The sequence below is a fragment of the Canis lupus genome, chromosome 38 (genome assembly GCF_003254725.2).
Source record: "Canis lupus dingo isolate Sandy chromosome 38, ASM325472v2, whole genome shotgun sequence".
NCBI classification, from domain to species: Eukaryota; Metazoa; Chordata; class Mammalia; order Carnivora; family Canidae; genus Canis; species Canis lupus.
This window is the reverse complement of record NC_064280.1, coordinates 18437689-18508777: the sequence shown is the minus strand read 5'-3', so window position 1 is coordinate 18508777 and position 71089 is coordinate 18437689. Positions and strand designations below refer to the sequence as shown.

The 71089-nt window shown below is 50.8% G+C and overlaps 1 protein-coding gene across 6 annotated transcripts; it reads right to left on the bottom strand.

The window, feature by feature from the left end:
* Positions 1-17944: 17944 nt before the first annotated feature.
* Positions 17945-63273, bottom strand: RXRG (retinoid X receptor gamma). 6 transcript variants are annotated; one of them, XM_035711191.2, is made up of 11 exons: positions 52023-52297; positions 45094-45341; positions 36031-36175; positions 33471-33650; positions 27142-27302; positions 26873-27002; positions 25641-25773; positions 24328-24419; positions 22698-22803; positions 18232-18424; positions 17945-18125 (listed from the first exon to the last, which is right to left on the bottom strand). In XM_035711191.2, exons 1-10 carry the CDS (start codon positions 52192-52194, stop codon positions 18277-18279), a joined length of 1515 nt encoding a protein of 504 aa, XP_035567084.2. In that variant the 5' UTR covers positions 52195-52297; the 3' UTR covers positions 17945-18125; positions 18232-18276. The 6 variants fall into 6 exon arrangements, with proteins under 6 accessions (XP_035567084.2, XP_025276698.3, XP_025276699.1 ...); XM_025420913.3 differs by having other exon boundaries at positions 17945-18424; positions 52023-52104; positions 52189-52222; XM_025420914.3 differs by lacking the exon at positions 52023-52297 and adding an exon at positions 62822-63273 and having other exon boundaries at positions 17945-18424.
* Between the last annotated feature and the right edge of the window lie 7816 nt (positions 63274-71089).

The following is a 71089-nucleotide window of genomic DNA, read 5'->3' as shown; positions in this document are numbered from 1 at the left end:
TCGGGGACCCATGCTGTCAACTTACCCCCCCACCAAGTCAAAAGCATGTGTTGAAGAATGATGTATCTCTTGTAAGCCATACCTCAAATTCCATTGTTTACCGAGGAAGTATGACTGCTGACAAGCATAAGCCACTTAGAAATACGACGGGAATTATGTGGCCTGGAGGAAGGAGCCATCCCTGAGCTGGAAGGCTTGGTGGTGGAATCGCATGCTGTTTGCTCCCATACTTTTGTGACCGTTGGAAATGTTTCTTTCCAGTCTTCAACCAGAGGACGGGCGCATGAGTCAGCCAGGAGGAGAGTCCATGCAGCAGAAAACGGTCCGTTGGAAGCCGCGTGATGCCGGGGAGGTGACTCAGCCTCACAGGGGAGCCCAGGAACCTGTGCCCTCGTCTTAGTGGGGTGATGGCTCTCGCTGCCACCAGACCCTACATGTGGTGCTGGACACCACTTGTGCTCTTCAAGGCAATTCTCTTCCCTTTCTGAGCATGGGTCCCCCAAGGTTAGATGTGTTCTTGCAACCTGCTTGGGCCAATGGAATGTCGACGCGCTTATTCCAGAGAACACTGGGGAGCAGGCATGTGATCCTCCATGTGGATCCCGAAGCCTGATGTCGAGAGGGTAGTGGAGACAGCCTGGATCGCTCTGCCACCCGCACAGTCCCACCATCCACCATCCCCTCCTGACCCCGAGCCTGTGGCGTGTGGGAGAAATGCAGCCTTGCTTCACGCGAGAGATGGAGAGCTGTGTCACACCAGCGGACCCAACCCACCCTAATAAGGCAGGTGCATTCACTCACGTGATCACACGTCCTCCTTTGAGCCACATTTTACATGTCAGGAAACTGAGATTCAGAGCTCAGATTCAAAAACCGATTCCAAAGCTGATTTGCCTGATTCCGTCTCCACTAGACTCTGATGTCTCCTACTCTGGAAGAGACCCGACTTTGATGTCTCTCCAAGCCTTGTGGGGCCCGAAGTCCTTGTTCTGGACCATGACTTAGAGTTCGATCTGTTGAGACAAGTAAATATGTTGTGTCTTTTTTTCCCCCTAATAAGCAGATTAACATGCAGGCGCAGCATGCACATGTGGATGAACAGCGCTGTGGGGCTGAGCAAGGTCAGGAAGGCCCTGAGGGCGCCACGGGGTTGGGTGTGCAGGACTCAGCCAGGATGGCATGACAGTCCCAGGGTGATGTAAGACTGGGACCGGGTGCTAGAAGACGTGGGTCCCCCCGGCCCGGCTCAGCCGGCCCCGGTGAGTCACTCTCTGGGCCTGCCGCCCAGATGTGGAGCAAGCATCTTGGATCTGACCCTGCCTGCACATGAGCGTCACCTGGGGAGCTCTAAAAAGACATATCCAGCTGCCCTCAGGGACTGCGATTCCACAGATCCGGGCCAAGCGCTCAGGCCTCCATGAGGACTTTGATGCACAGACAGGTTTGGGTGTCGCTGGTCTAGCTCAGCCCAGGATGCCTTTCTGCTATTTTGGTGGCCACCAAACGAGCACTGCTGTGTCCTTTTTGTCATGGGTGTTTTAGCCATGGCCCCAGTTCTCCTCGGATCTCTGGAGGAAACGTGTCTGAGGCCTCTGCCAGAGTTCTAGTAGCCGCTGCATGTCAGAGGCTCCAGAGGGCCAGAGCGATTCCTACGGGTTCTGAACCCACTTATTGAAGGATGGCTTCCCTTCTGGGTACAAAGAGCTGGTGGGGCTGGGAAGGTCAGTAAGCAGAAGCCTTCCTAGAGATGCCTGGCCCGAAGGGTGGGGCTCTCAGGCCCGAGAGGCCTCGCTATGAAGAGGGTCCTGGGGCTCGGCCTTGGGCATCGCCCTCGGTCTGAACCCCACACACCAGACGGCGCTTTCCCGGCCACACAGAACGAGGTAGCTGACCTTCAAAGCTTCCTCAGGTCTGGCTCTTGGGAGAGCCCTGTTCCAGATCCTCCGTCCCCTTTGCCTTTGTCCTTATGACACCAGTGGCATTTGCATGGCCAGGTTGCAGGAGAAACTAGAGCAATGCCAGAGAGCCAGCAGAGAAGACCTCCAGCCTCCCTGCAGGTCTTGGCAGGACTCAGGGTGGGTGGCCTCTTGGTTGGTGTGCTGCGGCCAGGCCGCTGGGTACTTGCCCGGCCTTAGTGCCAGGCTCCATGGCAGAGGGCAAGGCACGTGGCTGCTTGGGTGACTGAGCACATTCCGGTGCCCAGGAGTCTCGTGAAATCGTGCTGCAAATTAGCCATCCAATTAAGGCAACCACAGGCTAACTCCCGCCTCGTCATCAGCACAGGGGAGGCTGCTTAGTAGAATAGAGAGAAAGCTTCACCTGTCTCCCACATCCCTCTCCGCAGATCCTGCGCCACGTAAGGAACATCCAGGGAGGTAGCAGTAGCGTGGACTCTCTTGCCTGAAGGGACTTACACTAGGCATTGGCTTGCCCTGGTCCTCTTGTTGCCACAGCAGCCTCAGGTCACCTTCACCTGCTCCATGCTATACAATGCCAGGGAGGCTCAGCTTGGTGCACAGTTCTGATGCCACAAGCCACACCTATATCTTGGCCTTGCCTCTGTGGTGTGACACAATTAGGCTGGAGGAGGCCCAGGGCCCCAGACAACTCAACCATCGGTCCGTCATGGCACCAACGTCTACCTCCATCATCCCACTTACCGGATTTCTACGTCTCACCAACCTCCGAAAAGAAGTTGAAAAGACGCGTGATGAATGACAGTGTTGCCCATCAAACTATTAGGTGCCAGTATGGAGGAAGGCTAGGGTGAATGAAGGTGAGCAAAAGAAAGACTGGATTGTGCCAGAAAACCCAACATAAGGTGCCCCTGCAATCTGCTGCAACACTTGGCCTGAGCATCCTGACGGACGACATTAAAACAGCAACTAGGTTGTATCACAAAGCCCTTAGATGTCTGCAAGAGAAAATACATCAGATGGTGTGGAAAAGCAAATATTTTTCAACTCGGAAAGGATAAGAACAGTTTTATATTCAAGATCTTTGCATAAATACCAGTGAACAAGAAAATAGTATCGCCACGAGTCATTTCACCAAAACGGCCCTGTCTGGAAAGAACAATCAATTATCATCTTGTGGTGATACTTCTACGGGGAACTAGAGTCATACATTCTAGGATTATAGTTTGTAGTGATCGGGCTGGATGTTTTATCACCATGGATATATATTTCTGGCTTCTGTGGAATGGTCTGGAATGGCTCCTATGGGGTCTGACCAAGGATGGTAATCTGGGTTTCCAATTACAACCCCCCATCAACCTGGGGATCTGGGGGTGTGGGCTGCTGGAATATGGGAGAGAGTGGCCGAGAGGTCAGAGCTCAGGACCCAGGTTCTACTCCAAACGGGGTCATGCCAACTGGGTTCTACTTGAGAAGAATTGCTAACAGACCAGCAATACAGAAACACACCCATGGTCTCCCGGGTCCCCACGGCAGCATTTCCTGCAACCTGGCTCTTCCCCCTGGCTTCTCTGGCTGGACGTGCTCTTTCTTCACCTCCTTCACTGGTTACTTCTTCTCTCATCCTGGGGAGCCCTCCCACCGCGGTGGCCTCTTTTCTCGTGCCCGTGTACCTGCCCGTGTACCTGGAGACCCCACCAGCATCCCCAACTCACGGTCCCCTCTTCCCCATCCTTGCCCTGACCCGCGTGCCCCTGTCTGTCAAGACCACCACTGACAGTGGCCCTGACCCAGAACCTCAAACACCACCTCACAGCCTCTACCCGGTTAAATGCCTCGATGGCGAATCCGCCTCTGATTCTCTTGCCCATTCTCTCCTTTTTCGTGCCAGCGTCCTACTTCAGGTCCTTGCTTTCTGGGATGGGCCCCCAAATGGTTTTCCTGTCTCTGTTCTCTCCTCCAATGAATCAGACATGGTTCTGCTGAGACTGCCCCATGTCATACCTCGCACTTGCCACCCCTTCAGGGGACCTGGGGGGGCTCCATCAGTTAAGCGGCCGACTCTTGGTTTCAACACAGGTCGTCATCTCAGGATCTTGAGATTGAGCCCCAAGTTGGGCTCCGAGTCTGCTTGTCCCCTCTCCCTCTGCTCCTCCCCCGGCTCACACTCTATCTCTAAAATAAATAAATAAAATCTTTAAAAACAACAAAACTCCCACTTGTTCTGGGAGCAGATGTAACTGGGAGAACCACACGCAGAAGTTGACTGAAGAGTGCTTTTGAGAAGCAGACCTGTAAGGAAGCGAGGAGCACCCCTCTTCTCTCCTCCGCGTCTTAGAGTTCTCTCCCTCTCTGCTGGGCAGGAAACACGCCTCCTCGGGATATCTTCATTTCCCAAGCCCCAAACCCTGTGAGTATTACCTTCCGTGGTGAAAGGCAGTGATTGAGAGTCTTAAAAAAAGCGTCTTATCTTGGAATGTCTGGGCGGGCCCTGAATGCAGTTTCAGGTCTCCTTATGAGAAAGAGGCCAAGGTGGATGAGCCCGACACACTCAGAGAAGGTGATGTGAAACAGGGGCAAGCGTCGGAGTGATGGAGCGACAAGCCAAGAGCTCCGGGGATTGCCAGGCAGTTATGAGAAGCTGGAAGAGGCAAGGGACAGGTTCTCCTCTGGAGCCTCTGGAGGATGCACAGCCCTGCCAGCATCTTGCTTGGGCCTCCTAACACCAAGGCCGTAGTGATGTGTTACAGCAGCCCCAGGAAACTATTAGGTCACCCTTCAAAATCCTCCTTGGACCTCACCTTCTCCGCGAAGCCTGCTCTGATTACCTCTGAAAGAAACTCTAGCTCCCTTTACTGACCCCCCCCCCCCACTCTTTGCTTATTCATCTTCAGGAGACTTTGCATAATCCGTTTTGTAACACGGCTAGAAGGGTGGGGCTAGAAGGGTGGGCGTCTGGATTTCAAAATCTCTAAGAGCGGGCACCAAGCTTTACATACCAAAGTATTTAATTAATCCACATATTAAGTACTTAGCACAAGCCAGACTCTGTTCCAGAGACTAAAGCCTTGCATTTGGAACATGTACATGTTTGCAGTTTTTTTTTTTTTAATTTTGTAAACGGTCCTTTCACTGAATCCATAGATACATACTGAACATTTACCCTGTGCCAGATACTGTTTGGGGGAAACGATAGTTAAAAAAAAAAAAAGATGCCCCTCGTCCATGACATCTTTCCAATGGTCCCTGTCTTCATCAGAGACAGAAAATAAATGAATTCGTATGCATTTATATTTATTTAATGAAAGAAATGATGAATATTTTGCGGAATTTCAGAAGTGATGTAGGAATGCCTATGAAAACTTGTTGTGAAAAATAAACACAGAAGTGGGGCCCCCCTGGTGGCTCATTTGGTTAATCTTCAGTTCAGGTCGTGATCCTGGGGTCCCGGGATTGAGCCCCAAGCCTCGCTCTGCACCAAGTAGGAAGCCTGCTTCTCCCTCTCCCTCTGCCTCTCTCCATTCATGCTCATTCTCTCTCTCAAATAAATAAATAAAATCTTTAAAAAAAGAAATAGAGAAGTAAAAGCACACTTAGTTCTGCCTCCCATCCCACTCTGCTCCCAGAAGTACCCACCTGTACCCCAGTGAGTCCTTCCTGTCTTCTATGCATTCAGTTACGCCACATAAACCCACATACTTTTTTTTTGCATAAATAGAAAAGTACGTTATGTATATTATTATTGGCATAGAATTTCACATAGAGCAAATGTCTGTTCTAAATGCCGTACATGCTTGATGAGCAAACTTCTTGAAAGGCCTGCCTAATGCTGAACATCAGAGCCAGGTCCGAGGTTAGGACCTGGTCCTTCGGCCCCCCTGTTAATGAGCACCTGCTTTGGGGAGCCCCCCAGCCCCGTACAAAGAAGCGGCATGAACAAGGTGCCCTTTGTCAGACACCTGGGGGGGTCAGTGCATAGACAGTCTTCCTGCCCCCAGCTCCAACCTCCATCAACCAATACTCCCTGGAGAGGCAGGAGGCCCCGTATTGAAAATTTGGGACAGCCCCAGGCCAGAGCCCCTCACCTGGCTTGAGGGGTGCCACTTATCACTGCAACAGGCATTTACAGAGTAGTTTAAGGGCCAGACAGTATGCTGACCCCAACCGTAGCTGCTCACAGGATGCTCCCGGGAAAGGAGCACGGTGGCATAGGAGGGGCCAGGAGTGGCCTCATCTGCCCCAGAGCCAGGACCGAAAGCTGGCTGTGCCCGCTGCGGCTGCTGTGAATGATGCACTTGCCAATGAGAGGGGACTCGTCTACGCGGCCACCACAACCAGCCCTGCTCCACGCTGTGCAAGATTTTCGTATTTCCACCTTCCTCTTCTGTTCTCTCTTCTCATGCATCCCACACAGGCTCACGGTCCAAACAAGTGTGTGTGTGTGTGTGTGTGTGTGTGTGTGTGTGTGTGTTCATGCAGACACGCGCACACACACGCAGACTCTTAATGTGCTCAGATGCACCCGTTGTAAAATGCAAAGGCCCTGAGAAATCACGGAGTTGGAAGGAACATTCCGAAAAGCATTTCTCTGCCTCCAGGAAGTCCTGTGTCTAAATCATGGACAATAGCTGGGTGTTTTCCAGCTTTTAAAGCCATTCGAGGAAATTGGAACATGTCTGATCCCATCCTGGACCAAATTTCAAAATGCATTTTTGCAGACAAATTAACTTCCTAGCTGTGTCACCTGACTCACTTCTAAACCACACTGTCTCCTTCCATTGACTGCATGCCCCCCAATAAGAGATTTTGCTTTCTCGTCGTTACTGAAAAATTTTCATCATTGGGTCCAGCTCACTCCTCTTACAGGACTTATTTAAATTAGGCATTCGACATTGCAATTTTAAAGGGAGAAATACGAGTCACTCGCAAAATGTATATGAAATATTTGTTAATTTTTGTTGGATTTTTTTATCTTTACATGTTTCCAACATTTCCCCCTCTTTTTCTTATGTGAATTGGCGCTCTGCAACCCAACTGATGGGCTCCTGAGTCAGCATCACTGTTTCCAATTACTGAACATCTAGAAGTAGTTCCAGACAACTGCTCAGCATTACGTTCCTACCACCAAAACCTGAGGGACAGAGTTCTTGGTTACAAATGCTGGAGTTAAGGGTTGAGAGACAACATCCATTATAACCTCCTGTTTTCACTCACTCATAATTGTCCAAAAATTGTCCTTTTGCTCCAAATCATTCCATGCTCTGTTTCCACCCCAGGGATGAAATTGCTCGGGAAGTCTGAACAAAAGTGGTTTAGCCAGTTTGGAACCGGGCGACTTGGGGTGGGGTGGGGGTGGGGGGTGGTAGTGTGGAGAATATCTTTCTTTGGCTGAAAACAAATAAAATGTCTCTCTGGCTGTGGACAACCCCAAAACAGCTGTCCCCTCACAACACCAGCCCTCTTGTGTGGGTGGTCAGCCTTTGCCAAGGGAGGAAGCGTCTGTGAGCTGCGAGGGGAGCGGAAATCCAGAATTTCTGAAATCATGGGCAGTACAAATATGGATTTGTGCTTTCTGTGCTACAGTTTGGTGGGGGCCGGGGCGAGGGGAGATTTATGATGTCTGCAGGATGCGGGAGGCCCTCTTTCCCTGGGATTAGCTGCCTTTTGTGCAATAGATGCAGTGGTGAGTGGTATGTGAACAAGATCAAGGCGTTCCTGTGTTTGGGTTTGGGTCCTGTCCATTACTATTGGTGTGACCTTGAATTGGTTACGGGATTTCCCTGACGTTGGTTAGCCTCGTCATTAAAACAGGGATCATGGTGGTCCCTATGTCACGGAAGCACATGAGATGAGGCGATGCACACGGGACACTCGGCCCCATGTCGGGCACCCCGTGTGTACGCTGGACAGGTCCCCTGGGAGCACAGCGGAGGTAGCAATGGAGATATACACACGAGTGACTGCATGTTGTATTTGTCCACTGTGGTGACACCTCGTTTTTTGGCCTCTTTGGGTGCATCTCTGTCCCTTCGAGGGACCAGGCCTAATTTTTCATTTTGTTTTAGGAAGCCACTGCCTCACCGTCTCAGCCACGTGAACAGGTGCTGCTGCTGATGCTGTGGGGTCATCCCCACAGGTGTATCCAGAACTGGGTTCACAGACAAGAGGCTGTGAGCACCAGGATCCCCCCAGGAAGGTGACGGGGAGAGAAAGTCTTTTCAGCCGTGAGCGCTGGCCGGCTGGGATGCCCTTATACAGCTCCCGGTAGTCATCCTCAGCCAAGCTTGCCAAGAATGGCTGTCGCAAGGAGAAAGGAAGGCCCTAGAGATGGCATGAGGAGTCCGGAAGGCGTGGTCCGGGGGCCTGGGCCCTGCCAGGCCTGGAGCTGGCCCTGCCTTCAGACCTCTCTCTTTTGTGAGACAGTACATTCCCCTTTTTGCCTAAGTCGGCTTAGGTTGGGTCTTCTGCTATTTACGTCGGTCCTCTTGGGAACAGGAGCTCAAGGCTAAAAGCATCCAGCAGGAATGCAGAACTCTTCGTCGGGTCCTTGGTAGATGCCCACTCTCTGCCCCAATTCACTGGTGGCTCCGGACAAGCCTTTGTGCTCACTGGGTTCTCAGCAGTGAAGTTCTTAGCAACACAACCAGGCCACTGTGGGAGGCAGACACTGAAGTTCTAATACCCTAGGCATCCGTGATTTGAGAGAGCTGGAGCAAGGAGGGGGGCAGAGTCCGTCCTTCAATCTAAGGTAACAGAAGAGAAATTAAGGGCTTGTCTCTACAGTCAGGTGGACTCTAGGGACTGGTTCTGAATTCTGGCTCCACCTCTTGCTGTGTGACCGTGGGAAGGTTACTCAACCTCTCCAAGCCACATTCTCTTAGACTATGCCATGAAGCTCTTCAGGTTGCCTAGGGAAAGGCATTGGTTCACTCTCTGCCCCAGCTCACATTTCCATCTCAACCTGAAGATGACTACTTCACTCAAAATAGAAATACTGGAAGAGACCATTCAGCATCCCCTTTCTTCCCTGTCACCGGCTCCTCCTCGTGGAAAGGAAGGTGGCGGGTCTGATTGGTGAGAATGGGAAGAGCAGACATGCGGCTACATTTCCCCCTCGATAGGGGCAGATCTGAAAGGTGGATCGGTAAAGGCCTGAGTGGCTTCGGAGACCTGGGCGTGCTCAAGTGCAGTGAACCACGTGCTCCCGGGGCCCACGGGCCGATCCATGCATGGCCGCTCTCTCCACCAGCCGTGTCCATTCTCCACCTTCCCCACCTACTCTGTGGACCTGGACCTCTCAGTCTTGGGAAGAGAAGGGCCTGTGGTGTTTCCAGTCCAAACCTATGACTCACAGAGCAAGCCCTTGGCTCCTTGAGTCTCTTGTTAGGTTAATTCTGTACATGCTTCAGAAGGAGAAAGTGTTCCTCAAACCCTGGAGGTGAAGGTGCTTTCTCCTACAGGACTCTGGAATTGTAAACCTCAAAGTAGGAGAATGGATTTCATTACTACATCAAAAGTAAAATTCTGTTCAAGTTAATAAATAGTATTAGTTTGGGAGCAGCTACTTGTAACATCTGTAGCTTTCAAAGGTGTGATGTAGAGAATATTTTTAAAACTCCTGCCTGGGGAGTCTGAGTGGCTCAGCCAGTTAAGCGTCTGCCTTCAGCTCAGGTCATGATCCCAGGGTCCTGGGATCAAGCCCCACATGTGGGGCGGGGGGGGGGGGGTCCCTGCTCAGTGGGGAGCCTGCTTCTCCCTCTCCCTCGGCCCCTTCCCCACCCCGCTCACACTCTCTCTTGCTCTTTCTCTCTCTCTCTTTCTCAAAAAAAAAAAATCTTAAAAAAACTGCTAATCAGTAACAAGAAGTCAAGAAATACAATAACAGAAAGAAGGACAAAGAAGTGATGATATATTAGGCATTTGCCAAAAAAAAAAAAAAAAAAGGGCAACAACCCCATTTAGGCCAAGCCTAATTTTTAATTAAGATGAGCAACAAAATGGAAGCTTCGGGATCCTTCCAAATTGTCATTCAGCCACCTGTTTCTTCTCTGTCCCACGTGCTCTCATACAACATTCAGATTTGCCATAAGCGGGTCAGTGCTCTTCCCGAGACTTCTATTTTCCTATAACTGAACAAAACTGAACCCTTCTCCAAAACGGTTTTTAGGGGGCTTGGCCTGTGCCCACGTGTCTGCTTCAGGATGTGAGAGGTGGTTATTCGCACCCTCCTGTTAGAGTAGACGTGACCAGCGGTGATGACAGTCCGTCAAAATCCCGCTGGTTCTTTCAGCCTCATCAAACAAGCGGGCTCCCGTCTGTTCTCTAGCAGCTGTGCTAAACAGCAAGCCCGATCGAGTTTTGACCCAAAATTTCTCAGAGGATGCATGCACGCATTCCGCATTCTAGCTGTTGCCAAGATGTGAAATGTATCTTTCTGAGGAAGTTGCCTATAAATCCTGTTGTGATTTATTTGAGCGAAGAGAGAACAGGAACCATGTGCCGAGCCCATTGGTTTCCTATAAAAAAAAAAGCGAAATATCAATAAATTGGGGAAACGTTGGGGGCTTTCGGGTCACTAAAAATTGGTCGAGTCCCTTAGAACGCTATCAGTAGGTAACTCACAGACAGGAAACTCAAAAGGCGAATAAAGCGAGGAGCCCAATCTTTCTACTTATCAGAGAAAGGCAATTCCAGAAAAGTCTCACTTGACATGCAGCTCACAAAAGTAATCACTTGAACCCCAACAATGCTAGGAAGGACGCGTAGACATGGGACCCTCATGCACCAGTGGAATATGTTGTTGCAACCTCCCGGAGAGCCGTGTGGGCGTGTTGGTGCCGTGGGCAGGTGACTGTGATCTAGGTAAGTCCTATTCCTGGGATATGCCTTCCAGAAACTCCTACACACGCGAGCAAGGAGACCCAAGCATCCATGCCTATCCTGGCAAAGAACTGGAGGCCACCGAGCTGTTTACGGGAATACGGCGCAGACGTCAGGGGGGGATTAGCTGGACTTACCTAGAGCGTCGCTGAAAGATCTCAAAGCGTAGTGCAGAGTAAAACAGAATGAGTCAAGGGGAGACTGATAGCAAAAACATTACTCATGCACATTTTTCAGACACATAAAATAGTACCGCGCCACTCCCGCGGACGTCATCTGGAGAAATAACAAACGCAAGGTGGATTTTCAAGGGCCTACCACAAATGCGTGAGACGTGGTTACCTTTGGGAGGATTTCGATCTGAGGGAGATGGTAAAGGAGGGGAAAATGAGCAAAAGAGGTGCTTTGGGAGTCCAGCTTCGCCATCAGCCGGGGAGGATGAACTAATTCTGTTTCCCTGGTGCTAGAAACCCCTGGTGCTAGATACCTCTATCAATTTGACAGAGCACTAAACCCATAGCAAGTGCTCAATTAATAATTCAACGGTTTCTAACCTGTTTCTTTTTCCTTCAGATTCTGAGCTTTCTGAGGAAGAGGATCTTTCGGGGTTTTCTCTGGACCCAGTACTGAGAGCTCCGGGCATTCCCAGGCCTCCATGGAAGGTTGTGCAATAGAGCATCGATCAAGTTCTAAAAGACATGACTGGCTCCGTGGGGTGGAAGGGAATTCAGAGACCATCTTGCCAGGACCTTGGCTGAGGAGGGACTTGAAGCCCCGAGGGGGTCCAGCGACCTTGCCAGGGTCAGCCGAGGGGCTGCTGCTCACCCCGCAGAGGACCCCAGGCCCGTGACTCCTCGTCCTCTTCTCCTTCCACCAGGTAATCTGAGACGCAGGTGACCTCACTCGCGGCCAGCGTGTGTCTGGTTCTGCAAATTTGGGAGAGGCTGACACAGCACTTGTCCACTCTGCAGTACCCCCGGCTCACAGCCTTTCCAAGCAAAGAACAACAGAACATTTCCCTAAAACCCGGTCCCGTGGAAAGTGCACGCGCGGACACTCTCCCAAGACCCCATTCTGTCTCTGAGAACGACGTCTAAGGGGCGCCTGGGGGGCTCAGTCGGTGAAGCATCTGCCTTCAGCTCAGGTCATGATCTCAGGGTCCTGGGATGGAGTCCTGAGTCAGGGTCCCAGCTCAGCGGGGAGTCTGCTTCTCCCTCCGGCCCCTCCCCTGCTTATGCTCAATCTCTCTGTCTGTCTCTCTCTCAAATAAAGAAATTAAGTAAATTAAAAAAAAAAATTTTTTTTAAAGAAGTCTAATGGGCAGGCCGTGTTGTCCTGGGAGCACCCACTGCCGCCATCCACCTAGCAGTAAGCGGCTTTGGACCAGCCCTCCTGTGGCATCATTACCCTTCACTTCACGTGTGATGTTGGTGACGCAGCAGGTCGCAGGTGGCAGGTGTGCATCCAGCTAGCGTTGGGGGGGGGGGGGCCGGGGGGTGGGCTGGCAGCTTAGAAGGAGGTGGTCCTTCCCAGCTTCCCCATGAGCCTCTCCATTCTTCCCTCTTCGAAATTGCTCTTTGGAGCCCATTTCCCCAGAAACTAAAACTCCACGGAGGGAGCCTCTGGCAAGGGCCATCGGGGATCTTCTGAGTCCCTTTGAGGCTCGTTTTTTTCAAACTTCCTGTTTTCCATTTTGAAAATCCCATCCCTCCCAGACCTTCTGGAAGCCTCTTTCCTGGGACGGTGGGTGTGATACCCTGAGCTGGCAGCAGAGGGTGCCCGTGCCTAACGATCCTGGCACCGAGTGTCCCGCTGGGGCTGGGCGGGTCCCCAGCGTCCCTGCAGCTGGCGGGCGGCGGCCAGGAGCTGCCCCTGGGGGCCCGGACCCCGGCCAGTTCAGTGTGGTCAGAGCCGCCCGTGTGCTCCAACACTGTCACGGGACAGCTCCGTGGAGTTTTCCATGGAACGGATGAAGGCCGCTCCTCCTTGCCTGCAAAGGAGTTTGGCTGCCCGGGGCTGGCAGAGGCTCCCTTCCCCAATCCCCCATCCCTTCCTGCCTGGAGGCAAGAGGGGAGGGGGCGGCCTTTCCCCTCCCATTCCCACTCAGTCATGTGCCCCAGGAATGCCCTAAATCCATCCCACATCAGGGGCCCCAATCTTCCTCCCTGGGGTGGGGAAATGTTCTGGGTTTATGGCCTGAAGCCTTGAGACCATTCCCGGGAAGGATCGATCCTTCAGGGCCTGAGCCCCAGTCTCTAGGATTACATCAGTGATGGCAAATTATCAGCAGAGGGTAGATTTGACTTTTTTGGAAGCAGCCCCAGATCATCCAGAGCCGAATCTTTTAAGCGGAGGAAATAAAGCTGGTATGAAAGAACCGAGCCCAGGGCCTGGTGTAGGGTAGGAGCCGGGGAACCGGGAGTGGCGTGTGAATCTGGGTCACGTGGTGGTTATCATCCTTGTTGTTATTCGGCAAGTTTTTTAATACAGAACCATGAGATCATTTTTTCTTAGGTGGCCTCCAAAGCAGCTCTGAAGACACATAGAAAAGAGAACTTTCCAAAGAAAATATCGTTGCAGCAAACGTCTTAAAGAATGTTTCAAGGCTACATGTGATTTGTTTGTCCAAGCTCCACATTTATTTAAAAAAAAAAAAAACCCTCCGTATTATTGCATATCTGCTCATTTTTCATGCCGATCCCCCAACAGACAGATATTTCTTGGGCACAGAAAATACAGTTAGCTGAGGATACGGGCGCAAAGGTCTTGCTGTGTATTGGCAGTGACGTGGCTGAGCTCCACCCACTGCCCACCATGTGTGTCCTGGCACAAGGCGCTGAGTTTCCAGCATCTTCCTCTCTTCATCTTTAAAATGAAGATGACAACAGTTCCCTGGCCCGCCTCTCGCAGGCCACGTTACAGTCACAGATCTGCATGTGCTCTGTAAACTCTGAATTGCTGCAAGACATATCGTTGCTGAGCCTCCCTTGATCCTTGGGCCTTGTATTTTTTTTCCAGCTAGGAGTTCCCTGAAGGCAAAGAACATGCCTCAATGTCTCTGGTTGCGGCCCACTGTGCCTGTGAAGAGCAACTTGACAGGCAGTGGAGACCTTACACCTTCTGTTAGCAGTCTACCCGAGGCTGGTTTTCTGGCTCGTGGCTCCAACGGGGAGGCTCCCAGGCTGGCTGGGGGGACTGCACCGCTTGCGACAGGCTGCCATCTCTGGGGGGGACGAAACCAAGGGGACCAGTCCCGCTAAATATTCACTGAATGCCAACTTCGGGCTGGGCACTCTGTTCGGAGCTGCGGTGGATCCACAGCTGAATCGGACATGATGTCTGTTCCCGAGGCATTTGCACGTGAGGTTGATTGTACATACACCTACTTCATGGTGGAAAGCACAGGATAGGTGTGTGAGAGGCGCAGAAACAAAATCATGCTGACGTTACAAGGATGGAGAGGTCCCGAAAAGCGCCACAGGGACGTGGCACCTGCGCTGGCCGTGCGAGTCCAGTCGGACTTGGGTGCGTAGTGCACGTGCAGCGGTGGTGCCAGGCCGGAGCCGGGATGGACGGCAGGTGCTGGAGGCAGGTGTGCCATGGATATGGGAGGAAGAGGAAGCTGGCAAGTTTCCCTTGGGGGCCCTGGCCATGGAGAGCCACGCGTGCCCTGGGCTCGTCTCCGAGGTGAAATGAAGTCCCTGTAGCTGCTGCGCAGGGGCCCAGGCACACAGATGGGCCACCTGCGCTAACTCCGCGGGGGCGGCCCGGGGCTGAGGGCCGGATACCCAGAGATGGCAAAGCCAAGGTGGTGCCTGCCCGGGGCCCCAGTTTGGACTCGCACAGCTGGTACTGGGAAGCGCTGAAAGTCAGCGGGACGCACACAGGGAAAGGCGTTCTCTCCTCTATGGGATCTCCAGAGCTTGCCCGTTGGCAGACGGCGCCTCATGCAAAGCTCAGAACATCTCATTTTTGAGGCTAAGAGCCCCAGTCCCCAATCCAAACATCGACCTCACATCGAATTCCAAGCCCCGTCCAGTCTGGGGCTGCTTGCTGGCCCCAGGACGGTGCTTTCACCCCTCCTCCACCTTCTTTCCCCTTTTTTTGGGTCTTCCTCTCCTCTCCCCACCAGGGACTTGGGGCCTCGGGGGAAGATAGGGAGAAGGGAAAGTCCTTAAGGCCTGTCGATGCCTCCCGTGTGGCGAGTACCTGCTGGACGCCTCTCTCTGGGGGCTCCCGGTGAGTTCTTGGGAAGCCCCATGGGGAACCTCACAGCTTCACAGTCACCAGGTGTGGGTACTGCTTGCTCCATTGACTCATGTGCAAGACAATACCCTCCTGTTTGACCCCTTAGACACTGCCCACAACAGTGTCTACCCCCCTGTTCCTGCGGGGGCCCCCTTGCCTTGGCAGGTCAATGTCTTGAGCTTGGTACCTGCAGGATATTCTAAGCACGACTACCTTCGAGAGTATTAACTGGGCTCACCCCCTTTCCTGTGGGTCCAGTGTCAGTGAGTAGATCCCACAGGCCTGCCCCCCCCCCCGCAAGTACCCCTTATTCTTAGGAACTTCCTTTCTAGGAAGATTCCAGAATCTTCTAGGAATACTAGCTCAAGATGAAATATAAGGTAAACGTTACTGAATCAATTCTTCTACCTTAATAAGTTCGTGTGGGCATGTCTAGTAGTTCCTCTAGAACTCGAGGAGCCTCCTGGCCTCGCCTTGGGGCTTTAGCCAAAATGCTAAAATAACGGGAAATCCCATTTGATTTTCTGTTCCATTAGTGACACCTGATAGCAGAGTTTCTCAGTCTCCGCACTGCTGACATTTGGGCCAGACACTTCTTTGTTGTAGGGGGCTGGCCGGTGCCCTGGAGACGTTTAGCAGCATCTCTGGCCTCTCCTGGCTGGATCTCCCCAGTTGTGACAGTCTCTTCAGACATCACAAAACCTTCCTCGGGGGGCGGGCAGAGCAAAATCGCCCGCTGGCGACCATCACTGCTTAACAGACAGGAGGAAGTCACTGAAAGTTTTTGAGCAATGAAGGGACGTAAAATTATAATTAAATGCCATTTGGTTGGTTGGGTCCACCGGATGGTATGAACGGGAGTGGTCAAGGCCAAGAAATGTCAACTGCACCAATGACATCTTTTTGGTCATCCCTGGTGGTGAACAAAGAGGCGGTCTCGCGGATGTCCACACAGACCATCCCGGGAAGGTAGGGGACGATGCCACCAAGGCGGTTAAGCGTGTAAGGAGGGAGGGGGCTGCCACGTGGGGAGCTGAGGAGCGAAGGCGTGAAGGGGTCAGGCGTCGGGTGGGAGCTTATCCCTGGAGACTAGGACTTCCCTTTCAGAAGAGGAATCTTGGAGAAAGATTTGGATGGAGAATGGTGTGACTGGAGTTCATTGAGAGCCCACCACGCGCTGTGTCTGTCTCAGGTCACCCCGTTTGGTTTCCTCGACAAGCCCTATGACCAGGCATCACGGTCAGCCCCAGTGTGCGGACTCAACCACGAGGGGCTGGGAGGCTAAGCCTGCGTCTCAGAGAGAGCACAGGTGGAAACCTGGGGGTGACTGGCGGGGGGCCTGGCAGCTTCCTGGGGTCGCGGTGATCCTCACAGCTCTGCACCGTCAGCACCGTGGGGGGCTGGGGGGCCGGGGGCCTTATTCCCTTTGTACTAAGGAACACACCGACCTGAAGGAAGGTGTTAACCAAAACCAGGAACCAGAGCTTTGTGATTCCTTATGTAGGAGCAGGTGGGGCGATCCTGACCGGGCTGTGGAATAGGATGTGCGAGTGGTCCCCTCAAACACCCGAGACGGAGTTGGACCTACACTCGCACCCTTCAGAAGAAAGTCAATCGAAAGCTTTGCCCACCTCCCCCACCAGGTAATGTGATAGAAGCTTCCACGCGTTAGCTTCCGTATAAAATCCTCGCGAGAATCCCAGGGCAAGTAGTATAATTGTCCCATTTCATAGATGAGCCAGTTGAGGCTTGATGAGATTTAAGTCCGTCACGAATTGGCACAGTCGGGCCCCAAACCACCACATCTCAAGCTCTCACATGGGGCTTTATGTGTCTTTTTATCTTTTTATCCTTATCAGGTGTGTATTGTTTTGTTTTGTTTTTTTTTTTGAGGATTTTGTTTATTTATTTATTTGAGAGAAAGAGTGAGAAGCAAGAGAGATCACAGACGGAGAGCGAGAAGCAGACTCACCACTGAGGACAGAGCCCGATGCGGGGCTCGATCCTGGGACCCCGGGATCATGACCTGAGCCGAAGGCAGGTGCTTAACCGACAGAGCCGCCCAGGTGCCCCTATCAGGTGTGTATAATCACGGACATTTACAAATAAGGGAAGAAAAGGAGCCACAGAGGCCGAGCAACCTGCCCCCTAACACAGGACTATCGGCCATGGGCAGTTGTTCATGTCGTACACGGACAACGCTAGGGGGTGTCATGTAAATCATAGTACAGATTCGTGTATCCATTAAGTCCTAGTCCTGCAGAGGGCAGGACGGTGACTCGAAGAGGATGGACCAGCCACGCATGTGCGTGTAACTGTCGCATCACATGTAGTCTCGGCCCTCAAGGCACTCGCTGTCCAGCAGACAGTGGGGCTCGGGGACGACTGGGAAACCACAGGCTAGATGCTGCGAGAGGCTTTCTCTTTCTCTTCCAGGAACAGGCTACGTAGAGTCAGATAATGATGGAAAACAAATCAGGTGCCCTCTGGTCTTTTTTGTTCACGTGGCTGGTGAACAACAGGACATTCCTTCCTTTTGTCACCACCTCCCATCCACTCCCAGGATCCAAGAATCTTCTTCCGCCCAGAGAGCATCTTCTCTTGGCCTGATGCTCAGAGGCTCCCCACCAGGACAAGGCTGTTAGTGCTCGTGATTCTTAGGAGGGAGAAAACAGAAACAAGAAACCACGCTGACTCTGAAAGACAACGTTTCTTCCCAATCTCGCCGCCGCCAGCGGCTGCCCCGGGGCAAAGCTGGCTGTGCCCAGTTTAGACTCGGGGTGCCCAACAGTGGGGTTGACTATTTCAGGGCCGCAGCCCCATTCCCCACCCGACAGCTTTCCTCCCCCGGCTGACAAAGCCTCCCCAAAGCACAATAACACACCCCGGGCTCCAAGCAGTGCCAACATCATATATATTATTTTATTATTCGCTCGTTTGCTTTCCATGGCAAGTGAAAAAATAATTTAAACCAATTATATGTACAGAGGCTTGGTTAGCGTTTCCAAGAACTTCCAGAAAGATCCCCAGCCCCTCAGATGGCCAAGAAGGGTTTCCTTTCACATCTATACAAAACTCCACCTATAAAAGTCGCGCATGTAGAAAGGTTTCTTTATTGTAAGCATCACGTGTGCGGAACAGGAAGGGGTGGGGGGAGGAACGTGTGCGGGGTGGGGGTCACACACACCTGCCCAGGGGTGGTCCCGGGTGGGGCGGCTGCGGCCGGGGGCGGTCAGGTGATCTGCAGCGGGGTCTCCAACATCTCCATGAGGAAGGTGTCGATGGGCGTGTCTCCGATGAGCTTGAAGAAGAAGAGGTGCTCCAGGCACTTGAGGCCGATGGAGCGCAGGGCCGGGAGGCGCAGCAGCAGCTTGGCGAACCTGCGGGAGGCCCGACGGGCGTTAGCGGCCGCTGCCACCCGGCACCTGCCGTGGGTCCCCGCCCTGCAAGGGGAGACTGAGGCAGCCCGGCGTGCTGGGGTCCCGGGAGGCCATGGCTCGTAGCTCCCGGGCAGGCCGCGGGCTGCCTGGGTGGCAGGGTCTCGGGCCACGCGTGTGTGCGTTGTACCCCCACACGTGTGCATTCACACCCACACATTCTCTCCTGTGCACGCCTGCCACACCTCACCACTGTCACATGCACACACAACCATACACACGTGGCCTGACACACATGCACACATACGCACACCCACACGTTCTCACATGGGTGTGTACACATGCACACGCCCCCACCACTGTCACACACACACACCCATATACACACCCATACACATGTGCCTGACACACACACACATGCACACCCACACATTCTCACATGGGTGTGTACACATGCACACACTCCCCACCACTATCACACATGCACACACACCCATACACACATGCCTGACATCACACATACACACACCCACACGTTCTCACATGGGTGTTTACACATGCACATGTACCCCACCACTGTCTCACATGCACATATTCAGACATGTGCATCCTTATACACATCCATAGACACCTCCCTCACACGTGTCACACATGTTAAAATATATACTCATATAGACGCTCACACGTACCCTCACTGCTGCCACACATGGGTGCACACACGCTGACACTCTTGCACACCCTCACAAACATGAGCTTGTGCACATACACGTACACCTATATACACTCACACATCCTCCTACACTCTCGCACACCCTCACACAGGCACACACACACACATGTGCACGCCTGCACTCCTACACACTCTTGTATAATTAAGGATGCTGGCTATGAGGTTCACCACAGGGAGAGAGGCCAGGGTGTGAAGAACTAGTCTCACATCTGCACACCCTTCCCAGGCCCCTCAATCTGCCGAGTTTTCCATCCTGCTTCATGGGGTCCTTCTTCACCTCTCAAAATCCTTTTTGTCAACAAAGCCCAGTTTGAATGTTATTAACAGTAACTGCAAATCAGTAGGTCAGAATTTCCAGTTAAAGGACAACGACCGAGACCATACTAGCCACTCCGGCCTTAATCAGAGCCTCCGGTGAGGCTGGGTCTTCACTGAGGGCCACAACATTATTTCATGAGTGAGTTTCCAGTTGGAATTTTAATACTCCTTGAAATTGTGTATGTTTCTATAATCGTGCCACATGAAGGCTTAAGGACCTGGGGCAACATAAGAAAGACTCACAGCAGCACCCAAGAAGGTAGGCATTACTGCTTTCCATGGAAAAATCAAGGGTCTGCACCAAGGCCCACAGAGCCCCTCAGAAAGCGCTGACTGTGAGGTCTCTGAGCGCATCTGCGGGATGTCACCCAGCAGGAGAGGCGGTGAGATGTGAACGCTGAGCTCCTGGGCCTGACTGCATTTTAGGGAATTAGGTGAAGGGAACGGCTTCTCTGTAAAGTACAAAGCTGGGCTGAGCTGTAGCTCTGAACATTTTTGGCTCTAAAAATGCCAAAGTCTGGCAACACATACAGCGCGGACTCCACGAGGACACCGCTGTCCTTGCTGACTGCCCTTGATTTAGGCACGGAGATGAGGACGGTGGAAGCAAACACGCCCGTGGAGAGCCACGGGCCTGGGGAGGGCGCCGCACCCATCCTCAGGCACGGGCGGCAGCCAGGGCCACCAAGCACCTGCCTGCAGCCAGGGTCACGGAGCACCTGCCTGCCCCAGAGACAATGTGCGTGCAGGCTCCCATCCTCCTGGATTTTCATCTCTGCTTTCAGGATGGAGAAAGTAGGACTGGGCCCCTGCAAAGTGTACTTCTGAAGAGTCTCCATGGAGTGGCAGCATGCCGCCACTCAGAGCACGGCCCTGACCCCGTGGGGCCAGGATCCATCCACTGGGTTCTGCCAAGTGGAGGCGGCCAGCAGTCGGCACACTCACCTACCTGGCTGGGCCAACTGACGTCCCTGATGCACCTGCTCAGCCTCAGGGTGGTCGCCCTCCGTCCAGACTGTGCTGGATGCACCCAAGGGACATGCGGAGTGCCCAGCCTCGACACCCCCTCCCTGCGCTCCCCGATTCCGCCCCAGACCAGCCAGCAGGTGGGTAGCCCAGGCCCCTGGCGGTCGCGTTCCTAGGAAAGGGGGCACGTTCCAAAGTTCGGAAAGTAATACTTGCTGGAAACGACCTAAATGTTCCACAGGATCATGGCTAAATACATGAGGTTACATCCAGCCTGTGAAATATCACAAAATCATGGAAAATGAGAATTTCGCACTTTTCAGTATCTGAAAAGTGCCTAAAATGGCTAAGAGGGGAAAATAACACGCCAAACTGTATGATTCCCTATCCGTAAATATGCACTTCTATGTACACGTGCATCGATACACAAGGATCCTGGGGGGAAAAATATATATCCCCCAAATTTCTGATTAATTTATTACCTGCTTTATTTCTTAAATACTTGCCTTATCTCCCACAGAGGCATACTCTGCTTTTATAATAAGGAAGAAAACTGGTTTAGCTTTTCTTCTAAGAGATTAAATAATAGGACCTAGAGCCAATTTCAAAGGAAAGGGTGAGTATGAGCCTTCTTATTCCTAAGGCCCTGCACGCAATATGTGCCCAAGACACCACGCTTGATGCTGCCTCATGCTGGGAGACTCCATAGAAATCACCCAATCCAGGGCTTTCAGTCAGCTCCCGCCGGCCAGGGGTCCTATTGCAAGGATAGGGGCGACTGCCAGGGGTCCACCAAAATCCACTCTCCCCTTCTTCCTTGGCAGACAGTTGCCCCCATTCTCCAGAATCTTCTGTGGCTCGTGGGGCCACGTTGACTAAGGTTCGGCCAACGGCAGTGAGGGGACAGGGGATCCTTTCCAGGCCCAGGTCTGCCCCGGGAGCCTCACCTCTGTTCTCCTGCGCCTCTTTCCCCTCCCATCAAGATGCAAAACAAGATGTGGCTCTGGGACGGGTGGGGCCCCCAGATGGAAGGAGCGGATCCCTGAGGCATGACACGGAAGTCAGCCAGCCAGTCAGCCAGCCCTCTCAACGGGCTGCCCACCCAGGCCTGACATGTAGGCAAGAAACACATTTCCGTCGTGATCAACTACGGACTCCGGGGAGGTCTGCTACCCCAGCTTGGGCTCCCGACCACTCAAGGCCTGCGTGTGCTTCGTACTGAAGGCCGGAAACCCACCCACTTGGCGTTAAATTAAAAATGCCAACAAATAACGGAGCTCAGCCTCTTCGGGCCAATTGATACATGCTGGCTTAGGATCCAGGAAAAAAAAAAAACACAGCTTAAAGGGAAATTAGACCTCACAGAGGAATGAAAGCCATCAGTGAGAATTCAGAGCATATAATATTAACCCTAAAAAACAAAACTAATGCCTTTAAGGCAGTTCTGTCAGTTTCATTTTCGAATTTCTAGGAGATTTGAGGATCACATTCTCTCTATTTAACTGGAGTCAGCAGAGGAGGAGAACTTTTGTTTAGCTGTGCTTTGGGGGAAGCATTTGAGACAAGTTTTTTGGTTGGCTTTTTCTTTTCTTTCTTTCTTTTCTTTTTTTTTTTTTTTTTTTTTTTTTTTTGCGACTCGGGAATACTTAAACTGGTTGATGGCCTCGGAGACCTTCTGACCACTGTCCTCCTCTTTAGACAAGGAGCCCAAAGCCAGAGCCAGCACCTTGCCAGATGCCACACAGATGACCTCAGGGGACAGCAGTCACATCTCACATCTCCTGGCCACCGCGGTCTGTGCCTCATAGCGCAGGGGCTTCGGTGGGGGCAGCGCACAACGCTTGGCTGCCAGCCTGGAAAGCACAAGCTCTTTGAAACCAGCCAGACCTGAGCTCACATCTCAGCCCCGCTGCACACCAGGTCCGCGACCTCGGGCCAGCGCCTTACCCTTTCCGAGCATCAGCACCTCGTTAGAAACTGGAGGTAACGAGACCCACGTTCATCTGTTCACTTGCTTGTCTGTTCAACGTCTCAAGCTGTGTGCTACGTGCCAGGCACTGCTCTAGGCTCTGACACCAGAGTGCGGAGCGCTGAGCAAGATAAGACCTCGGGTTTCAAGGAGCTAATGGGTTCGCAGCCCTCAGCTTGTTATAAAGACTAAACAACCCGTGAAACATCTAGACAGTGCCTGCTGCACACTGCCAGGTATTCAGGGTGAGCAGCAATCACTGATGCCATTAGATTCTTCTAGCACTCCCTCACCTGCCAGGTTGTTCTGGATACTTCTGCTTGGTGTAGGCCTCAAGGGTGGCGTAAACCTTCTCTCGCAGGGTCTCCACCTCCGAGGGGTTGGACAGCCCCTTGGCATCTGGAAAAGATGACTGAGTTAGCCTCGGGTGGCACACGTCAGGTGGACACCCTTCCATAGGGGCTGTCCCCATCCACTCAGGCCTCACCCCAAGAGTTACGAGGGACACGCTGGATGGGGAACCACAGTGAAAGAAACAAAGTGGGGGGTCCTCTGTGCCCCCCGGCTCTCTGCTCTATGCCCAGTCTACCCAACAGACTCTTGGAACAAAGGCTTAAAACCCTGTTAATAGGGGCACCTGGGTGGCTTAGGAGTTGAGCATCTGCCTTCAGCTCAGAGCCTGATCCTGGGGTCCTGAGATCGAGTCCCATTACCTACAGGGAGCCCACTTCTCCCTTTGCCTGTGTCTCTCCCTCTCTCTCTGTGTGTGTCTCTCATGAATAAATAAAATCCTTTAAAAGTTTTTTTAAAAACCCCGTTAAAAAATTAAAAAAATAAAAACCCTGTTAATACCCAAACACACCCACTACTGACTCCAAGGAGGAGTTTTATTTTATCCGATCATTCCAGAAATATCACACTGACACATTTACTGAGTGCCTACTATGTGCTAAGCATGGACTGAACGACGAGATGGGGTTCAAAAACCAGATCCCCTCACGTGCTGCCTCAACTAACTAACCACCTGATTCATGAGATGAAACTGGGCATGAATTACCACATAATTCTGAACAGTCATCTTTCTTGACCCACAGCAGCATTTGACGAAGATGATCACTTCCTCTTTCCTGAAATGTGTTTCTTCCCTGGGCCTCGAGGACACCACTCTTCTGCTTCTCTCCCTGCCCCCTCATTGCCCTGCCTCAGGCTTCTCCGCTGGCTCTTCCTTTTCTCCCCAACCCCTACACGAGGGTGCACCCAGTGCCTGGTCCTGAGCCCCCTTTTCTGCCCAAGCTTAACTGACTCCCCATGTGAGTTCACACCTGTCTCTGAGCCTCATGTGCCAGGTAGAGGCTGACAGCTCTCACACACACATCTCTGGTCCTGACTTGCCCTCTGAACCCCAGACATATAAACAAGACCTTCCCAACAGGCTACTCTTGGATGTCTACCATCCACCTGAGATTTGAAGGCACAAGACAAAGTCCTGATTCCTACCCACCCACCCTTAGGACCCCCATCTCAGCAAACTAAACTCCATTTTCCCAATCACTTAGGAAAATGAAACAAAACCCCTGAGAATTACATTTAATACCTCTCTTTCACAATCTCTAATCTGTCAGCAAACCCCATTGGCTTTGCTAAAAACTATACGCAGAGGCTGACCACTTTTTTACCACCTCCTTCACCATGATCCTAGGCCACTATCCTCTCTCACCTCCCACGTGCCCCCAAATATGCACACTCCATTCAAGATGCTTTCAGGATGGCTCTAGGCATAGAAACCATGAAGAATCGACTTCCCACCCTCACCAAGGATGGGTTCCTCAGCCCTGCCTTGTCTGTCTCAGCTGAGCTAGAGGACCAGAGGACATCAGAGCTTGGAGGCCGAGCCCAGAGGAGGGCAAACCACTGCATAGTCACCTGGGTTAAACAGCACAATGGCTCGCAGGCACCCCAGCTCCGACTTGTCCATCTGCATGTCTTTCATTTTGGAGACCAGCTCAGTCAGGACTCTGTTCACAGGAAACAATGAGAAGTGATGAGAAAACCACGAGTACCAGGCCAAGGGCTGATAAAATGAAGGCAACCCACCCCATTTTCCAGACCATGCATCAGGGACTAGGGGCAGAGAGATGAATAGGACGCAGTCCCTGATCTCAAGGAACTCACAGCTTAATTGAAGAAACAGACATGGAAACAGACAGGTGGCAACACAAAGCCAGTAACTGCCAGGAACAAAGTCCAAGGGAACACCCGGGAGGAAGCAGGGGGTGGGCTGGACGCTCTGGCAGGGAGGGCTGGAAAGACAGCCTAGAGGATCTGGACATTTCAGAGGCAACGCAGGGTGAGGGTGTGGCATGTCTGGAGGAAGACAGCAGACGGCAGCATCCAGACATGAGGGAGAAATCCCCAGGGACCATGAAGAGGGTTGAATCAACCAAAGACCATGCTGGCCTCTGTGTGGAACGTGTTGTGGCAAAGGGCAGGAAAGAGTAGAGGCATCTCGGGTGGACGTGCACGTGGCCTGGAAGACCATTTTCCATGGATGTGGAAGGGGGCCACAGGGCCCTGGCACAGGACAGACAGGCTATTTTCAACCCTAGCCACCTCTTCACCAGTTCTCCATCCCTATGTCTCAAGCCACTCACCTCTACTCATTTCATTCATCTCTTTAAGGCATATGCCTTCATTCTCCTTTCACATCACTTAAGGCAGAGAGGCCCAGATGTTGGCTCCTGCTGCTGCCTGGCCCGGGGGCGGAGGGGGGGAGGGCTGCTCCTGCTGCAGCCCTTCCCCAGAGATCCTGCTACAGAGTCCAGCAAAAACTTCAGCTCGTCGTTCCCGACTCCTAAAGTCAGATCCTGGCTGCTTGTCCTCATCCCGGCCCCTAAGCAGCTCCAGCTCCCCACCCCAAAACCTCTCAGGTAACGTCAATGATCCAGTCTCTCCTTTGGAGACCCGCAGAGATAGCAGGTTCTCCCTCCTGCCCAGCAGCTATGCTGGCCCCTGACGGCCTCCATCTCATCATTTCAAACCTTCTCATAATCCACCTGTCATTCTCCAGGTTTCTGTTCTCATGTGTTTCATGGTCTCTGCTTCTTGCCCCGTGCGGCTGTTGGAGTGGTCCATCCTGCATCCCCCCACCACCCCCAGATCCCCACACCCACATGAGCACATGTAGACACACACACACACACACACACACACGAGCACTGGAAGCAGAGGAGAGCCACCTGTCAAAGATGGAGCCAACCCCAGCGCTGTGGGCACTGCTCCGGTGGACGTGTAAACCCGTGGCCAGAAGAATGCCATCCTGGACAGAGACCGAGCGGTGGGAGAAGGAGGCAATTAGCAATTCATTCCACCCTGCAGGGATAAGAAGGAGGCCTTGAGGGACAACCGACCACGTTCTTGCTTTACGGATGATCATCCGCAGCATATATCCTGACCCCCCTCCCAGCCCCCATGTAACAAAAGCAGAACCAGAAATCCAGGGAGCTTGGAAAACCAGCTCCAGACAACACAGCCAATTAGTGAAGAGTCGGGGTCCCTTGACTCACAGCTCTGCATGTCCCCCACCGTCTCCCCAGTGGTGGTGGGGGGGATGCAGGATGGACCACCCCAACAGCCGCACGGGGCAAGAATCCCCAGTGCAGCTCAGAATGGCAGCTTGGGGATGAGGACTCTTGTTTCCCCCCAATCAACAAATATGGACTGAACATTTAATGGGTAATAGTCAATATGTTGGGTGCCGTGGTGGATGAAGCGAGCATACCCTGTACCTCCGCTCCCCAGGACATGACAACCCAGCTTTATTTCTTTGGTGTTGTCTCCCAGCACCAAGGACAGCACATGAGGGACTGCTCATCATCTAACAGGGATGAGACAAGGACCTGGCTCCCAATGCTCAGCCAATCTTCAAGGAAATTTCCCTGCTGGCCCAGTGACAAAGAGGATGTGCATGCAAACTGCACGGTGTACCAGAAACAGAAGCCCAGAGAGAAGACAGCACACAGACTTTAACGTAGGAAGGGTCCCTGAATAAACAAACTTGAGCAAAAAAATCTTTGGCTTGTCTTATCTCACCCGTGAAATGGGAATACCTCTATTTTCCAACAGTATAATAATAACGAGGCACTGCCTCGGACTGTCCTCAATGAAACTGTCTCTGAAAATTAAACGCAAATTATAAAACCATGGTAAAATTTGCACGGGAAGTGAGTCTCATCCTCCATTAACAACATTTCATTTGGGAATCAAAGTTTTGGAGGAGGGCCACCCAAGTTTAAGAGCCCATAATTCATTTGAAAAGAATAACTCTGGATGGGGTTATCCGTCAACACGGCACACAGCTTGGGTGGGTTAGAGCTTCTTCAGGTGACTTGTTTTAGGATCCCAAGGGTAGTTCCAAAATGGCAGCCCAAGTGGTTGTCCTAAGAAAAAAACAAACCCCGATGTCCTTTACCTGCCCGGAGCAGGATGACCTGGTCCTCCAAGGTGAGGTCAGAGAAGTGGGGAATGCGCTTGGCCCATTCAACAAGAGTGAAGAGCTGCTTATCAGCAGCATGGCATATGTTGGTGACAGGGTCATTTGTCTAAAAAAAAAAGAAAAAAAGAAAAAACCCAAAGTACCCTGAGGGGTGGATTCCAGGATTCCAGGACTTGAATACACCCCTTTCCTGTCTCCAGTACCCCCAAGATGTGGGAGGTGGATGGACGCCTAAGACCACATACCGAGTTCTCCAAGTTCATATCACCATAGGATTCTGTCTTTGGCTCAACAGCAAGCTCCGCTTCTAGAATCCTCTCCACAGGCATATCTTCATGGCCACTGTTGGCACAGTCTGCCTCACTCTCGGCCCGCTCCCGGCTCCTCTGCCTTTCTTCTTGCACAGCTGGCCCACGGGGAAAAAACACACAGACGTTACCACATGCCCAGGACAATGGCAGGAAAGCAAGTTACCTACCGGGGCTTCCGTGGCCTCATCTGCAAAATGGGCATCCTCATGGTCCCATGTCAAGAGATGTTGTGATGGTGACAGATGACACGGAGCAAGCAAGGTGATTTGCTTATGCGTGTGCACGACTGTGGGTTTTATAGCCCGTATCCTTTCTAGTTCATGATGGTGACGGGTCTAAGAAGTCTGCATTTCAGATTTTAATAACCTCTGATGCTCCCCTCTCTCTGGATGAGCCACTTCCTCCCCAGTCCCCCGAGGACAGTCTCCTGCGTTTTACCCCCAGCTGCTCCCTCTAATAAACTGTGGGCAAGCAATGGTTAAGTAGCGAGAGCATTGCTTTGAAAACTCTGTCAGATCCTATGCATCACGCTTGGCATTCACGTCCCATTAGGTCTGCCCCTAATGCACCAGCCTGAACACAGCATCACCTGATCCGACTTGTCAGGGAAGATCTTCGGGGAGCCAGGAGGGTATTTAGTAAGTGAAGAGGTGGAAATGGAATGTCACCTAGATGACATTTCAGAACCAGCAGCTGATTTGGGGGGTGGGGAAGGGTACACGGGCAAAGGTGTGGGCTAGAATGATCTCTGCCTCCCCATACTCAGGGTGTTTCACCAAAGTTCACTGTAACCCTCAGAACCCTAAGGGGCTGCACACGAGCATGTCAGGTAGATCCTCTTCCCAATTCTGTCCTCTTCGTTGACACACGTTCTCTGTTGGGTCAGTCTCCATAATCCACAAAGCTGTGGTTTCCATCTTCCTATTCCCAGCATGAAGGAGCAAAATTCAATGTTGGTATACTTTTTTTGTTTTAAATCCCAAGATTCAAGAAAATTATCCCCTAAGCAGGTGGCTAATCTGGAACTCAGTGACAGCTCCTCAGCCAGCAACCTCGACCTCTCAGCTTCTCTCCTTTCCTCCCCTGGGGCCCACCCCCAAAGTCACCTCCTACTCTCTGAGGGCATCACGAGGCACCAAGGCTGCAGAATGAGCTGGAACCAGATGCTGGGCATCCAGTTTGTCATGCAAGTGACGTCAGTGACCTGTCAGGGTAGGTCAGAGGAGGGTATGACAGCAAAAACACAACTCGTACCTCAAAGTCTCCAGTAGAGAAGTGCCAAGACGCCTTGAGATGCAAATGATATTCAGTGGTCAGGATGAAGGGAGGGAGGGAGAGAGCAAGGGTAGGAAAGAAGGAGGGAGACATGGAAAAGAGAATAAAGCAGGGCAGTGACAGAAGGAAGACAGAAGGGAGAGAGCATGAAATTAGGAAAGAGGACAGCAAAAGTCATGTACTTGGGACTCCAAGAAGTCTTTTTCAGAATGTGCTGTACCAGGTCCTAGCCAAAGAACATGGGACATAGGACTCAGCCCACCCAGCCTCCATCTCCCTACTGTATACTGGGGAGCATCATACTCGAGTGAGGTTGTTTTGGGAACATTAAATGAAATAATTATAAAAAAGCTCCCCCAAAGATAGGAAGTTCCCCTTCTCTTTGGCCCTGTTTGTGCTCTTGGTCTTCTCTCAGGTCCTCTCCTCAGCTCCCCTGGGACCTTTTCCTCCCTCGTCCTTCCTCTGTCCACTCTGTTGGCCTTCATCGACTGACAGCATTACAGACACCTCCATGGGTATTTGCATCAGCAGTGACTGGTTAAAGTCGAGTGCTCCTTGTATTAACTATTTTAAGGTAGGTGAAGAGGCTTCTGTTTTTGTCTTGATTTTAAAAGATGGGGAAAAGCAAATGAAGTTAAGTCTCCTTTGTGGTCCTCAGTTGATTTCTTCTGCCGATTTGTGCCATGGAAGGAGGATAACCTTCAAGCTTCAAAGAAAATAACCTTGGCTTCTGGGAATTAGATTCTAATTCCAATCTTGCCGTTAATCGAGTGATCCTTTGCTATTCCCCTCTCCGTGTCATAAATCTTAGTGTCATAGAACAGGAGTCATATATATATATATATATATATATATATATATATATATATATATATATCTGTTGCTGGGGGAAATCTTCCATGTGGCAGACATTCTGAGCTACCACTACTACATACATTCGGGATATATCCAGGGGATGTTGGGTGATCTAAAATAACACCAAACTCCCGCCTTCCGAAAGAATTTTATCCATTAGTCCAACATACATTTATCGTATGTGCACTATAATAGCCACAATTTTTTTGGAGTTTTTTTTTTCCCTCTGGGTCAGGAATTATGCTCAACACTTTACATAGATTATGTTTCATCGAATCCCCACAATAACCTTATCTCTCAAGTACTATGAACCACAGAGTAGGTATGTAACCTACCTACCATAGGTCACAGAGCTAAGAAAACATGGAGCCAACATGTAGACCTGGGCGGACAGCCTTCTAAGCCCACCCCTCAGCCCTCTGTACTGTCTCCCAGGCTCTGGGCTGGTTGTACCGATCAAGACCACATGGGGCTCAAGAGGGATATCATATGTTATCCAGGAACTGCCTTAAATATAGTCCATTATCTAACCCTCCAAACTCTAGTATATGACAAGAAATCATGGCAATATATTTCCCCAAGACCCCTGAGGGTTATTTGGTAACCTGGAAGTCAGAGGGTCATGGTCCTGTATCAGCTCTGCCATTAGCTCACTAGGTAAGCTTAGGCAGGTCCTGAGGCTCTCAGAACTTTTGTTTCTTCTTTTAGGAAATGACTGTGTTGAATCAGAGAAGAGCAAATGTCCTTTCCAGCTTCACCATTATGTGTCCTGAAAAGGCAACGGGTCCTGGCCCCTGGCTCTTGGTAGATACATTTCTGAGCCCATCCCCACAACATCCTTTCCTCTCTCCAGACAGAAGTGTCAATTCAATAGTTTCTCTCAGTTAACTGTGAGACAGTTAATGTGTCTATTCAATAGTTTGACACTAGTGTCAATAGAATTGACACTATTCAATAAGTGTCAATTCAATAGTTTCTCTCAGTTAACTGTGCCAGAATTTTGTTATTCTTGTCCTCAAGGCAGTGTCCACTCTGAGCCCCTGATTCTGTAAATCGTGGGCAGTAATGATCGTGGTGAAGGAAAGACTGCTGAGCAGCTTTCTGAAAGGAGCCCTTCCTATAGTGAGACCAGGAACAGATTCGCTCCTTTGCCTTCTTTTTGTCGGGGTAAATAGCACCAATTTCTTTGGAAATTTTTCCAAAAATTAAGGAAAAATTTTAAAAGGGCCTCTTTCCCCTCTTAACTTTTACTACGCAGCCTTTCATCACCCCCATTTCCCCACATTGTTTTCAAAGAGGCAGAAGCCCAAACTAGGCCTGTATCAGACAATCAGAGCAATGCTGAGTTTAAAGGAAGGTCTGCCCTGGCCCTTAGAATTCACATGTCCCTGTCTGACTTTTTCTTTCATGGAAATAAAGAAAAAAGTCTTTCATGGACTTTTTCTTTCAAGTGTGGAAGAGCCACACTTCCCACCCTTTGACTGTGCACCAACCACTCTGACTGTAATGGAGCTGAGGGCTGTTGGGCGGAGAGACAGCGTGAGCAGTAGACGAGGTCACTTCCCTGATGGAAGCCTCTCCTTGCCTTCAATTCAATCTAATCTGTATAAAGAAGACAATTACTGTTCCAAGTCATCTTGAAACTTATCTCATCTGTCCTGAGAGGCAAAAATGACACCCACATTCAGATTTTGGGGCACCTGGCTGGTTCAGTCGGTTAAGCATCTCCCTTCGGCTCAGGTCATGATCCCGGGGTCCTGGGATGGAGCCCCACATTGGGCTTCTTGCTCAGCGGGGAGTCTGCTTCTCCCTCCCCCTCTGCCTCCTCCCCCAGCTCATGCTTTTTCTCTGTCTCTCCCTCAATAAATAAATAAAATCTTTTTAGAAAGTGGCCCCCTATAGCAATCATGCTCTTGCTGATGGGAGACATTCCTTTGGGGATGTCATTAATTTTATGTTTGACCATCATGGTGGCAGAAGCTATAAGGAGTATCAGTTCTATCTTGGTGAATAGAAGACAGTCTCCACCGGCCGATTTTTCACATCACGTGTTCGGATCAATAAGATCATTGACTCCTTGACACCAAGAATGACATGAGCATGAAGCAGGCACTTGGTTAATACTTGGTGACTGAGTGAATTAGTCCTTTTAGGAGCTCCCGCATGAGTAAAACTTTTGATTCCAATAATCGGTTTAAAGCACTCACCCATTCACTCAGCAATTACATATCATGCCTACTGTATGCTAGTCACGGGCAATACAGCAGTAGGGGGACAAAGCAGAAAAAATCCTTGCCTTAGTGGAGACAGGTAGTAAACTAAGTATGTTAGAGAGTGATACACGCTCTGGGAAAGACACCAGGCAATGTCCAGGGGGGCAGATGAATTCTAGATGGTGTAGACAAGCCTTTACTTAGAGGTTGACCATTGAATAAACGTCTGAAGGAAGAGAAGAAGGGAGCCATGCAGGCACCTGGCAAGAGGGCATTCCAGGCAGAGAGACAATAAGTGCAAAGCTCCTGGGGAGGGAGCACCCCTGGTGGCCCAGCAGAGACCAGCAAGGCTGGACCAGAGTGACATGGGACAGTCAGGTTGTGCACAACCATGAAGTCATAACCAGGGTTTTGCCTTTTTTCTGGGTAAGAAAGGAAAGCACTGGAGCATTCTGATGCAGGTAGGGCTTGACCTGACCCACTTGTTCAAAGCCTCTCTGGTTGCTCTGGAGAGTGTAGGGAGGGTTTTAGGAACTTACGTGAATCAATACAGAAGGTAACAGTGGCTTATGCTGGGAGCATGAAAGTCAGGAGACATGGAAAGATTCTGGACATATTTTGAGGGAGAGACAGGATTTCCTCACCCACTAAATGTAGCAGAGGAAAGAAAGGGGAGCCCAAGAGTTTCTCATCCGAGCAACTGAAAAAAATGGCTCTTTCCTAAAATGGGGAAGGCTGTGTGATAAACAGGCTGGGAGGGCAGATGATCGGGAGTCCAGGTTTGGGTCTGCCAACCTGAGATTCCTGTCAGGTAACAAAGGGGGAGCCATCCTCATCCCAGAGCACCCCTGCACCCCGGCAGGAGGGGAGGCTCCAAATAGGCTCTGATCTGGGAAGAAGACCTACTCTGGGCTCATCAGCTCCCTGTGGGACCTTGGAAAACTCACCTCACCGAGCCAGGCCAGTTTCCTCCACTGTACAACAGTGAGCACTATTACATTATTCTGAAGGGCCACCTCCATCTATCTCAGCCATGCTAAGAATGTTCTTTTTTTTTTCCTTCCTGGGAGCATTCTCTCCTAGGAGGGGCTCCAAGAACCTTTTCTACATTGATCCTTTCAGTCAGCCTCCCCTCTCCTCAGAGAAAAGAAGTTCTTGGAGAAGAAAGAGTCACCTGGGACCAACTAAATGCCCTGATCCTATTTTCTGGAGAGAAGTGTCACTTGATCGCTCCGAAGTCTAGTACGATGCACCATTTACACTATGCCCTTGCGTGAGTTCACGAGCTAATTAACTGCCCAGTTCGACTTATTTGTGTTATTTAATGGAAACGCTCTTCGATTCTCTAAATGAACAGAATGAACTTTCAGATTTTCTTTTCCTGCTCTACAACCCAGCTAAGCCACACTGTAGATGGAAAGACATATCTTTAAAACATACGATGATGGTCTCTCCAAATGAGAAGGCTAAGTCTGATTACTGGGAAAGCCGATAATCCCCCCCAAAGACCACAGATACACCAATATCAGGAGATCTATAGCAGCCCCAGGTTATAAAACCCCAGAGAGATGACTCAAACCAGCAGGCTCCCCCAGTGAGGATGAGAGGCGAGACATCAGCTCTCCCCAGAAAGCCAATCGAATGATCCATTTATGGGGTGGCCCACCAGGACCCTGAAACCGGCTCTGACACTTGTTGCCTGGCTCTTGGGAGATCCAGGGAGAGGGTCCAGCGTGCTGACCATCACCTGAGCTCCAGGAGAGGACAGGTGAGCACAGAGGAGGGAAGTGCACCTGTTCTCTGCTCCGGGGTACCCACCACTTAGGGCAGGGGCACTCAACCGCACTCCTCGAGAGGTCACGAGGATTTCTACCGTGATTTACAGGCAAACCAGTCTCCCCCAAGGGGCCGAGGCCTCACCTTCCCTCTTCATGCCCATCACCAGGCACTTCTGGTAGCGGCAGTACTGGCAGCGGTTCCTCTGGCGCTTGTCAATGAGGCAGTCTTTATTATCGCGACACGTGTACATGAGGTCTTTCCTTATGGTTCTCTTGAAGAACCCTTTGCAGCCTTCACAACTGTACACACCGTAGTGCTTTCCTACTCACAAGAAAAAAAAATGAACACTGCAGAGATTGTCTTCAAGTTTATTCGGATCTTTCATTCACAAGAGCCCCTTGGCTCCCCTCCCCCCAAGGACACTGGCACAGCACCCAGGCACCAGGACGGGCAGCTAAGAGAAACCAGTGGAGGAGGCAGGCTTGGTCACGGGAACCAAACTAAGGCAGAGGAAATATGCCCTTCCTTGTGTCTTCCCTCCAGAAGGCATTCTCTGGAATCATCAGTTCCAGAGCGCATTATTAGAAAAGTCTTGACCCAAGATTCTGTTTACATTTATTTTATTAAGGCAACTCCTGTGTTTAGTTAAGCAAAAGGGTCTGTCTCCATTCAAGACATTAGTGTACATAATAAATAAAAATATTTATGCTTGTTATGTATGATCTAGCAGGAAAAAAAAAAAACCTCAGCTTCCCTAATATTTCCCCATAACTGAGGCCCAAGGACATGGGAGCCCCACGGAAAAGCATTCTCCTTCACCATAGACTATGAACAGGAGCCTAAGTTATGGATTTTCTAGATGCTCCTGCCTGCTGGAAAAATAAGTTGGTATACAGTCTTTATAGCCTAATAGGATTTGCAGTCTTACGACATACAGATCTGATGAGGGGTGGTTTTGCCTTATCCAGAATAATCTGTTAGATGTTTCATTGCTTCTATTATGTGTTCCACACAGTTGTCAATGACCCCAGCCAAGGATGGCTCATTTGAGTCAGGAGAGCCACCACACTCACCCGACACTCCTTCTAGGCGGGACCTCTCAAGTCTACACCCCAGGCAACTGTGCCTAATTGATCTGAATGTAGGACTTGAAAAATAGAAGGACGCAGATCATTTGAAATGTATTTACCTCTGATTCTTCGGTGTAATACATGATGTCGTTTAGCTGTAGACCCGACATTACTTTCTACTTTAGTTATACTCAGGCTGATAGAAAAGTGAATTTGAAGAAGTCCTTGAGAACTAGCCAATGTACAAATTTGCATCCCTGGAGCTGCCATGTCAGAGGAAGCTGCCCTAAGATAGAATGAGCACTCGAGATAGCCTGCCTCATGAAGCCAGTCTGTGCCTACTGAGTCGACCACACTAATCCACTGAATGCCCAGCAAGAATAAATACGGGATCTTATCCTAGATGAGAAAATCCCAACACTCTCAGCTCTGAAGTACCTGTCATTGAGAAATGTGGTGCCTCCATGACATTCCCATGACTCTCCCATATTTGAGTGAATCTCTCAGACTTTCAAATAAGTCATAGCAGAGGAAACTCTGCCGGGGTGTGACTGGTCTTCTGTTGCTATGGCAATGGCCAAGTCTGCGTGATTTGGCAACCACTTTTTGAGAGCAAACAAGCATCATCAGCCACATAGCGAAGTAAGTTCCAGGCTCCAGGAACTCTCGACGGAGTGAATTTTGCAGGGCCTTTGGTGACAACAGGAAGATGAGGAATCTTCGGTCTGTCACCATGGACAGTCACAGAAAAGAACCTTCCTCATCTTCTCATTCATCAAAACAGAGATTCACATGCCCTCAAATGTGGTGGGATTGGGGGGTGCCTGGGTGGCTCAGTGGTTGAGCATCTGCCTTTGGCTCAGGGCATGATCCTGGGGTCCCGGGATCGAGTCTCACATCGGGCTCCCTGCATGGAGCCTGCTTCTCCCTCTGCCTGTGTCTCTGCCTCTCTCTCTCTCTCTGTCTCTCATGGATAAATAAATATAATCTCTTTTTTTTTTTAAGTGGTGGGTTTGAGAGTGAGGGAGAGGAAGGAGAAGAAATCAAGAAAAAAAATCATTTGGGCAAAAATGGAAGAGGATCAGAGAACATGAAATCTGTGAAAACACATTTATTTCTACCCATAAAAACATGTTAAAAAACCTAGAATGCTGTAGAAAGAAATATGCTAAAATACTAAAGGGTTTATCTTTGTTTGGGACATTATATACAATGTTTTAAGTTTTCTTTTGTGCTTTTCTAGTTCTTTCTACACTGGGACGTATCCTACACAGGAACATCATTTTTAGAATTACAAAATAAATAATTTTAAAAAGATTTTAAAGAGATCCTGTCTAATTACAAGAGCGTCCCCATCCCACACACACACACACAGTATGTAATGCAGGTGTTTCTGAAATATTTCTGATAAATCCAATCCTTAAAAATGAAATCATACTTTAAATTCATCTAGATTGCAGCCTATGAACCCAGTGACAGCAATTTACCGCCTGGGTGCCACGCTGGACCATCCTAAAAGGCCCTTTTCCTTCCATGGGGTACAAGGTAGTCGGGTGGGCAATCAAACAGGCACCATCTCTGGGCTCACCCTGCTGCACGGGACACCTAATGGCATCTGCTTCCACACGTACCTGAGGACCTATCCCCACAGATTGCACAGATGTGTTTAACCAGAGAGCCAGGGCTGGCTGATGGGTAGTTCATGTTTCCAATCCCAGGAAGCCCTGGCAAGGGCTTGATGTCCTCTGAAATGCTGACACTGTTGACCACATTTAGCTGCAGGAGAAAAAAAAAATCCAATAAAACATGGAGCCAGGGGAGACCCAACGCCCAAGATAGAAGACTGACAAGGGTATCCTCACAAGAAAAAAATAATAATAAAGTTCTATTTCAAGAAGTAGTTTCTAAGTACAGAGTATCCAAAACCGCCTGTGGGGGAATAGGAACGTAAGGGAAGAAAAAACAAGTGGCGCAAGGGGACTAAATCATTTCTGGACACCAAACCCTAAATTGAATATCACCAGACATCATCAGAGTGCTCTGCTTGTACTCATTTTACTCATGTGTGTCATTGGTGCTAGAAATCCACCCTTGGCACGCTCAAGACACACTTCGGATGGGTCAGTTATGTGTTTTTAGATTTTGTAGTAAGTACCGTCTATTCCACCGTGCTCCAAGAGGAGCTAGGGCTCTCAGGCAAAAGACTGACTTCAAGAGAGCCGAGCAAAAAAGAATGCAAATCCACCCGTTTAGTCCATCAACAGACACTCACTGAGTGCTCACCCTGAAGGCGCTGTGCCAGGCTCTGGGGGTCAGAGGTGAGGTGTAAAAATGCACTTTCATGAGTTCACAGTAAAGTGGAAGAGAAGGCATGTGTAGGGGTCATCTCAACGAGCCTGCACAAGGTGCTAAACCAGGGACGCCTGGGTGGCTCAGTGGTTGAGCACCTGCGTTCAGCTCAGGTCATGATCCTGGGGTCCCAGGATCGTGTCCCACATCGGGGTCCCCACAGGGAGCCTGCTTCTCCCTCTGCTTGTGTCTCTGCCTCTCTGTGTCTCTCTAATGAATAAACAAAATCCTAAAAAAAAAAAAAAGTGCTAAACCAAATGCCCAAATCATTGCAGAAGCACCAAAGTGTTGGGTAGAAAGTCCCAGGTCATGGTTTTGAACTCGGCTGTAAGGAACAGACCATCCTCCTGTGAAACTGGGAGATCTGCACAGCCAGGGACTGTCTGCCCTTCTTCCCCGCGTCCCACATGGTCCCAGCACGTGTGGCTGGAGAAATGGATGTGTGTCCCTGTCCTCTGCCCTGCCACAAGGTCACATCGGCTCCTCAGCACCACCGCCTCCAGTCTCCCAGTGCTCAGGGACATTACCCAGAAGCCACTGCTGAGTGGCCTATATTCATCGAAGACACTGTCAACGCCTAAGACGGAGTCGTCCCGTTAGCAGGCACGGTGAGCGCCCACGGGCACAGACCAGCATGCTAGGCAGGCACTGTGAGGAAGATGGAAAACCCAGAAGCTCTCTCCTTCCTCCAGAACGCACACGCTCGCTGAAGAGCTGGGACAGGCACCAGAATTAAGAACACTTACAAGTAATCGCAAAGGTGGTGCGGAGCACCTGAGCCCGTGTTTAAGCGTCCAGCAGGGGCCCCCGGCAAATATCTGGGAGCTTAAAAGGGGTCCCACTGACTTCTGTGTGGTCTATGTGGATTTTGCATTCATACCGTCTCCCCCGGGTGACCGCATGTCTCACACTAAGCCAAAGAAAGGTAAGATTTCTCTATTCAAGGCCTTTGGGACAGAGGGGATGATCAATAAAACATAACCCACAACACAGCCTGAGTTAGGTTCCTTCTAAATTTACCAGCTTTCCAATCCACTAAGCAAATATGTATTGAGCACAGGAGGTGGGCAAGAGGCTCGGGTCAAGTGCAGGAAGGGATGCAGAAAGACAAGACCGCCTGCAGCTCCAGGCTTTGAAGTCAGGGCCACCAAGAATTTTAAAAAATTTATTTGTAGCATGAAAACACACATGAGATGGGGAGAATTCGCTCTCTCTCTCCCCTCCCTCTTCTTATACAAGGACTAAGACAAGACATCTAGAACTTGCCCCCAGTGTTTTGCTTCGTTTTAGTGTCGTACCATGGTTCTCAGCTCCAGATGTCTACCTGGGAGCTTCGGGAAAACACCGATGCCACGGCTCCACACCCAGGAATTTTGAGGGTCTGAGGGCCATTGGTACTGCTATTTCTCTAGGGTTACCAGGCAATGCTAATGTGCAGCGAAGGGCTAAGATTCGCCAGTTTGGCAGGAAAAACAGCGCTTTGGAGTCCCACGGAGCTGGGATGGACTCCCAGTCTGCCCTGATGGGCTACATGGCTTCAGAGAAGTTACTTAGCTTCCTCCACCCTGTTTCCTTATCTGTAAAATGTGCCTAGTAAGGCCTAGGTTACAGAGTCACTGGCGGGATTAGATCACGTAACACCGAAAAATCCCTATCGCGGTGCCCGATACATAGTAGGGACTCTATGGCTGCTGGCTCTTATCATTCCAATAAAATCTGGTTAATCAAGACAAGAATTTTTTGAGTCTTTCTTATAAGCCCACATTCTACTCTGTGCTAGGAAATCTTTTTTTTTTTAAGATTTTTAATTTTTTTATTCATGAGAGACAGAGAGAGGCAGAGACACAGGCAGAGGGAGAAGCAGGCTCCCTGTGGGGAGCCCGATGCAGACTCGATCCCGGGATCCCAGGATCATGGCCTGAGCCGAAGACAGATGCTCGACCGCTGAGCCACCCGGGCGTCCCTGTGCTAGGAATTCTGCAGGAAGTGAGCCCACATTCACCAAAGGTGTTAAATGACTCCATTTCTTGGTGGGGTGGGGGTCGGAAAACTAATGCTGTCATACTACTAGGTTAGCATTACTTCAGATGTGGGACATATGTAGATATGTACTGGTTTTTAAGAAATAGGTTGAGGGGGTTTCTGTTGGTGTAATTTCTAGGTGACAACTCTTTTCAAGTGCTTCAGTGGAAGACATGTCACCACTTAAATCCACCCTTGAGACAGAAGCATTGTAGGTCTGGTGACCCCAGAGAAAGAACGCTCTGGTTGCCCGAGGCTCTGTCCCAAATCCTCAGATGGACAAGAAAAGGTATGGGAATGAGGAGGAGGCCACCACCCCTTGAGCCTCAAGAGCCCCTCACTCACCTTCCCCTCCCACTGCCGTGTCCCATGGGACCAGCCTCGCCACCTGCAGCCCGCAGAGGTACACGGGACAGCAAGCACTGTTAATGCTACTGGTAGCACTGCCCCCTATAGAAGGCTTGCTTGGTGCTCACAACAACCCTATGAGGTCATCTACTCTTCAGATGAGTTTACCAGGCCTTAGAGTGGTTTATTCATGTGTGTTCATTCAGAAATACTAAGGGGATACAGAAAGGAGGATGGCAGGTACTGCCTCGAGGGACTGGCCACTGATGAGACTAAGTCAGCTGGGATTGTTTAGGAAGGAAAGACCCCAAACAACTGAAATTAGGGAAGACTTCCTGAAGGAGGTGGCATTTGAGCTAGGACTTGACCCAAAGTGGGTAAGACTTGGATGGGCTGCTGATGGGCTAAAGGCTCTGAGAGCTAAGGACACCCCCTCCCAACCCCGGGGGAAGCCCAGGGGTTCATGGAGAGTGTAGATGGGTGGGAGACGAGGCTGGGGGGTGGGGGCGGGGGGCCATGTCACAGCCCAAGGCCTGACTGGCTACGGAGAGTGGATTTAATCTTGGGGAGCAAGTCAGAGCAGCCACTGGAAGTTTCGGGCTGAGGAATACAGCTCTTGGAACTCTGCCCCAGGGAGGTAAGCAAGGCAGCGGCAGGAGGGGAGCCTGGAGGAGACCCGGAGGCTGGCTGGGGATCTTCCCAGGCTCACAGGCTGGAGCAAGGACACTGGGCTCCCAGGTCATTCCTCCTTCATGGGAAGGTCTGTCTGGCGTGGCAGGGGACGCTCAGAGGCCCTGGCCTAGCAGCTTCCTGGCCACCCCCGCAGTGAGGGGCCCTCACTCTCCCAGGGGGGAGCCAGCAGCCCCTCCCCACCCCTTCTCCCCATGGGCCAGGCAGCAGGATGGAGGGGCTGCTGCTTCCCTCTCCACCGGCCTCTCTGCAGGTGGGGGGCCACGGGCTCCCAGCACAGGTTGAGGCGACAAGAGGCAGCCGCCTGAGTGTGAACCCATTAGCTGCCTGGCCCCGAGCCTCCGAGCCCGGCTGTCTTGTTCCATTAGAAGCAGCTCAGCAGAATCGAGCACTTTCAGAGCGGGGGATGCACCAGGCGGCTGGCCGCTCCCTGAGAACAGGGGGAGACACACTTGACTGGCCTGGCTTCCATCTGCAGACTCCCAGCCAGGGGCCAAATGCTCCCTGAATGCCCTGGAGCCATCACGGAACATCAGGTCCCACATTTCTGAGCTGCTTTTAGCCAAAATTATTCCACTGGATGCAGATACATGGCCAGCCTGCCAGGCCGCAGGCAGTCGCTCCTTTTCCAGGGAGTGGACTCTGGAGAGCGGCGTTCCTTTAGTCCCTTCAGGGTCTGGGCCATGAGGAGTAAGGAGCCAGGACCCACCCCCACCCCCACCCCACTGGGCAGAGAGGAGCCCTGGGTTCTGGTGGACACCTGCTGCTTCCTCCCCCCATGAGCTTGGCCAGGTCGCTGCATTTGAGACAACGTTTCCTGGTCGACAGACTAGATCAGTGGCTCTTCCAACTGGGAGTGTGCGGGTGGCAGGGGAGGGCCAACAAGAAGGCTTCAGATCTGCCCTGAGTTCGGGATCCCTGGGTGGCTCAGCGGTTGAGCATCTGCCTTTGGCTTAGGGCGTGATCCTGGGGTCCTGGGATCGAGTCCCACATCGGGCTCCTTGCATGGAGCCTGCTTCTCCCTCTGCCTCGCTCATGGATAAATAAATAAAAATCTTAAAAAAAAAAAAAAAAAAAAAAAGATCTGCCCTGAGTTCAACCAAACCTGTTTGTCGCTGACACAACACCTTCCAAACGTGCTTTCTCTCTTGGAGAAAAGACTTTAATGGCTTAACTTTTAAAATCATTAAACAAGATGATCTTTAAGGTCTGTTCCAGCTCTGACATTTGTAATTTTTTATTACTTATGTATTCTCTACAATAATCTGCAAGAATAGTAAGTCGGTTATCAATCACTACCTGGGCAGGAACTTTCAGGGACAGAACCCGGGTCAGGCAGCTGGGTTCAGGAGGCAGGGGGCATTCTAGGGCCTTGCAGGGCTTGCTTCTGAGTCCAGGCAACTGACATCACACACACACACACACACACACACACACACAAAGTCAGGAAAATGTGGCCTAGATCATTTTGTCTGAAAGTCACATAAATATCTTCCCAATTATATATTTGGTGTTTCTGGAAATTACTCCCTCCACTCAGATACTCCCCAGAGCAGAGCCTGATTCTTACAATTTTTTTTTTTTTAAATCTCCAGGGCTTGGTTCAATGAACGCTTATTGAAATGAACTTCTCTCGAACCTCTCAGTAAGAGTGCACCAGAATCAACGGTCACACGGGGGTAGAGTCTCAATCACTGAGGTGCCTCATATCACCTGGGGATAATAACAATCCTATCACCACCTTAGTGCCATAGAGCCCTTGAGAAGTGATTTTTCAAATCCCTAGTTCCTTTAATATTCCTACCTATCACTTCAGGGTAACCCGGGAAAAGCACGTTCCCCCGAAATACAGAAAGGGGAACTGAGATACCTGGATGCCCAAGTGGTTTGCAAAAAGGTTACACAGTCCCCGCCTCCACGGTATCGGTCCGGCTCTCTTTACTCCTCAAGAATGAAAATCCAACAAGAGCAAAAGAGAGAAGCTCAAACACCAGAAGGGCAGAGCAGGGAACGGGAGACACTCACTGCCTGCAGCTGCCTCACCACCACAGCCCCCTCCCCTCGCCCCAAAACTGTACTTACCCTGGACCCAGGTCACAGGAGGAGCATGCTTCCCTCCTGAGACCCCCTCGGACCCATCCTGGGTGAGGAAGACAGGATGCAGAGAGACCGTCTGTCCAGATGGTTCAGAGTCCAACTCACCTCAGCTAACACCTAGGGTACTAGACGTCCCGTGTCATCTGGTTAATCGGGCAAAATGTTTCTGCCGTGTGGCTCCAGAGCCCGAGCCCACGACACTGTGCGGTGTCCAGGGCTGCTGAGCTTCCCCAGAGCTTGGCAAGCTTAATATAGCTCCCAGAGTGAAACTTGGCCTCGGCCTCTGCACACAGCCCAGTTGGCCAGGACCAAAGCTTTCAGCTGACCTTTCAACCCCAATCCCTCTGTACAGACATATGGTCCAGGAATAGCGGCCCTGCCACTCGCACGGCTAGGAAGCTGAGTTTATTGGCTAGGTTTGGCTCAATCAGACCCGAGCATGGTTGCTAAAAGCAGCCTTGAAAAATGGTGCCTTGCCCACTCCCCACCCACAAGCCCTGTCACTGTCTATCACCTCACCCTGTCTTATTGCTTCATGGATAGAATGACTGCTGTTTGAAACCACCTTGTTCGTTCGTTTGGTGTCTGTCTGTCTTGCCTGCTACAGTGTCACTGCCACGAGAGTGAAGACCTTAGCCACCTTACTCCGCACTTATCCCCAGAACCTAGGATGGTGGCAAGTACCGCCAGATGCATAGTAGGGCCTTCTTAAATAATTAGATGAGTGAACGTGAGCACCCGCGCAGGAGTCTACTTTCAGCCCAGAAAGTCCACGTTTCCTTCTGTCTCTGGCCTGTTGGCTCCGACCTGCCTTTCTGGGGGTCCATTCCCATGAAGAACATGGATCAACAAACCTCTTCGGGGCCTCACATTCTGAAGCGTATGTGTCACCGGCTCTGACAATGACAGTAGGTGACAGTGGCATAAATACGTGTCCATCCCCAGGGCCACCTGGTCCCCACTCCTCTGGGTGGTCACACACTCTCAAGAAACACACGTCTGGGAAGTTGAGAGGTCCCTTTTTCCTGTTCCCTTTGGCTTGGCCCTCATACCTACCATAGCCCATGTGCCACTGCCACAAAATTTACCTGCAGGAAGTGCCATGCTGCCCCCCCCCTCCATGAGACTCTTCAGGAGCACTGATGAGTCACCTTCTAATCCTTGGCAGCCAGTGGAGGATCCTGGGGCCACCGATTGAGTCAACACACGCCACAGCAGCAAGTGAATGCAGCATCATGAACACAGCATGGGGTGGGGGCAGGACACTTGGGTGTGAACCCCAGCTCTGCTGTCCACTGACTGTGTGCGGCTGGACATGTCACTTGAGCTCACTGAGCCCCTGCTACTTCATTTGTGGGAAGAGGATGACGTAGACAGATTTAGTGGTTCTCAGCTAGGCTTTTACCGGCTCCACAAGGACCAAAATATGGGGTGGGGGAGAAATGTGCACCCTAAAGAAGGTCCTACAGGTGAAACCATCAGATTACAAATTGGGGTTAAAAGGGCCAGCCAAAGGTGACCCATTTGCTGGGCCTATGCAATGCTTTCAAAGCTTCCCATCCGAATGGCTTCAAGGGAAGGGGACAGACAGCTCCCTGCAGGGCCCCACCAGCCCTGCCGATTTATGTGCGCCTCACTCGCCCACCTCTGCTGCCTGCCTGCTCCGGTTCCTGCAATCCCACACTCGATGACCCCCAAGGTCTTTTCCAGATTCTCAAATCCCTGGATCGGTAGATCTCTGAAGCCCTTGCTGGCTCTAAAGTTCTGCAACTGCAGGTGACTTTGCTTTCAAACCCTGTGTGCATGAAGCCTCTTGAAAGGGACAGTCTAGGGATGGTCTCTGAAGTTCTCCCTGTTGTAGAAAGAAACCCTGGCACAAAGGGATTCTTGCCTCTTCTCCCAAACTATAAATTCCAAGGAGGCTACAGGACCTACTAATTCTGCCTCTGGGTGTGCTGGTGGTTGGGGCGGGATGGTGCCGGCCCAAAACTGAGATTCCCATATGTGAGGGAGGAGAACACAGTAGATGGGATTATTGTTCCTAACTCTGTGGAATCTCCCGCTAAAACAGGCCCGGCCTAGTTCCCTGCCCCGCCAATGCTGGGGTCAGCCATACCGTTTTCTTAGTGGGCATGATGTGAACAGAGACTTCACTGTACCCTACTGATGTGGCTTTGATTTTGCACTCCTGTGACACACCATGAGAAAAGCGTGTCCCGACTAGCTGTTGCTCCTTCAGTCTGGGACACGAGGAGCAGACCGGCCCCCCAGCCTGCAGCCTCATCCAGCTCCCCCACCACCTGCTGAAGTAGAGCCATCCTAGCTGACGTAAATTTGTGAGCGAGGGGGGAAAAAACATGTTTTTGTGCAGACCATGACAATTTGAGGACGGTTCCACAGCATCATTACAGCAACAGCTGACCAGCACAAGAAAGGAAAGTTGATGATCTCACTGCGACATTGCCGGGAGGAAGTAAAAGGCAACTGGCCACTGTACAGGGTCCTCGGAGCAGCAGTGCAAGGTCCCCCGTGCACACACCACCTGCCCTCTGTCGGAGCAGAAGCACTAGGAGTTAGGTGAGGTTTCCTTCCGGAGTTCCCAGTCTTTCTCTTGGAGACCACCTACAGGTAACACAGACTGCCATGTTCTAGATTCATCCATGTGCCACACCTGCCTATTTCCCCTCTCTCAGCTATAAGCTCCTGGAGGGCAAAGCCCACCGTTCCCATCATTTCCGGATCCTCTGAGCCTGGAGTAGAGCACCAGGCACTTCATGGACTCCATAAACACTCATTGTTGAATTGCAAAGAACAGAGGGGGCCTGTCCCCAGGATGACAAACAGCCCTCAGAATCAGCGAGCTCACTGCCAGGGCTGAACCATTAAAACACAGGGGCGGCCTCTGGGCCGTAGGCTTCTGGCCCTGGGGTGTTGTCGGTGCTCTGGGCTGCTCGGCCTGGGGACACACTCGGTGAATTTGGCAAGTACACGTTAAACACCTGCCAAGCGCGGGCTTGGCTCCAGGAGCAGCCTGGGAGACACTGTGTAGGGATGCCGGGAAGTCCCGCGAGAGCAAGGGCACTTACCTGGGGAGTTGGGTGGAGCAGAGGGAAGTCCCTGAGAGCAAGGGCACCTACCTGGGAGGTGGGCGGGGCAGAGGGAAGTCCAGCGAGAGCAAGGACACCTACCTGGGAGCTGGGCGGGGCGACCAGGTTGATTCCTGGAGGTGCTGCCAGGGCTCCCGAGGGCGGGCCCATGGCAGACGTGATGACTCGATATGGAGAGCCCAGGGCATTGAGGGGGGGCCCCACTGCACTCAGAGTCCGCGGGGCACTCACTGGTGTGTCCGTGTAGCTGGGGTGGCTGTCCATGGGCTTCCCAGTGGACAAGGCTGCCGACGGGCTCATGGACGTGGAGCCGGAGTGGCCGGGGGAGCCTGTAAGGAGAAGAGCATAGGTGAGGGGAGCCTGGGCCCCAGGATGGCCCCTGTGAGGATGGAGGCCTCCCTTCCTTCTGCCACACCCCGTACCTGTGAACCCAAGGTGCTCACACCCCACGCTGAGCTGGCAGGATAAAGGCAAGTGAGGGACAGACGGAGAGAGAGCCTCTTAGGGCCACAGGCATCCATGGTGTTTAGGTTCTCGGCTGCCCGCCTTAGAATCTACCTTGGCCTGGGTCACATGGACAGCCGGGGCCGCAGGGGGCACAGCCCATGAGCCCCAGGGCATCGGCGACGTGGCCTGGCCCAGCCAGACAGCGAAGGGGACTCAAGTCCAAACTCGCATGTGCAAGTGGAGGGAGCAGGTGCAGGGCTGCTCCAGAATTCCGGGTTTCTCATCCATACTGCTCGGAGAGTTGGGGCAGGGCTGAGCCTGAAAGTCGGGAGAAATTCCTTCACTCACATGCAATGAACATTTACTAAGATGCAGGTACGATTCCAGGTGCCAGGGATCCTGGAGCCCAAAAGGACACAGTTCCTGCCGTCAGGGGTCACGTTCCAGCATGGTAAGGCAGGCGGGTGGGGTGGGGTGCAGGTGCGGGCAGAGGCTGTTGTCATACCCTTGACTGCCCGGATCTTTTGCAGCTCTGGGCCCATTCACGTTCCTTCCCTGCCTGTCTTCACACCATGGGGCTTTATCAGCACTCAGGGAAGAAGACTCAGGAGGCCTGGCCACAGCTTAAGGGCCGCAGAGGCCCAGGAAGGCCGGTGCAGACAGGCCTGTCCAGACTGTTCCCGCCTCCAGACACAGGGAGCCGTGGTCGCAGGTGTCCAAGGAACAGGCCCTGGGCACATGGTCGTCTGGTACCATTTCTCCCACGTAAGTTAACTCCAAGGTCCCTTATGGTCAGCCGCAGCTCAAGATGACAGAGAAGGAGGGCGCCCCACCATCCTTGCAGGGGCCCGGCATGAACATTCTCTCCAGAAGGGAGAAGCTATGAACCTCAGCATGTGTAGCAGCAAAGCAGAGACTGGAAGCTCAACAGGGCAGTGCTGCTCCCCTGCATGGTTCCCTGTTCATTCGGGGAGTACCTGCTACATGCACGGTGCTGTCCTAACTCTCGGGAGACAACAGGGGTCATTAAGGGTGGTGTTGGGAGCAGAATCGGGGGAGGGACGTGCTCCCTTTGAATGCTGGGGAGGAGCACAGTGCCTCGGAAGTAGAACTGTGGAGCTATTCTTGTTTTTTTTTTAATAATAAATTTATTTTTTATTGGTGTTCAATTTGCCAACATACAGAATAACCCCAGTGCTCATCCCGTCAAGTGCCCCCCTCAGTGCCTGTCACCCAGTCACCCCCACCCCCCGCCCTCCTCCCCTTCCACCACTCCTAGTTCGTTTCCCAGAGTTAGGAATCTCTCATGTTCTGTCTCCCTTTCTGATATTTCCTACCCATTTCTTCTCCCTTCCCCTCTATTCCCTTTCACTATTATTTATATTTCCCAAATGAATGAGACCATATAATGTTTGTCCTTCTCCGATTGACTTATTTCACTCAGCATCATACCCTCCAGTTCCATCCATGTTGAAGCAAATGGGGGGGGTATTCTTGTTTAATTATTGAGATCATAGGTAATAGTAGACACACAACACCGTATTTTAGGTGTACCACATAATGATTTGATATTTGTATATGTGGCAAAAATGATCACCACAGATAAGACTCGTTAACACACATCAGCACACACAGTGAGAAATTTCTTTCCTTGTGATGACAACTTTCAAGATCTACTCTCAGCAACTTTCAAACGTACAAGACCGTGTTATCGACTACAGTCACCACGCTGTCATTACGTCCCAGGGATGTATTTATGACTCGAAGTTTGTACCTTTTGATTCCCTTTCCCCATTTCTCCCACCCCCATCCCTGCCTCTGGCAACCACCAATCTGTTCTCTGGATCTATGAGCTCGAGGTATGATTATTATTATCACCAATATTATTATCAGACTTCACAGAAGTGAGATCACACAGTATTTGTCTTTCCCTGTCTGACTTACTTCACTTAGCACAGCCCCCTAAGGTCCATCCGTGTGGTCACAAATGAAAAGACCTCATTCTTTCTTATGGCAAAATAGTGTCCCATCTCATATATATCCGTTATCCATTCAACGATGGACAGTTAGGTTGCTTGCACAGCTCGGCTATTGCAAATAATGCTACAATGAACGTGGAGGTGCGTTTTTGGCTTTTTGTGTGTGGGGGGGTGTTTTCTCTATGCAACTACTCCTTTTTTTTTTTTTTTTAAGATTTATTTATGGGGCTTCCGTGTGGCTCAGTCCGTTAAGCTTCTGCCTTCAACTCAGGTCATGATCCGGAGGTCCTGGGACTGAGCCCTGCATCTGGCTCCCTGCTCCGCTCAGTGGGGAGTCTGCTTCTCCCTCTGCCTCTGCTTCTCCCCCTGCTCATCCTCCCTCTCTCATTATCTCTCTATTGCTTACTGTTTCTCCCTCTCTCTCTCTCTCTCTCTCTCTCTCTCTCTCTCTCTCTCTCGGTGAGGGGAGGGGTAAAGGGAGAGAGAGAATCTCAAGCTGAGTCCCCTGAGTGCAGAGCCCTTTGCTGGGCTCAATCTCACGAACCTGAGATCATGGCCTGAACCAAAATCAAGAGTCAGACACTTAATGCACTGAGCCACCCAGGTGCTCCTCTCTGTGCAGCTACTTTTAAACATAAATATTCCACTGGGAAAATGTCAACCTAGAGTTTCTCTTGAGCTGCTGCTAACGTGGTTAAGGATTCCCCGTGGAGAGAACTGTCACTGCCACAGTCAAGGAAGCTCTGACCCTCATTCATCCTACCCAGGAGTTTCCATCTATCAGGGACAATTGTCTTATAAACGGATAAATCCCTAATCACCTGTTCTAAGTAGCACGACTGAGGATGAACCACGTTCTGTGGGTCCGCAGAGAAGTGCCAAAGGGGTTCGCATGAACGGGTCAGCCACTTACCACGTGTCCTGAGTAGCATTAGGCAAATTCCATACACTAACTCACTTCATCCTGACAGTTAAGCCTGTGAGGATCATTTTAGCCTTTTAAAAAGATGAGGAAACTCATGCTCAGCCTCACCCCCATGCTGCTCCCTGTTCAAGATGATTTGCCCTCCCTTCCATTTCTAGCAAGTTCTAACTCATCCTCCCAGGTCTAACACAAGTGTCACCTCCTCCAGGAAGCCTTCCCTGATGTTGATGTCCTTTTCCGTTTTCTAACAACAGTCTGGGCCTGCTCATATCTTCGCACTTATTATACTGTGTCACCATATTGATTGATTTCCCCATCTTTTCCATTGACCTGGGAGAAGGGAGGAAGGTGTCCGTTCTTGCTTCCCCGCCCCCAGCGTGGTACCTGGCGCTTGCCTGGCTGTTTAAGTGACAGAGCTTAGATTCCAACTGTCAATCTGAAGCCCACGCTCTCCCCTGCGTGTGCTGTCAAGGACAGCAAGGATGATTTGGAGAGCCATCACATCACAGCGTACACGATGACTCAATTATGGAGGGATCTCAAGCTGAAAGTTTATCTGAAGGAGAAAGGGCAGCTTCCAAGAACCGGAGCCAGAAACACCAAAAATCCTCCCAGATGGCCACTGATGGGAAAGGACAATTTTAGACTCTTCTGAGGCCCTGGAAGGCTGTGACATTTAAAGAGGCCAATGTATATCTTGAGCCTGTTCCTAAGATAACGTGTGACAGGTGAGCGGGGAGCCGTGCTCTCCGCCGAGACACTGGCCACCCCGCCCCCACAGCCCGGCCACCCGAAGGGAATCGATGTTCCCTTCCGCTCCAGCTTTCCAGACACAGACCAAAGGACCCTGCTATCCTCCTTCACGTGGATCGCAGAGAGCCTGCGCCCTGCCCGTCTGTACCCCAACAGCAGGCCCGGAGCTGGGGGGACACACAGGGACCAGACTCTGCATCACACATTCATCAACCCAAGAGTTCCTGGGGTGTGGAACCTGCGACACGGTGGTAAGGGACATTTTAGGCCATATGTGAAGTGACAAACTCTTGAAAAACATATTAATAGTTCTTTTTTTTAATAGTTCTATAATTATTTTTACTGTTTCCTTCTATTTATAGCAAGTGACTGGGCTTCTATTTTTGCGTTGAGATTACCTTTCTAAAAATAGCTATTTAAGTTTTCAAAATGAGAGTAAGGGCACCTGGGTGGCTCAGTCAGTTGAGCATCTGACTCTTGATTTCGGCTCAGGTCATGATCTCAGGATTGTAAGATCCAGCCCTGCATCGGGCTCCCCACTCAGGGGAGTCTGCTTGAGATTCTCTCTCTCTCTCCCTCGGTCTCTCCTCCTGCTCTCTCTCTCTCTCTCTCCAAAATAAATAAACGGGCACTTGGGTGGTTCAGTCAGTTAAGCATCTGCCTTCGGCTCAGCTCATGATCCCGGGATCCTGGAATCAAGCCTCGCATTGGATTCCCTGCTCAGTGGGGAGCCTGCTTCTCCCTCTCCCTCTGCTGCTCACCCTGCTTGTGCTCTCTCTCAAATACATAAATAAAATCCCAAAAATAAATAAACAAATGTTTGAAAAAAAAAATAAATTGACCTAGGACAAAGTAAGTACAAGGACCTCAATATGTAGGACACTTGGGAATAGGGACATGTAAAGGGATGATGTATAAGAGGAACACTGACCTGCACAAAAACATAGAAACACGGACTTTGGGGAACTCACAAGTTGTCCCAAGAATAAAAGAAGATGATGTGAGGGTGACTGAAATTAAAAGTGCACTGTTTTTATTGATAATAATAATGAGGACAGTCAAAATAGGCCTCGGCTGCTCAGTGAGGAGCATAGCATGGCTGAGACAGGATGAAACAGACTTAAAGCTTGCTTTGCAATGGCCCTACCATGCGGTTTGCTTCTGCTGAGTCAGTGATGCAGAAGAGGTGGGCTACTTTATAACCACACTTCAAAGAATAAAATAAAATTCAGAAAGACTGATACAGCTGACACGATTGCATGTTGGTTCTGTGTCTCTCCCATGACCCACTGGTTCTCAGACATGAAAGCTTTGCTTTTAGAAAAGGTGGGAATCAGTGCCTCTAATGATGGAAGTGTTTCCCAATGGGAAGTGAACCTGTCCTCCAAAGAGACCACAGAGCGTCAGACCCACAGATGGCCCTTTCATCACCTTCCCTCTCTCTCTTTTTTAATTAATTAATTAATTATTTTTTAAAAAGATTTTATTTATTTATTCATGAGAGACACAGAGAGAGAGGCAGAGACATAGGCAGAGGGAGAAGCAGGCTCCATGCAGGGAGCCCAATGTGGGACTCAAACCCAGGTCTCCAGGATCACGCCCTGAGCTGAAGGCAGGTGCTAAACCACTGAGCCACCCAGGGATTCCCCCCTCTTTCCTCTTTTTCTCAAAGCCATGTTGGAGCCATAGCCAGGACCAAAAGGTACACACGTTTTTTTCCAGAAACCCGGTTTCTAGTCTAGATCCAAGGTCAAGGTATCCTCCAGTGCTTCCCTCTTGTTCCTACAGCCCCATCCTCCCTGGTCTCTGCACCTCAGCAGCCTTGCTCCATCCCTGACCCTACATCCTCTTAATCCTCTTTAGCCATAGCCGGACTGTGCCCGCTGCCAGATGCCTGGGAGATGCACAAACCCTCCACTCCGCAGAGTCGATTCTCTTTATTCAGGCAGTGATTTGTTTAAATAAAAAGTAACTCATCTAATGGGAAATGGCTAGTGGGCTCTCTTTTCTTCTCTCCTGGCAACATACTTAAGAAAAGTCTTTCATATTTCCGGGCCTCATTCTGCTCAGGGGTCTCCGAGACCCCTCCCACTACCACTCCATGAACATGGATGAGGATGCGGCCCACTGAGGTCTCAAAGAAGCAGCGCCAGTCACAGCAATCTGGCATGGGTGTGAGTCTGGACCCCTTTCCGAGGGGCCCCTGGTCCTTGGCAGCTGGACCTTGTTAGACCTTCGTTCTGTTTGGGACGCTGAGTGTCACCAGCAGTCAAGCTGTCTGGGAATCTGCAGGGCGCCCACACCAGCATGATTCCTCACGTCTATGTGTGCATCGTGGCACTGCAGTGGCCCAGCCAAACACAAGACTGAAGCCACAAAATCCTAGGTTGGATTCGAGGCTCCACCTCCTTCCAGTCACGTAGACTTGAGCAAGGAATGTGACCCTCGAACTGCAGTTCCCCACCCAAAGTGGGGACACACGTGCCTACCTCAGTGGCCTGCTGAGAGCACCTGAGAGCACAGGCCCCATGGTGGCAGGTGCAATAATTTACTGTTCTGTAATTGTTGTGAGCAAGGCACTGTGTGTGGCCTGAATGCCATTGGAGAAGATCGTGTACGTCGAGGGCTTAGACCAAGCCAGGCCTGTGGTAAATGCTCTATCGAGGAAAGTCGTCACCACACACTGGTACGGACATACCAGTTGTTTATAATATTGAGTTGTCTGAATCGGCTAGTACAGCCACTGCTCTGAGCCCGGAGTGCCCCTCCGTCATCCCAGCTACTCCACCCTCCTAGGATCGCCCAGGTCTCCCCATAGCCCAGCCTGGCACAAAGAGGTCCCTCCACGTGACCCCCCCCCGACCCCCCCCCCCCGGCTATCTGCTGTCTTCCTGGTTGTCACATACTTTTAATTTCCACTTGCCGTGAACGGTCACCATCATGGTACCCAGCACTGAGCCTGGAACTTGGCAGACGCTCAAAAAGTACCTGACGACAAGACAGGATCAGAGATGGGATAATTTTTTGTTGATTAACGTGTATGACGATAGGGAGTTGATCAATAGAAATTACTTGCATAGGAAGTCTACAGCCCCACTGTTTACCAAAGTGAAAATCTCTGAGTAACAAATTGCATGTGCATGTTGAGGGGGTACTTGTTGAGAAAGAGAAGCCCGGGTACTCAGAACTACAGAATTCTTACCAAAGTGAGGAGGTTGCCTAGCAACCTCATCCTCAGCCAATGAAAGGAAAATGTCAAGCATGAGTCTTTCTGACTGGCCAGACAAGGGAGCAAATGGCTCGGTGTTTCCACCCCTTTCTGCTGTGCCAGGGTAGTTCGCTGGCCTAACAAGCCTCTCCTGCACGGAGTGGAAACTTGTCATGAATCTTGATACTGGGTCGTACCCACCCACAGGGAAGGGGACAGAAGTAGAGACATGCTATTCCAGAGAGGCAGGACTCTTGTGAGGTCTAGGGAGCACCACAGGGCTCCATCCCATTCAACTCTCTCCCCCAGAGACACCATCGCACATCCAAGCCTGTCTGCTTGTCTCCACTGGAGGGACCTGGTGCATGAGCCCCAGCATCAGAGAGTAGTCCGACACCTGGCTTGTTCTTCCTTTAAAAAAATATATATTTTTATTATTTACAGAGAGAGTGCATGGGGGGGAGGTGTAGAGGCCAAGGAAGAGACTCTCCAGCAGATTCCCTACTGAGCTCGGAGCTGGATCCCAGGACCCTGAGATCATGAAGTGAGCCAAAATCAAGAGTCGGATGCTGAACCGATGAGCACCCCTGGCTGGTCATTCCCAGTCTAAGGGACCCCTACTCCCACATCCCTTCCCAGCTTGGCTCCGAACACACAGGCAGGCTGAGGCCCGCCACAGGAAGGCACTTTAACTGATGCTTCAATCGTCGCCTCCTCCCATGACTAACAACAACAGCTCAACATTGGCTGAGCGACTGCCGAGGAAGACCAGATCCGGTTCTCAGCACTTGACATATATTGACACGTCCTGCACCCACAAGCCCCGTTAAGGCCGGCATGCTGCTCTCCACTGTGCAGATGCAGGGACTGGGGGCCAGGGATGTTGGAGACACTGCCCAAGGGAACACCACTCGTGAATGGGACCAGCGGCCTCTGAATGGAGCAACCAAGGCAACCGATGTGGGTTTTGCCCCAGCCCCACCACGGGAAGGACTCCGCTCTGCGACTCCTCCCAGCAGCACAGGACAGCTCCCTGCCTCCCCCGACCCAACCCAACATGAGACCTCCCTCTGGATCTTGACCTTCGCACTTCCTTTCTTTTTGTTTTTTAAAGTTTTTTTTTTTTTTTTTTTAAGAATCTCTACGCCAGCATGGTGCTCGAACTCACAACCCCGAGATCAGAGTCACAGGCTCTAGGCTCTGAGCCAGCCAGATTCTCCCACCCCCGGCGCTGTCTGCTGAGGACGCAACCCATCCTGACTCTGGCCCCTCACAGTTCCAGGCTGGCCAGGGCGCCCATTGTCGGGGTCCCAGCTCAGCCCGACCTCTTCCTCTACCTCCTTCGGTAGAAGGGGCACTCGGACGCCCGGTGCTAGTCCACATTTCTTACACGTGGGTCACGACCTGCATGTTCAAAAGCACCTACACTCGGGACACCTGGGTGGCTCAGCGATTGAGCATCTGCCTTTGGCTCCAGGCGTGATCCCAGGGTCCTGGGATCGAGTCCCGCATCGGGCTCCCCATGGGGCACCTGCTTCTCCCTCTGCCTATGTGTCTCATGAATAAATAAATAAAATCTTAAACAAACAAACAAACAAAAAAAGCACCTACACTTAAACCTCAGGGCTTCACGGCCACCCTGACATGGGACAGGAAGGACGGGCACAGCGCTCTGCATGTTAACAGGTGCCAACCTCAAGTGGGGAGACGCTGAACTCAGTGCGGGGGCGGGGAGTGAGGAGCAGAGGTGGAAGCCACATTTTTTTTTTTGATAAGAAGAGTCCTCTGCTACCAAAGCACTTTCTGGCTTTCTAGATGGGGAAAACCAAAGGAACGTGATATGCAAGGGGAGTGTGTGGGAGAAGGGGCTCAGCACCCGGGGCCCCTCAGCAACATGTGGGGACCTGTAGATGAGCAGCCCACAGGTTGCCTGCAGCTGGCCATCCTTTCAGGGGCGCCCAGGGCAGCTCTCCTGCTTCCTGCCCTGAAGGAGGGGAGGGCTCAGAGGCTGCTCCGCAGGAGGGATGGGGCTGCCTCTTGGGGTGCTAGGCCTGCTAGGCTGAGGGAGGAGAGCACAGGGGCATCCCTCTCTCCTCCCCTCTCTCCCTCCTCCCCACACCCAGCCCCTTCCACACCCCCTCCCCTAAAATCTGCAGTGATGGAGGTAGTGAAAAGCAGGCAAAGATTGATAATCAGCCTCATTATTACCAGCATTATATATAATTATAGCAAAACCTTACTCATTTCGATCAATTGAGAGGAAAAAAATCAGTCTAAATCCGTGACAAGTTGGCAGATTACTTTTAAATTACAATTTTATTACTCCTAAGTAACACACGTGAAGAGTTTGTGTTTCGAGTACCACAAGCTAATGGTTATTAAGTGGAGATTTTATAAAATCTGCTTTAAAAGACTCTTTTGTAATTAACACCCCGTTAATATGCTAATGATGCTCCTACCAGGCTTTTTAAATTGCTTCAAAACAGATGTAACTTAAATAGGGCAACACTTCTAAGATGCTATTTGCTCCACAAACCTTTTTTTTTTTTTGGGTTGTTTTTTTTTTTTTTGGTGAATGAGCAAATACAAACTAGTTCATAGCAGGACCGATTTAATCAAACCTTTCCAAATGAGATAGGCCATAAATTATTAAGGCCACATTGCTTGGGGTTAGAAACCAGACTTCTAGGATTTGAAGAACTACCTTATTTTAGAGAAGAGAAAACAATCCCACAGAGGTTGCACGACTTGCTCAAGGCCACACATGGTCAGGACAGAGACACTGGGTCTTCTGGCTCCCAGGCTCCAGGACATTCCACATTCCACGAACCGTCTCACTCACACAAAACGCTTCCCAACTATAATGCTATTTATTCCCATGTCAGCTATTGGTTCAGCCAGTCAAAAAAAAAAAAATATATATATATATATCCGTTGAGTGCCTACTATGTCCCAGACCCCAGACTAGGCGCTCTGGAGAGAGGGGTCCCTCCTGGGGGGCCGGTGCCTGTTTCACGTAAGCATCAAACTGACTCACAGTAATCGCCAGGGCAGAAATGATCCCCATTAGGGAGATTTAGAAAAAACAGGTTCAGAATGATAAAGTGACCTTTCTAAGCGCCCCTTGTGAATTGTTACAGACCTAGAATCTGAGTCGAGCCTAGCACTATTTTTTCTTAACCTTCCTGCATATAATTAATGGCATTTTGCTTGCGTCCCACCTTTCCCACCCAGGACCACATTATCTGCCTTGACGGTATGGGCAGATATTGTGCTGTGTCTGTGGCCTAAGAGGTACTCCACGATCCTGAGGCAGGGGTGACACTCACAAGGGACACCGTCTGCCCCTTCAAGCCATGTTCATATACTGGGCACACCATGTACCCGTGGATCCACCAAGGCAATGCCAACAAGTGTTTCAGGCATTAGCTGAGGGTGCCCCCACCTCACCTCTTGTCCCTAAAGTCCTTGAACATCAATCCTGTCCACATCCAGCTCTTGAACCCGTGATCTCAATCCCTTTTCCAGTCTCTCTGGACTTCTTGTTCAGATATGCTCTCTCTGACCTCTAAATATGGACAGCCTTCTTCTTTTTTTTTTAAGATTTTATTTTATTTATTCATGAGAGAGGCAAAGACACAGGCAGAGGGAGAAGCAGGCTCCCTGCAGGGAACCCGATGCCTCGATCCCAGGACCCCGGGGTCGCGCCCTGAGCCGAAGGCAGATGCTCATCCGCTGAGCCTCCCAGGTGCCCCTAAATATGGACAGTCTTCTGAAGACTGCAGATCATCTTAAAATGCAGTGAACAACATCCCTAGTGCGGTATTATCATTAGGTGATGCACATAGGATCATTTGTTCTCAGGTTCTAAACACCTAAATTCCTGGGACCCATTCACCTATCCCCAGGCCCAAAAAACATTTCTAGAAATAATTCATCTCCAAATGTTATGCAGACGTCAGAGCTTGTAACTAGTTTATCATCCCTTCAGGATAAGGGATGGGTCCTCGTTCTCGGGGTCCTGCACAACCCTTGCACAAGCCAGATACTTAGTCAATGTGTGCCGAACAACTGATTGGCACTCCCAGACAGTCTAGAATATTCTCTCCCAGCGCATGACCTCTAATCTTTGCTCTGCTCCCCTCGTCGCTGGGATGAGAAAGCACAGACACCAGGAGCCCCAAACTCTCCAAGAGACTGCTTCCCCGTGACACGAGTGACCAGCAAACCAGGGATGAAGGAGACCCCGAGTCACAGAATGGAAAGCCAGGCAAGCCAGCCGAGAAGAAACATCCCAACATAGGCGTTAGGCACTTTCTCGGCCACTCCTCTGACTTCTTGTAAATGCTTTCTGAATTAAAGATCACAAGCTTTTCCATCTTTTAAGTTCAGATGTTGAATTCTGAAATCCCATCAGGAATTTGAGCTTGATTTTGAACCCAGAGACTTCCTGTCTTTCCTCTTTCTCTCTTAATCAGAGGATCTGATAAAGACAGCAGGGGGCTCCAGGTTGTTCAGTGACTCATCAAAGTCACTGGCCCAGGGCCAGGGTCTCCTGAAGCCTGGAGGGGTTGCAGGTCCCAGGTCCCAGCTCTCTTTCTGCCAGATCTCCTGAGTGCCTGCCCTAGAGTGATTTGTTGAAACAGAACTTCCTGTAACAGGCACAGAATCCACGTCTCACTTTGCTTTGTCAGCATCTCCGGGTGCGCCATCTGAGGCTTTAACAACAGGCACACCTCCCCTAAGAACCATCTACATACAAAATTCTAGCTGAATTTAGAACTGTAGTCTCTAAATTTCCTGAAATGGGGAAAGGGATCTTTTACCGTGTGTTTACAGCAGCCCAGGCTTTATTTTATTAAATCCCTACACCAGGGTGCTCCTGGGTGGCTCCGTGGTTGAGCATCTGCCTTGGGCCCAGGGCATGATCTTGGAGTTCTGGGATCTAGTCCCACGTCGGGCTCCCTGCATGGAGCCTGCTTCTCCCTCTGCCTGTGTCTCTGCCTCTCTCTCTCTCTCTGTGTGTGTTTCTCATGAATAAATAAATAAAATCTTAAAATAAAATGAAATAAAAATAAATAAATCCCTAACCGTAGAAGGCTAACACTGACCCTGCGTGGTGGAGAGTATTGAGTTATTTGAGGGCTCTCTGAGGCTCCCCGCACCATCTCCTCCTCCTGCCTCCCCAGCTGGCCCCTCAGGGGGTTCTGGAGAGTCCAGTCTGAAGATCACAAGCAGCTGCAGATCCTGGGCAAGCCACACCTGCTTCTCCAAGTGTCCTCAACTGAAACTAAGGGGTCACCCCCATGGCCCGCAGGCCCCTCTGTCTAGCTCTGAAGACTCAGCTCTGTGGCAGGGAAGCCGGCTGTTCAGAGCCAACAACAGGAACCACTGTCAACTGGAAACCACTCAGAAATGGTAATAAACCTTCTCCAGAATGACCCCCGAGCGGTCCACAAACACCCAGATGCAGGGCATCCCTGTGCCTCCTTTTCTGCTGCTTTAGTTACGGTTCCTCTCCCCACCACGACAGGATTATCGAGCGGTTGCAATGGAGACCCTATAGCCAGCAAAGACTCAGATGTTTACTATCCGGTTCTGCAGAGAAAGAGCTTGCCAATTCCCACCCTGGAATGTAAAACTGGGTTCCACGGATTAGAATAAAGTGGGACCCATCTGGCAAAGTTTTTGGGTTTTGTTTCCTAAGGACCTTTGAGTACCTGGTGCCCTGCCCCCACCCCCACCCCCTGGTCATTTTATTCATTTGCAATTACGTACATCCAAAAAATTACGTACATCCAAAAAATCCCTAAGAAAGTTGTAGAAGAGCACAGAGCAAGAACTGAATATGTTAGTTGCAGTTCTTATACAGAATTCACCAATTTGTGGCAGATCTGGGACTCTGTTCCCCCTGCACCCCACTCCCTCTCTCCCCTACCCCCCTGCAAGCAGCAGGCACAGCACAGGGCTTCACACAGCAGCCCCGGCCCCTGCCTGGGTTAGGATCCTGGGTCTGCTCCTTACCAGCTGGGTGTCTTGAGCAGGTTACTAAACCTCCTCGTGGCTCTACATTCTCATCTGTAAAATGGGAATAAGAGTAGCACCTTCCCTCCAGGGACCTTTGAGAATATTAAATGGGACGGTTCTTGCAATGCCCGTGGAAGAGGGTTTGGCACCCAGTAGGTGCCTCAGGCACATTAGCTACTAGTTGCACTCTTAGTGATGATCGCTGAGCCAGGACCTAGATCGATCCCACAAGAACCGCCCAAACCCAGGCATTCCAGAAAATAAACTTTACATTCCCTGGGCCTCTGAGTCTTCTCCTTTCAAATAAGAGAAAATCGCAACTTCCTCTGGGAGCCGCTGGCATCCCGGCCACCCAACTCTGGTGGCGAAGTTCTCTGCAGATACAGAAGCAACATAATGAGGGGAAGGAAGAGGTGGAGAATTTAGATTTAGTCTTTGCACAATTTCTTCCCCCAGTTCCTACCCAGCTCTCTGTCTCCTGGTAAGATTGTAAATGTTTCAGAAAAATAGTTTACACTAAATATGTTCCTTCCTAAATCTCATAAACAGTTACTCCTTCCCACATAAACCCTAACCACTTACGTCCATGGTAGGTCCCAATTAGCCACCCACACATTGGCGGAGGGGAAAAATATGTTCTGGCGCACACATCCGTGTACACACACACACACACACACACACACGCAGATCTGCTCCCACATCCACACACACCCTCCTCTTGCCCCCCATCCGTACACACATGCTTGTGTGCACTCGTACCTCGAGCTCAGCCCTCCCCCCAACCCCCCATCCCGCCAGCTATTCCTGGGTAAAAAAGCAGAGCTTTCTACACAAATGTCAGGGTCAGCTGCACAGGACTCTTGCAGAGCAGTAGGCCTCCAGGAGAAGCACCAATTAATGCTCCAGAGTCCCTTGCTCCCAAGCGAGCGGCTGCTGAGCTCTCTCGTGTTTTAATTCCTCAATGGCCAGGCCACCTGTCTGCAGCCACTGGGGATTAGGGCTCTTGCACCCCAGCAAGGGGTGCGCTGCTCCCCACGGCTTGCCACCCTGGAGCAAGTGCATGGCCCACAGGAGTCCCGAGAGGCAGCCCAGTGGAGCAGGGATTCTGGGACCGGACTGCCTGGGTTCAAATCCTGGCCGGGGCCACTCTAGTCACCATAACGTCACACGTTACTTCACTGCGCGGTGCCTCAGCTTCCTCGTCTCTAAAAGGAGTAGGGTAATCGTGGCACCGGTGCGTCCTCAGAGGGGCGTCACTAGCCGAGGGTGCAAAGTGCTCCCAGGGGTAGCTGGCCCCCGAGAAAGCGTGGCAGCGGGCTCATTAACCGACATGCGAGACCCCCTGCCCCCCCTCCTGATCTCTGTTCTCACCCTGAGGATTACCGCACAATTGGATGGGGGGAATTACAGGCTTTGTTTTGCCATCTTCTTAGAGGCAGCAACTGTCTCATCCTGGCAAACAAATCTCTTACTGAGCAGCTGGCAAAGCCAGGACTTGGCAGAGAAGGAGAGAAGGGTTCTCCATTCATCACATGGCAGGGCCGGGAGCTGGGAGACGGAGCACCTCGGTGAGACCACTGCCACCCAGGCAGCCACCACCCCCTCGCCCATCTCACCCGTCCCTTGGTCATGGATGGGACGGTGATCTCACCTGCGCTAAGCACGGCCCTAGACGCAGCCCCCAGGGGTTAGTTCCCAAGGGTGACTGCACATCCCTGGGGGGATTCTCAGGAGCCCCCTGGGGTTCCATTTGCTGATATATCAAGAGGTGGGGGGCAGGCACCCCCACCCCGTGCCGAGGCCGCCGCCGACAGCCACTCCGGTCCTGGGGTCTGGCCTGTTCCTGTGGGAGGCGGGGGGACGGTCCTCCCTCACCACCCAGTTCACAGACAGACCTCCCTCTCACCCAGCCGTGTCCTCTGGCTCAGTGTTTCAGCAGCCTCTTCACTGGCGCACGCAAACAAAATGGAAAACATCCACAGGCCTAAACAAGATAATTACTCTCCTCCCTCGGGAACAAGGAAGAGTCGCGTCAGAGGGAGACACTCAAACAACCTGGTGGCCCCTCTGCCTCCGGGTCCCCCACGTTACATCAACCTACTGTCTCCCCACAGCCGAGCTCTTGTGTTTCCGCTTATCCGAACCCTAATTACACCAAATACCAGGGCTCCCCCAATTCTGAGGCTCTAAACCAGCAAAGTGTGTGGGTCTTTGTGGCTTCCATTTGATTTCCCCCGATTCTTAATTCATTACCCTCCAGTAATGTCTGATTTTTAAATCAATTTGCGTGTTAATGGTTGAGCAAAATGGAGGGGATGGAAATACTAACTTTGATTAAGTACCAAACATGTGGCCACTAAAGTAGCTGCTTCTTCAATGTTAGCACATTTAATTCTCAAGACAAGACTCTGAGGATGAGATTATCAACTCCATCTTAGAGGTGAAGGCACTGGGGCTCAGAGAGGTTCAGTATCTTGCCTAAGGGCACACAGCTAGGACGTGAACCACTCAGTTCTCTCTCTCTCTTCTCTCTCTCTCTCTCTCTCATGCTCTTTCACTAGATCAGATTGAAGGAGTACTATTAGAAGTTTGGGTCGGGGGCTTTTCTGGGAGGGGTCTCCCATTCAGCCCCACATAGCCTTGGAGTGCCCCTGCCTCCCTTGAGGACTCAGTTTCTACTCATAAAATGAGAGGCCCAAGATGCTCCTCGAGGTCCCTTAGGAGGCTAACATTCCGGGATTCCAGAAGGCAGCCCTCGCTGAATTTGGGGCTAGACCCTTCTTCATCCAGTCTTTCTCTAGCTCTTTCAACCCTGCTCTTCACTCCCACTGTCTTAGAGGGTCTCCATGGCATTCATGAAGCGATGACCTCACAGAACTCCTGAGGCTCTTGAAGACAAACACATTTCTCAGACCTCACGCAACTGAATTCAGAGGGAAAAGGAAAAACTGCCTGGGTTGTGAATGGGACCAAGATGGGAGCTGAGAAGGCCTTTCACACCCAGGACCCAGCTATAAACTGGAGATCAGATGTCCCGGTCACAGGCTTGGCCACCACTCTCACTGGGTCATGCCATGAGACTGGCCCCAATAACTTAAACATCACCTCTTCCAGGAACCCATCCATGGCCCCCTCCTTCTTGTGTCCCAGCAACAGCTTCCTCCTGCACCCCCGGGGAGCACACAGCCCCAACCAGGACGATGTGTTGGTGCAATAAGCCTACACTGTCCAAGGGGCAGAGACCGTGTCTCATTCACATCTGTCTTCCCAGAACCTAATACCACGCTTGGCTCACAGAAACTACCCTGAATGAATGAGCAAGCCCCCGGGCCCAATGCCTCCGGGCCGGGGCCACCTGCAATGTCCACCTTGCAATGTCCCTGCACGCCTCACAGAGGGTTTTGCCCAGCAAAGTAGGCGAGCTTTACTCCCAAGCCCTCCGATGAATCGCTGATCTGTCCACACAGGGGGTCGGGAGAGCAGGGACTTTTCCGTTCTCAAGACCCAACAAGAATTTCTGCTTTGTCCTGTCTGCCAGCATCCACAGCGCAAAAGCTCCTCTTTGGCTCCCAGGAACACAAGCTACATGCCACCAGCTGACAAGTGAGAGGCCAGTTGGTCAGCTGTTGGTTCCATTTATTCAAAGCTGGACGACTGAACTGCTTCTGCCACTGAATCGTGGGAGCCTTAGGGTGCCTGTCAGGCAGCCCCTGCAAAGTGTGCCCGTCTGCCCTGCCTGGCTTGGGGATGTGGGGAGGGGGGGATGTGGACCTTCAGCTGAGTGCAGACCCCTGCCCCAGAGCCACCCCTCAGACTGGAAATGCAGGCAGAGACCCTGGTGGTGGACTTGGGGGCTGCAGCAGGGAGGGGGCGCCAGGCTAGGAGCAAATCAAAAGGGAAGACAACAGAGGAAGGAAAACGCGGTGGCAAATTCAAGCACTCTGTTTTCTCTTAAAAAAAAAAAAATCCAATTACGGAGGGGATCTGCTTTGAAATAAAACAAGCATGCCCTTGTTACTGAGTGTCCCGGGGAGTCTTCATAGAGAGGCAAAACCCTTTTCCATCACATTTTCTTTTTTCTCATTACAAGTTGGATAATAGGTTCATCAGAGTAATTCCCTTTGACTCTTCCACTTTGCACACCCACACAAACACGCCGGGTTCTAACAATGGATATCTGGGTATCTTCTCCTGGGGCAGGTGGGTTTGAAGGCGCCCCCGAGTGTCTGCACGCCCTGTCTCTACGCTCCCTCCGGCCCGGTGCGCACGGTCCTCGCCCCCGACCCGGCCCCTCGCCCTCCCTCTCCCCTGCACGCGCAGACACACACTAGGATGCATCTAAACGTGCGTGCCCTCCTCCGGGTTCAGCAGCGTCCCGGGCCCCGTGGCGCGGTGCCCTCCTGCTGCGGTCCCTCCAGGCAGGTCCACCTCCCCCCTGCGCCCCCGGGGCAGCCCGCGCGCCGGACTTACCGCCAAAGCCCGTGGGAAACTTCATGAAGTGCGAATAATTCCCGTACATGGTTCCTCCTCAGTTCATGTTCCTCCCTCCCCAGTGTTCCGAGGAGCGCGGCCTCCCGGGCTCCCGAGCGCGCAGCCGGGGCGGCCTTCAACTTGGGCTAACGCGAGCGGTCATCGCTCCCCCGCCGCCCGGGCAGCTCGGGCTGGGCCAGCCCTCCGGGATTAGTCTGGAATCTGCCCCTCGCTCGGAGCGGCCACATAGCGCGTCCGGGCGGCGCGGCAGCTGGTGCCTGTCAGTAACCGCGCACCGCGCCGCCGCCGCCGCGCCCCACGGCGCACGGGCTCCTGTTGCTGCTCGGCGGCACTCGGGCTCCTGTTGCTGCTCGGCGGCACTCGGGGCTGGGCCGCCGCGTGCGCTCCCGGGCTCCGCGCCTCCGCCCCCCTCCCCGCCCCGGGGCTCTGCTCTCCCGGGCCCCCGATGGCGGCGGGGAGGCAGAGCTGGGGGCGGGGGCCTCCTCCTCCTCCTCCTCCTCCTCGACGTGCACCCACAGTCGTGGGGGGGCGGGGGTTCGGAGAATGCATTCTTTTTTCCCCTCCAGGCTCCTCCTCCGGAGGGTGCACCGCACTTGGCATTTGATCTTGGAGGGCCCAGAGAGATGTGGGAGCCTCCATCCCCAGCTGCAGAAACCAGAGCCCCCCTTGGATTTGGGGTGGGCCTCTCCTGCTCTGGCGGGGGGGGGGGGGGGGCGGGCTACATACGCATATGTCTGCCCTCCCAGCAGTGGCAGCCGGACAGGTGTGCTTGGGAGCCATGGCCCATTCACAGGGACGGCGGACCAGGAGGGAGGCCGCGTTGGCTCCCCGTGGTGCTGGTCATTGGATGGAGGGATGCATCCACCTTATACACCTTATACACCACGGCCACCCCATCTGGCCACTTGCTCAGAAAGCACCACTCGGTCCTCACTGAACCAGAGACTCTCGTGGGTGAAACCCAGCCACAAGAGAGTCTAAGGATCCCCTTTTTCCCTCCTTTAAAAAAAATATTTTATTTAAATTCAACTTGCCAACATGCAGTGCAACACCCAGTGCTCATGCCATCGTGTACCCTCCTCAGTGCCCGTCACCCAGTCACCCCCAACCCCCTGCCCTCCTCCCCTTCCACAACCCTTTGTGTGTTTCCCAGAGTTAGGAGTCTCTCATGGTTTGTCCTCCTCTCTGATTTTTCCCCACTCAGTTCTCTCCTTTCCTTATGGTCCCTTGCACTATTTCTTATATTTCACGTATGAGTGAGACCATATGGTAATTGTCTTTCTTCGATTGATCTAAGTGGCCCTTTGATATTCAGATCTGTTATACAGCTTTCCTGACAAGCCACTGCAGAACCTATAGTTGGACACCTCCAATAATGGGAAGCTCACTACTATCCCATTCCATTTCTGGGTAGCTCTTACCATAAGAAAGTTTTTTTTTAGGAGATCCCTGGGTGGCTCAGCGGTTGAGTGCCTGCCTTCAGCCCAGGGCGTGATCCTGGAGACCCGGGATTGAGTCACATGTCAGGCTCCCTGCATGACATGCTTCTCCCTCTGCCTGTGTCCCAGCCTCTCTCTCTGTGTGTCTCTCATGAGTAAATAAAATCTTAAAAAGAAAAAGAAAAGAAAGTTTTTTTTTTTGTTTTTTTGTTTTTTTTATTAAGCTGACGTCTGCCTTGCCTCTGTAGCTTCTGCTGACTGGCTCTAGGGTATTCCCTGCGGCCGCACAAGAGGAGCCTATGGGAACCTTCTGCAAATTCACAGATAAATCTCCCATGCCCATCATCGACTTCCCTAGGCAATCCTGTCTCTTTCAACGGTTCCATGCATCACCAAGTATTTGACTCTATTCACAACCTATTCTTTTCCTAGGAATATATTTCAATTTCTAGAGACCCTCATGGAGGGGAATGGGGTTGGCCAGACTTGAATACAATACTTCAGATACAACCTGGCTTGTCTCCTCATAGTGTATGTGTTGGCAGGGCAACGGGGGTGCTGTCAACATACCCACCAGGTCGTGGGCTGAGCTCTGAGAGGCTGAGGCAGGATGAGAGCTTTGCCCTTGATGCAGTGTGGCGCACAGAGAGGCAACTCAACTCAAGGCTCACAGGGAGAAAAAAAACAAAAACAAAAACAAATCAAGATTCAAATGCTAAGAGAATCTAGAACAAAAATTAAGAATAAAGGCCCAGAGACAGGAATAGAGTCCAGATGACGAGGGAAGTGGGGGCCAAGCTGGGGATCAGAGCCAAAGTTGGTCAGGAAGGAGGAAGAAAGACGCGCTGTCACTGGGAAGGCGTGGTGTGCCCCGGGCTTCCTTGGCTGGGTGCTGGCCTCAGAGCCTCGGTTGAGAACTGGCGTAGATGCGGGCAGTGCATATGGGAGGACTGTTTGCCTACCTGCGTGGGCTTCTGGGCAGCCCCACAAGTTAATTCCTATAGAACTAACTTGACAAATGACCCGCCCGCCCAGCTGTATTCTCTCTTATACGCATTCTTCAGCCTATTCTCAGGCGATCGGCTTTGGGACCAACATGCCACATGCAATCCTATACTCCTCCGAAATGAAAACATTTGGGTTCACTCATCACCCCGGATCTTCTGGGGTCCTGCTTCTTTCATCCAGTGTATTCATTATTCCTTCTCCCGTTTCATGACTTCTGAAGATCTGACACACTGCTCTCCATATTTTATCTAACTTATGGACAAAAACATTGATAAGGACAAAACAAGGACATCTTACAGCATACCACCAGAAAGTCCATTTATTAGGACAGCACTAGTTGTGTGGCCTGAAGTGACTGTGTCTACAGAGAAAGCAAGTCAGAAGCCAACCATACTGAGTACAAATCCTGGGCCCATTGTTTACAGCCTCACGACACTGGCAAGTTACACTCTCCCTGGACCTCAGTTTGTGATGACACTTGAGTCCACACGTGTTAGTAATCACTTAGAAGATACCAGATGCATAATTAATGCTCAATATGTACAAGCTATTTTGATGATGGTGATGTGACTTAAGCAAGTCACTTTGCCCCTTCTTGTTTCTTTTTACTCATTCGTAAAATGATGGAACAGGGCTTGATGAGTCCCAAAATCTCCCCTCGACTTTAATGAAATGCAGATGAGTCCAGCCCCCAATTCCATACCTGTCCATTTTCTCTACAGAAGTGTCTGAAGCAAGTGTCTCATGAAAGCACAAACTGCAATTTTGTACACCCGTCCAAGAAATAAATGAGTTGTTCCAGCACAACTGGCTTTTTGGTGAACCGGGTGCTGGCAAGGGTTCTTCCAAGTACTTGAAAACCATCTTTAAGAAGCTCTCCCTAGAGCCTTATTCAAGGTCGATGTCAAGACGATCTGTGAGCAGTTTGCAATAGATTCTACTTTCTTCCCCTTTTTCACCAAGTTAGGTGTACCTGACCACTTTCCTTACAGAATAAAGACCAAAAGCCTTAGTGTGGCATGGAAAGGCCCCACCATATTGTCTCAACCTACCTTTTAAGCTCTGTGGGGAGGAAAGTGCTCTGGGATGTAAATCACAGGCCCAGGCCCTCCAGTCCCACTGCTCTCCTGCTGTGTGACCTTGGGCGAGCTCATTTACTCTGAAGGGGTGGAAGAGGACACCCACACCACCCACCCCACTAAGGTTTCTGGGGTTTGTTTTTGTTTCATGATCAAATGCGATGAGAGGAGTGCATGTTTCGGTTTAGGTTGGGGGTTTTGTTTGTTTGTTTTACACTCCAAAGTTCTCTGCAAATACAAGGAAGTAATATCTTTTGTTTGTCTGTTTTTTTCTTTCCTTTCTCCGGTGGTCCCTTCCGATCTGGCTCTTTTGCTCACTGTGGGAGCAAAGTATACTCATCCTAACTTGTGGCTCATTGTTCATGCCCCTTTACCTTCTCCTGACCTGCTTCCCCACATAAATTGTTTTCTCACATAACTGCTAGAACACAGTAGGTGTTCAACAAATATTTTTGCATTAAAAAATGCTTGATGTGCTTATACCAAACTATCCCAGCATGCTTTCCTTGGGATACCTTCTGTATGGTTTAACATCCCATCACAAGCCAGAAACTTTGACTAAAGTACAAGAAATACGAATGTGACTTTTCCTTCTAATCCACACTTTTGGCTGGCACCACTGTGTCTTGTCTAAGACTATGATTGAGGCAAATGGTGGGTATTTGTCGTTTCTAATGGCTGAATGGATGGAACTGGAGGGTATTATGCTGAGTGAAGTAAGTCAATCGGAGAAGGACAAACATATGTTCTCATTTATTTGGGGAATATAAATAATAGTGAAAGGGAATATAAGGGAAGGGAGAAGAAATGTGTGGGAAATATCAGAAAGGGAGACAGAACATAAAGACTCCTAACTCTGGGAAACGAACTAGGGGTGGTGGAAGGGGAGGAGGCTGGGGGTGGGGGTGAATGGGTGACGAGCACTGAGGGGGGCACTTGATGGGATGAGCACTGGGTGTTATTCTGTATGTTGGTAAATTGAACACCAATAAAAAATAAATTTATTTAAAAAAATAAGACCATTATTGATATAACAACAGTAGCCTGACCTGAGCCCCTCCCAGATGACCCCACTGATTTCAGGCACTCGGCTGCCTCTAGCCGTTACTGGATTCTCATTAGGATGTCAAATGAAAAACCAAATGCTTGATGTCCATAGTGGGAATTAGCTAATTCATTCATAAGAATTCTGAGCTCACTTCTTGTCAAGGCTAATTATCTATTCCTCTTAAGTGATATGTTCTGCTTTTATTAAAACCATTAGTGCCTTTGAGTAAATGAAAAGGGCATCTGTTTTCAGTAGTATGTTTGACACAGACTGTTATCTTATGTGCACCCTGGTAATACAAGGATATCACTGGTATCCTTTGTGTGTGTGTGTGCATGTGTGTGCATGTGCACATGTGTGCACTTTTGAACAATGGCAATAGAAAACAATATTTTGCAGTAAACATGAATGAAAAACCAAAGTCATTTATTAGATATAAAATTTAGATGCAAATATCTCCACACTGATGACACCAATTAATATTTTCATAATTGTATAGTACTTCACCAGCCTAATAGTATATAAAGTTTGAATGTGTTTTCCCAAATATTAGAGTTAAACAGGGCATATAGTATTATCCTATTTTATCAATAAGGAATATGAGCCCAAGACTGTGAAGTCAGAGAAGGAAAGATAGCCATTCTAATAAGTCGGATCTCAGAGAGGGGGGTCTCACAACTATGAAGCGAAGGAAATGGGCATAAAAACCAGGCCCCCAATTCTGACTCCCAGCCAATGTGTCACTCACCAGACCTCGATCCTTCCCTTATGAATGATGGGTTTCTATTATGTGTGTTGAGGGGTGGGAGGTTCTTACATATTGTTTTTTTCCTCTTTGCTGTCATTCATTCATTCAATTATCATTCAGCCAACACTTATTGAGAGCCTTTTGCCTGTCAATCACTGGGGATACACGAAAAGACAAGATATATGAAGTCCCTGACCTCATGGAGCTTATGCAGTCTGATGGAGGAGCTGGTTAGCAAACAAATAGTCACAGACATAAATATATCATTATGAGCCATGATAAGTGCTATGATGGAAAATAATTGGATGAGATGAGAGACTATAGCAGGGAAATCTAGTTTAAATTGAAAGGTCAGGGAAACTTCTTTGAGGAAATAACTGTTATACTCAAATCTAAAGAAAGAATAAGATTCAGTTGGACGGAAAAAGAAGAGGGGGTGGAGGGTGGACAAGACAGAGAGAACAGTAGATCTAATAGCCCCAAGGAGGAATGAGCTCAGTGTCTTCCAGAAGTGGGGAGTATAATGTTCAGGTTTCCCCTTTATATGATCTGGCTTCCCAGAGTTCAAGGGGTGCATTGTCTTGCCCCTGATTCTGCATATGACATGCCATGTCAACTGTGTACTGCTGGAAACCTCCCTTCCTGGCTTTGTCTCCCCTTCACATGCTGGTCAGATTCAGATAACTGCCTTTCCAGTCATGCCTCCCCAGTAATCCATCTTTGCGTATGTGTTCCTTTTGCTCCTCTGCTCAGAATAGCCTTCTCTCGTTCTGTTCTCTGTCCAAATACCATCATTCCCCAAGGCCATTCTCACGGGCACTTTTATATGGCCCTCTGTTTGAACTGCTCTCTCCTGGATTCTCACAGCCTGGAGGTGGGACCATTCTTATGTCATTCATCACATTCCTTCTTGTATGATTATCTTGAATGCTTCTGAAAAGACCTCTTGACCAGACAGGAAACCCTAAATAACTGGGTCTGAGTCATTTTTGTAGCCCCAACAGCCTTTATGACAGAGTCAAACACTTGATAGAAATTCAATAACTGCAGGATTGATGAATGAACACCTGTTGATTATATGGACTTCTCCTGAGGTCAACCCCAGGGTACCAGACACAAGGAGGTGAGAGTTTCTAGGTCCAATAGTTTTAACAACCCACATTTCACTTCCATGGGCTCCTTCTCCTGAAATCATATACTCATGTATGGACAGGCTTGATACCGGCTTTAGTACAGTACATCTGTCTTGGTCACTGAGAGGCTTCAAGGGCAGAAATGAGGTGTCCGATTCAGGAAGAGCACTGATTAGCTTGAAATGAAGACTGTCTCAGCTGTCACCAAAAACTGGGCCATTTCCAGAAGGCCTAAAATGTATTCAAAGGCATATGCTTTATCTACAAGGTCTCATCCATGACTTAGCAACCAGTCATGTTTGTATCGTAGCTGACGGCTCCAGTCACTAGTGAAACAAGCAGAGTAAAATTTGCCCTAAGGGAGTCGCTCCCAAACTTGGCATTACCATTACCCAGGAAGCTTAAAAAAAATTAGAGAAGGCTTTATCCACCTCCAGAGATTATTTAATTGGCTTGGGGTTGTGGTCTGGGCTTGGGAACTGCTAAAAGAACCCCAGGTGATTCTAACATGCAGCTAGTTGAGTTCAGGAACAACTGGCTTAAAGAGAACCTTCTTTTAACAGGAAGCTATGACGGAGCCGTCAGCAAAAAATGAGAAGCCACGTCCCAGGATAATTCCAGGAACCGGGAAGATCCACTTTGCCCATTTGCTAGTACATACAATTGGAACCTGTGAACTCATGAAGCTCTCGCTTAGCAGGAGATGTGGTGGCTGAGGCCATCGGCTGTGTAGACCAAGCACTTACTAGCCTAAGGTTTGCTGGTACTATGTGTGACCTCCTCAAACCCCAGCCCCTGTGCCATCGGAATCTTACTCGTTAAAGGCACTACCTCAAGGCCATCTCCACTGTCAATCTTCCTTACATACAGTTAGTACTCCGCTGTTCTCCAAAAAAAGTTAGCTTAAATACTTATTACAGCACCAGTTTAATTTCCCTTTGCATCATATTTACTTGTTAACCTAGAGCCTTCTTCTTGAATATAGGGACAACTTCTTATTCATCATTATTAACATCAGAGAATCTAGCATTTTGCTTTATAAATGCTTATAGAATGGATGCTAAGATGACAACTATCAACGGGACGGCTCTGCTCTGCGCTGTTCTAAGCTACAAGTTTAAGGGTAACTTTTAACTGCCCTTCACTCCAAACCAAGTAACATTGTCATAACATTTTCAAGGTAGAAAGAATAGTTACATAGATGCCTCCATCTCTTGGTTCCCAGTCAAATCATGGTCATAAAACCCTCTCTGTCATAAACAACTCGACCACAGCTGCAAAGCACATGGGGGCTCTCAGGATACAGAACAACTGTGATCACACAGAGCTGAGACCAGAGGGAAACATCTGGTCCCTTCTAGACAGAGGCCAGCAGTTCAAATATGGGACACTCTAATCCAGACTGGGTCCAGATCCAAGGAGTCACAGCCAAAGAGGTGGATGTAAGCACCTGACCTCAGGAAAGCCTGCTCAAGTCCTGTGAGGGAGGAAGAAATACTGGACTAGAGCCCAGCCCCCAAGACCAGGCCACTGGCACTTGCATTCTGTTGAACAGACATGCATTGCGCTGGCTACTGGCTACATATATTCAGGTGTAGATTTAGAGGCTGCAACCCAATCGCACACAGACCAAGTGATCTATTTTCAGATCCAGCTCACTCTTGGGGAAGAGGCTCTAAATATACCCTCCAGTGACTGCAGGAGGCAGATTATCATTGCTGGCAGCTGAGCAGGGTGGGGCACACAGGGACGTCAAGAACTTCACCATTACCCTCAGCACAGCGCCAAGGCC

What these genes read in the sequence shown, in the direction of transcription:
- RXRG (XM_035711191.2), bottom strand. Translation starts at nt 52,194, where the DNA reads ATGCAAGTAATTTCTATTGATCAACTCCCTATCGTCATACACGTTAAT. An exon ending in ACGGCAAGTGGAAATTAAAA is followed by an intron (nt 45,342 to 52,022) that starts GTATGTGACAAC and finishes TTCTCCTTACAG; the next exon opens with GCTCCCCCGGCCACTCCGGC. An exon ending in CATTGTGCTGTTTAACCCAG is followed by an intron (nt 22,804 to 24,327) that starts GTGACTATGCAG and finishes CATCTTTTCCAG; the next exon opens with ATGCCAAGGGGCTGTCCAAC.